Source organism: Brassica napus, chromosome C4, assembly GCF_020379485.1.
Source record: "Brassica napus cultivar Da-Ae chromosome C4, Da-Ae, whole genome shotgun sequence".
Lineage (NCBI taxonomy): Eukaryota > Viridiplantae > Streptophyta > Magnoliopsida > Brassicales > Brassicaceae > Brassica > Brassica napus.
In genome coordinates, this window is record NC_063447.1 from 5,623,486 (window position 1) to 5,683,893 (window position 60,408).

At 34.2% G+C, this 60,408-nt stretch overlaps 8 protein-coding genes and 1 long non-coding RNA gene across 27 annotated transcripts; 7 read left to right on the forward strand and 2 right to left on the reverse strand.

Annotated features, from left to right (window-relative positions):
- The first annotated feature begins 21,921 nt into the window (after positions 1 to 21,921).
- On the forward strand, positions 21,922 to 22,895 carry LOC125585063 (BAHD acyltransferase DCR-like). Its single transcript, XM_048753418.1, has one exon. The coding sequence runs from the start codon at positions 22,028 to 22,030 to the stop codon at positions 22,751 to 22,753; it is 726 nt and encodes a 241-aa protein (XP_048609375.1). The 5' UTR covers positions 21,922 to 22,027; the 3' UTR covers positions 22,754 to 22,895.
- A 675-nt stretch (positions 22,896 to 23,570) lies between these two features.
- On the forward strand, positions 23,571 to 25,929 carry LOC106450825 (peroxisomal nicotinamide adenine dinucleotide carrier). The gene is made up of 10 exons (XM_013892591.3): positions 23,571 to 23,835; positions 23,923 to 24,006; positions 24,084 to 24,158; positions 24,254 to 24,384; positions 24,652 to 24,706; positions 24,874 to 24,981; positions 25,049 to 25,117; positions 25,208 to 25,309; positions 25,403 to 25,526; positions 25,596 to 25,929. The coding sequence occupies exons 1-10, from the start codon at positions 23,755 to 23,757 to the stop codon at positions 25,781 to 25,783; spliced, it is 1,017 nt and encodes a 338-aa protein (XP_013748045.2). The 5' UTR covers positions 23,571 to 23,754; the 3' UTR covers positions 25,784 to 25,929.
- Positions 25,930 to 28,327: 2,398 nt separating this feature from the next.
- On the forward strand, positions 28,328 to 31,534 carry LOC106453375 (disease resistance protein RPS6-like). 3 transcript variants are annotated; one of them, XR_007321919.1, is made up of 3 exons: positions 28,328 to 28,482; positions 28,565 to 29,041; positions 31,131 to 31,534. XR_007321919.1 is itself a non-coding variant. In XM_022711627.2 (2 exons), the coding sequence occupies exon 2, from the start codon at positions 28,565 to 28,567 to the stop codon at positions 29,036 to 29,038; it is 474 nt and encodes a 157-aa protein (XP_022567348.2). In that variant the 5' UTR covers positions 28,332 to 28,456; the 3' UTR covers positions 29,039 to 29,219. The 3 variants fall into 3 exon arrangements, 1 of the variants encoding a protein (XP_022567348.2); XR_007321920.1 differs by having other exon boundaries at positions 28,332 to 28,456; XM_022711627.2 differs by lacking the exon at positions 31,131 to 31,534 and having other exon boundaries at positions 28,332 to 28,456; positions 28,565 to 29,219.
- Positions 31,535 to 34,543: 3,009 nt separating this feature from the next.
- LOC106450824 (signal peptidase complex subunit 2-like) lies at positions 34,544 to 36,340 on the forward strand. Its single transcript, XM_048753420.1, has 5 exons — positions 34,544 to 34,803; positions 34,886 to 35,037; positions 35,199 to 35,280; positions 35,846 to 35,988; positions 36,072 to 36,340. Exons 1-5 carry the CDS (start codon positions 34,702 to 34,704, stop codon positions 36,172 to 36,174), a joined length of 582 nt encoding a protein of 193 aa, XP_048609377.1. The 5' UTR covers positions 34,544 to 34,701; the 3' UTR covers positions 36,175 to 36,340.
- A 786-nt stretch (positions 36,341 to 37,126) lies between these two features.
- BNAC04G05420D lies at positions 37,127 to 41,029 on the forward strand. 3 transcript variants are annotated; one of them, XM_022711620.2, is made up of 6 exons: positions 37,537 to 37,664; positions 37,737 to 37,852; positions 38,265 to 38,324; positions 38,480 to 38,525; positions 39,268 to 39,511; positions 39,614 to 41,029. In XM_022711620.2, exons 5-6 carry the CDS (start codon positions 39,284 to 39,286, stop codon positions 40,799 to 40,801), a joined length of 1,416 nt encoding a protein of 471 aa, XP_022567341.1. In that variant the 5' UTR covers positions 37,537 to 37,664; positions 37,737 to 37,852; positions 38,265 to 38,324; positions 38,480 to 38,525; positions 39,268 to 39,283; the 3' UTR covers positions 40,802 to 41,029. The 3 variants fall into 3 exon arrangements, with proteins under 3 accessions (XP_013748043.1, XP_048609376.1, XP_022567341.1); XM_048753419.1 differs by lacking the exon at positions 38,265 to 38,324 and having other exon boundaries at positions 37,371 to 37,664; XM_013892589.3 differs by lacking the exons at positions 38,265 to 38,324; positions 38,480 to 38,525 and having other exon boundaries at positions 37,127 to 37,664.
- Positions 41,030 to 41,485: 456 nt separating this feature from the next.
- LOC125585750 lies at positions 41,486 to 42,620 on the reverse strand. Its single transcript, XM_048755396.1, has 2 exons — positions 41,613 to 42,620; positions 41,486 to 41,566 (listed from the first exon to the last, which is right to left on the reverse strand). The coding sequence occupies exons 1-2, from the start codon at positions 42,618 to 42,620 to the stop codon at positions 41,486 to 41,488; spliced, it is 1,089 nt and encodes a 362-aa protein (XP_048611353.1).
- A 1,184-nt stretch (positions 42,621 to 43,804) lies between these two features.
- Positions 43,805 to 47,184, forward strand: LOC106450820 (coronatine-insensitive protein 1). Its single transcript, XM_013892588.3, has 3 exons — positions 43,805 to 44,508; positions 45,089 to 45,572; positions 46,111 to 47,184. Exons 1-3 carry the CDS (start codon positions 43,991 to 43,993, stop codon positions 46,915 to 46,917), a joined length of 1,809 nt encoding a protein of 602 aa, XP_013748042.2. The 5' UTR covers positions 43,805 to 43,990; the 3' UTR covers positions 46,918 to 47,184.
- Positions 47,185 to 48,520: 1,336 nt separating this feature from the next.
- Positions 48,521 to 54,274, reverse strand: LOC106450816 (isoamylase 1, chloroplastic). The gene is made up of 18 exons (XM_013892586.3): positions 53,836 to 54,274; positions 53,577 to 53,759; positions 53,157 to 53,249; positions 52,881 to 53,033; positions 52,719 to 52,810; positions 52,267 to 52,408; positions 52,084 to 52,191; positions 51,834 to 51,919; positions 51,536 to 51,607; positions 51,327 to 51,453; positions 50,788 to 50,874; positions 50,496 to 50,588; positions 49,897 to 50,052; positions 49,684 to 49,767; positions 49,486 to 49,566; positions 49,299 to 49,381; positions 49,073 to 49,190; positions 48,521 to 48,971 (listed from the first exon to the last, which is right to left on the reverse strand). Exons 1-18 carry the CDS (start codon positions 54,166 to 54,168, stop codon positions 48,708 to 48,710), a joined length of 2,355 nt encoding a protein of 784 aa, XP_013748040.1. The 5' UTR covers positions 54,169 to 54,274; the 3' UTR covers positions 48,521 to 48,707.
- A 537-nt stretch (positions 54,275 to 54,811) lies between these two features.
- Positions 54,812 to 59,603, forward strand: LOC106450817. 15 transcript variants are annotated; one of them, XR_007321926.1, is made up of 11 exons: positions 54,815 to 55,167; positions 55,280 to 55,564; positions 55,747 to 55,859; positions 55,984 to 56,255; positions 56,383 to 56,475; positions 56,726 to 56,818; positions 57,057 to 57,283; positions 57,484 to 57,565; positions 57,645 to 57,698; positions 58,958 to 59,124; positions 59,179 to 59,603. It is a non-coding gene; the product is annotated as an uncharacterized LOC106450817 (long non-coding RNA). The 15 variants fall into 15 exon arrangements; XR_007321928.1 differs by having other exon boundaries at positions 54,816 to 55,203; positions 55,280 to 55,452; positions 55,529 to 55,564; positions 58,958 to 59,603; XR_007321933.1 differs by having other exon boundaries at positions 54,816 to 55,196; positions 55,280 to 55,452; positions 55,549 to 55,564; positions 58,958 to 59,603.
- Positions 59,604 to 60,408: the final 805 nt, after the last annotated feature.

Consider the following 60,408-nt stretch of genomic DNA (forward strand, 5'->3'; position numbering starts at 1 on the left):
TGAGGTCCAGAACTTGTTCAAGAGAAGCAACTATATGAATATACTTCTTTCTTGGTAAGCTCTTCAAGAACTTCTTGACAAGTTTTGGCTCTTCAATTATCTCTCCCAAGGAAGCAGATTTTGAAGATATTTCGGATAGTTTGCCGACGAACGCATCAATACTATCTTCATCTTTCATCTTAATTCTGTCGAACTCCGCCATCAAGGTTTGTAGTCTAGCCTCACGCACTCTCTCGGCTCCAACATGACATGTCTGTATGGCATCCCAAACTGATTTTGCTGTGTCCAAGTCTCCAACGTGCAAAGTTAACGCCTCGGGTATAGATTGGAACAAGAGGGCAATAGCCATATTGTTCTTGTCTTCTACCTTGCTCCCGGGGTCGATTGCCTCCCAAACTTTGTTGACTTTAAGCGCTATTTTCATCCTCATTGCCCAGACTATATAATTTGTAGAGTTCAGCATCGGAAACTTGATGGTGGTGGAACCACCATCTTTTTTATTCAATTCGATTTCTTCTTTCACTTCCGCCATCGATTTTTTTATTTTTTTTCCTTTAAGCTCTGATACCAAATATAGAATCACAACTTCAAGAATCAAAAGACAAAACTTCAAATAAGAATACTTTCTTATTAATGCTCAAGAAACTTCACAAAACTTAAGCTCTCAAATCACCCACACGATTTACATAATGTCTTTCATCGACATTTATATATAAATCATAAAGTCCTAAACACACTTAACATAGGATAGTTAGATACTCCTAACTATAAAGGACTTTCCTATTTCCAAAACATGTAGCTTGATTGTAGCTTGCTCCTTAAGCTACTCCAAGCTTATCAACAATGCTGAATTTCTTTTTTCCCCTTTGTGCATTAGAAATAGAGGATATATTTTAAATATTCTTTATTTGTCCAATTCGTTTGCAGTAAGTGTATATGTTTTTCTGTTTTTGTGTCTTTTAGTTGCATGTTTTCTCGTCTGCGGTAATTTGTGATGGGGTGTTGTTTATAATAACTAAAGAAAATTTAATGTGCATGGTTAGATTTGTTTTATATGAATTAATTCTTAGAATTTATACCACTGTAATTTTGCAGAGGATTGTGTGCTAATATAATTTTATTTGACAGCAACGTACACAGACACCATTAAAACTCTGTAAACCCAATTGATAATTTGATGTCCATCTGAACTACGAAAGACAATTGTTTCTGAACATTATATACTAGACTGTCTGTCTTTGTATTTTGCGTTAAAAACATATAGAATTTCTCAATGTCTAAAACTTTTTCCTAGTATGAGAATGTCTTCCAAGTATGTTGCATAAGCAGCAAGTCATTCTTTAGGTTCCAAAATCATTTCACTAGCTGAAAATAATCTGTTAAAAAAAATTACTTACATGAAATTTTATTGATTTCTTCATGCTTTCCATGATCCGAATGAATACTTCGATTTCTCCGAATCATTTAATGGGGTTTGGTTTGAACAAAGGAACATGCAGTAGATGAAGTTCTTTCGAAAGGTTAATTACTTTTCACCATCGGTGTAAACGAGTAGACAACTCGTTTATGAAAAAAATATTATAAGCTAATTTTGTTTAACAATTTTGGTTAAAACGGTCCATATATATTGGTCAACCACTGATTTTTAATAAAATATCTAATTACCGTGTAATAATATTTTTAAACAATACTTTTCATCAACAATTGAAAAACTTTTAAATGAATAATAAACAAAAATATTTCATACAAAATATAACGAAGAGTTTTTTCGTAACGCAACAAAGAAAATTATATAAATCAAATATCTTTAATGGACAAAATTGACGCCAACAAATACTATAGATTAAATAAAAATGTTGTTAGAAATCGGCGACGGCCTTCGAAATGGGTGGATAGCCCAAGTGTGCCTTTTCTGTACCAAACAGAAAAAAATCGTCAAAATGGTCTGCACAAACCACACAATAGCCATTTTCTATATTTCCACCCCTATCGATATTTCCAAAACCATCTTCGAATTTACTGGGTGTGTCTGATTGCATACTCACGAAATTTTAGGACGGGGCACAATTATTAAAAATTTGTTTTTTATGTAAAAATATTATTAAAATATAAATTAAAAATTATTCAACTAAGCCATGAAACAAACTACAAAATATGATTTGATTACACAATTTTTGATAAAATTAAAAAATACGTTGAAGTATGAAAACATCATCTATTTTAAAAAATAAAAAAACTCTATAAAATATCAACTATTTTGAAACGGAGGAAATATTACACAATAGTTTTTAATTATAGGGTCCAAATGGTGACTTAAGAAATTAATGGGAATAGTCAATTCCTATTCATTCCGTAAAAATTACACCTTTGTAATTTCTTGAATTTTAAAGAACTACGGAAGAAAAACATTTCTTATCAAAATTGATATAGAACAAAAAGAATAAATATTCATTTTCATTCTTTTATTTTGTTTCTATTCATTCGTATTCTTGTTTTAATGGTCACTAGCTGTATTCTTATTTGCTTCCACTCCCATTTATTGACTCACTAATTATATAACCCCTAGACTAATCACAGAGATATTGTGATTGATTGGTTCTGCTTTTTTTATAAGAATTTGTTCAAAATAGATCATGATGATTTGATGGTCCAACTAATCATCTTTAATGTGGGTTCTTAAATTAAGTATATAAATATTAATATTATATTAACATCTATAATTTATTATATCTTTATCTGTAATTTATTATATTTCAGAATTTGTATGAAAAATTTAACTGAAAATGCTCTAAGTAAGTATATCTCAAGTTCAATTAGTTTATGAGTGCTGATTTGTAACTTCATACATGGATACGTATGAAAAATTAAGAGAATTCTTTTTGTTACCAATTAAATTTGTGACTTTTGAACCACATTATTTTTGGTCAGGAGAGCAAAAAAAATTATTTTGCAAGATTTTGTTCATTAAAATAAAAACAAATACGCACATTCGTATGACCGTCGAAAGTTATGGATCGAAGCTTCGTATATGTGTGGCTGGTTATAAAATATAAGTAAAACCTTGTCTGAATGTATCCACTTGTAATCTATAAATTCGATTTTAACCCGCACGTTTGTACAAATATTTTTTCATTTTATAAATGTATTTGATGTTATTACAAATGTTTTAGTTATATAATTTTTTTTAGTGTTATATATTATATAACTCTATAATATCATTGTTTATAATAATACATAGTGATTTGTTTAATATATTTATTTTTTATTATTTTTATTATTTACGAATATATTTTTGAATTAAGTACAATAAAATAACAATTTGAAATAATCAAATAAATAATCTCTTCCAAAATATGTTTTTTCTTTAATTTATACATTTGGCATATAATACATTTTTAAAAATTATTTATTTATATTATAAAAATATATATGTTTAAGAAAATATATATTTACATGTTGTGTTTATAAAAATATACTTTAACATATGTCATTTAGTATTTTACGGGATTTATAAGTAAAACACTGTTTTGTTTAAATAATAAAACCATATTATTTTAGTAAATTTTATACATAGTAGCATCTATCAAATTATTTTAGTAAATTTTATTGATATATGATATTTTTTGGATTTTATGATATATTTTTTTCAATTCAGATTTCAAAATATTAGATTATTTTAATTTTTACAACATATTTTATTTTTTCGTGGTGCATTTTAAAAAGTTATTTGTTATTATCTATGATTTTATCATTTGTAAAATTTAAAATATTATTATTTTGAATTTGGATATTTATTTTCAAAATTTTATATTTTGTCAAGAAAACTTTGGAAAATTACGCAACTATTTTTGAGTTTGGAAGATTACATGAATTTTGAATTTTGTTTTTTTACTACATTAATACATTATTTTATGAAAACTATTTGAACTTTTGGTAATGTTTTCTAAATTTTCTAACTGATTTTTTTTATAATTAAATTAAAAAGTTATAATTAAAATTTGATTTGTCATTAATATTTTAAATGAATTATTAAAATTTCATAGTTTTCTGATATCATATTTTAAAAATAGTATATGAACTAAAGATTATTATATAACATTATATTTTTTTATATAAACATTTTTAAACAATATATTATTGAGTGTTTCAAAAAATAAAGATAACATATAGTTGTAGATATAAAAGCTTAACCTATGTTCATAAATTTATTTTTGTATAAAAATATTATGCAGTTTACAAATTTTAACTCATTTTAATGATGAGTGATATTTATTTAAATGATTTTTTTTTTTTAAAATAAAATTTATTAGTTTACCTATTTAATATATATTTCATATTTAATTCATAAATCACTTCTATTTTCATAATATAATTACAAAATTTATAAAATAGTATAGAATTTTTTATTTTCTTATTTTATAATATAATTTTAATTAATATTGATTTATAATAATATTATATTACTTTTTACGAAATTAATTAATGTGTTATTTTATAAAAATATTTAAAGTTTAGTAAGATTTTATTAAATTTTTTCTCAACAGATTTTGTTATAATTAAAAAAAAAAAATTATATTTGGTTTATTATTAATGCAAATAATTAAATATGTCATATTAACTAATTATTTAAGTGGTCCTTCTATGACTTGTTAATAGTAGATAAAATAAAGACCCTAAATTAATAGATTAGATTAGAGAAAGTTGACAAAAAAAAACTATTAACCATTATTTTAATTACTTGAATTCACACATGTTAATAGAGCACATCTTAATTTAATTCTTGAACTCATTTCCAATATAAAATGATTTCTATATAGTATTATTTAATTTAACATCCTCAAAACCACGGCTTAAAAAAATTATATGTCCATAAGTTGACGACTAATGAAAGTATATCCCATAATATTACCAAGTGTTCATCATACTGAAGTTCAATTATCTTGACTTACAAATTGCATAGACTTACTAGTTGATATATATAGAATAACCTATGATGGATATAACTATTTCAAATTAAATTAGTTAGAGTGCTGATTTGTAACTTCATAAATGGATTTATATGAAATTATGAGACTTATTATTTTTATTTATCAATTAAATTCGTTTGAACCACAATATTTTTATATTTTAATTCTCAAGATTATGTTCATTAGGCTACAAAGAATATGAACTTTCGTATATATGATTAAACCGTATATAAAAGTGATGGATCGAAGCTTCTCATGTGCCTGGCTGGTTCTAAACTGTCAAAATGTTCCGCTTGTAATCCACTTGATTAAACTACTAACCATTATTTTACTTGAATTTACACATGTTCGTATATAGCACATCTTACTTTTTTCACATCTTACTTTTTTTTTTGTCAACGACACACATCTTACTTTATTATTGAAACTATTAGACACAAAGCGTCCCACATCGGTAGTTGGAATAGAACCTAAGTAATATATAAGATAGATGGATCACTACACTTATCACCAATTAGTTTTATGTTAGAAACCCGTCTAGCTTAACATGGTATCAGAGCCCGATCCACGAAGTCTAACCCGATCCATCGATTTAACCCAAAGTTGGTCTATCGATCCTTGTCCGAGCATTCCGAGATTGATGCTAAAAGAGCCATCATCTCGAGAGGGAGTATTAGACGCAAAGTGTCCCACATCGGTAGTTGGAAGAGATCCTAAATAATATATAAGATAGATAGACCACTCCAATTATCACCAATTGGTTTTAGGTTGGAAGTCCGTGTAGCTTAGCAGAAACTCCCTTCCAATACAAAATGATAATATACATTCCACGCGGACAGAAAATAAAAGTTTCGCTCGAATTATCAACCTGTCATACACGTGGTCGTTCTCAGAGCTTCGCCTTAATCTAGCGAGCGATTGATAAATTTATCTAACACACTAATATTTTTTTCAATCATCGGACAACTAAAGTATATTTCATTTGATCAGCATCTAAATTATGGTTTCATATATAATTCAAGAAAATTCTTAGGGTTTCCAAAGGACAAACTATTGTTAAGTAGACGCAAATATCACTACAAGAAAACAGGGGGATTCTGATGGCCGAAATCGTCGGAAATTCGTCGGAATCGGTCTATTCCGACGAATTTCCGACGAACCCGTCCGTCGGTATCGTTTCGTCGGAAAAAAAAAATTCGTCGGAATTTCGTCAGAAATTCCGACGACTTTCTGACGAATACCGAAAAACGTCATTCTGACGAACTTCCGACGATATTACGATGCGGCTACACGAGACCAGAGTTCATCGGAAAACTACAATTCCGACGAACGTGGTTCCTCGGTTTATTCCGACGAACTTTGGGCGTCGGAATTTACCGACGGACATCGGTCGTCGGAATATACCGACGAACCACGTTCGTCGGTATATTCCGACGGAAATGAGTTTGTCGGTAAATTCCGACGGATATATGTCCGTCGGTATATTCCGACGACCGTTGTCCGTCGGTATATACCCTTTTTTTTTTACAAATTAATTTTGCATTTTTATATATTTTTTGATATTAATAAATTTAAAAAATTGGAAATTTAAAACTAATAATATTATAAAATTTAAATTCATAAAAACCGAAATAGGAAAAAAACATTCATAAAGTTTAAAATTCATACAAACCGAAATAGAAAAAAAAAACATTCCGAAAGTTTTATAAAGCCGAAATAAACTAAGATGAACTCGAAGACATCAAACGATCTAGCTTCTGCATAATCTCGGTGTTGAACTTCTTCTGGGATGCCAACTCAGCAAGGATAGTGGCATTCTCCGAACGGATAGTGGCATTCTCCGAAAGGATAGTGGTGTTCTGCTCCTCCAATGCCCCAATCCGTTCATCTTTGTCATGTAGCTCCTCGAGAATCATGGGATCGGCATACGGAGCTTGCGAAGAAGATGCCGGATACGAAGAAGCACGACGGGCCAACCCAACTAAACGGCCTCCTTTCCTTTTAGGAACCGCCTACAAAAATATTTAAAGTAAGTAAATATGGACAAGTAAGTAATCGACATTATAAAAAAAATATATTAATAAAAAAAATTACCTTTTCAACCATCTCATTTATTTGCAATAGAGACAGGTTGGTTGAAGCTCCCGTGGAGTCGCCGTCATCAGAGAGAGGCTGAGATTGAGAAACTATCTCAGCTTCCACCAAATCAACTACACCTCTGATCACGGGGTCCTGAATTTGACCCGTCGTCTTGTTAGTGTGAGCCACCTTAATGAGTTGGAGACGATCAACGGGATTACCGTCATTTGCTTCGATCTAAAAAAACCGCCATTATTAGCCAAAAAATATATAAAATATTTATTTAAAAAATATAAAGATAAATAATAATAAAAAACTTACAAGTTCATCCTCCTTAGTAGACATGGAGCAAGCGCCGAGGTTGTGCACATACATACCTTTCCCGCCACGATCGCTCTTCCGGTTCCTGGAGTTCCTAGAAGACGTCTCTGCAGTGTCTTCCCTCTCCCAATGAGCTATCAACTGCTCCCACACCCCCCCGTTGATGAACCGTGGCTTCTTGTTCTTCTGCCAAACTGTCTTCCACGCGTTTATCTGCTTTGTGTAAGAGTCCATGGCCTTTTCGTTGAATTTCTTACGGACTGTTTCCGTAAGATCGGAGTGCCAGTTGAACTCTTGCTACAAAACAAACACAATTTAATAAGTAAATATATGTAAAAAAATGTAAAAACTTAAAAAAAATGAAGGGTTACTATACCGCAAACTGACGAAACCACAACTCTCGTTCGTCGGAAGGGATCACACTCCACTTTGGATATCCAAAACGGAGCATGGAGTACATCATCTGGTTGATGCTCCGGCTAATGCCATTTTTCGACTTGGTGAACCTTTAAAAAAAAATACAAGTTAGCAAGTTAATTAAAGCAAAAAATATAACGGTACAAATAAAAAAAAATACTAACCAAGTGCTATGGCCTCGTCGTGGGTTGAGTTGGAGAAACGGGAGATGCTCTCGACCTGGTTGTTGAACCAATAGATGAACCGGCATGACCCCCGGATCCTGTTGAGCAGCAGCGTGAGGGGCAGCGTGAGGGGCAGAGGGAGCTGGAGCGGGAATATATGCGGGAACCGAGTCATGAGACGATACCGATGCACGGGAACCGCTCACCGAACTACGTCGAAGACGGGCTGCGGGGCGGGCTTCATCCTCGGCCCTAAAAAAAAAAAATTAACCCATCAAACATATTTTCATTTATATATTTACAAAAGGTTTTATAAACGTTTTAAAAAAAACTATTAAACCTATATATATATATATATATATATATATATATATATATATATATATATGTATACAAAATTATAAAAAATTTATAAATATAGAAAAATGTTGTTAAAAATTTATAAATGAAGAAAAATGTTGTTAAATATTTATATTTTAAAAAAAAAATGTTGTTAAATATTTATTAGTGGAAACTTAAAAAAAAATATAAAAAATTTTAAAATTTTAAAATTTTTACTATACATGATTTACATATATATATATATGTATACAAAATTATAAAAAATTTATAAATATAGAAAAATGTTGTTAAAATTTATAAATGAAGAAAAATGGTGTTAAATATTTATATTTTTTTCAAAAAAACGTTTTTAAAAATCAAAAAACGTTTTTAAAAATCAAAAAACGTTTTTAAAAATCAAAAAACGTTTTTAAAAAAAAAAAAAAACGTTTTAAAAAATAAAAAAACGTTTTTAAAAATCAAAAAATGTTCCAAAAAAAACTAAAACAACAATCCTAACTTATATATCCTAAACTATCCATTCAATCCTAAAATGTTCAATCAAACAACCTAAAATCCGAGATCAACTTCCAAAACCCTAAACAATTGAAAAAAAAAAGGTTTGGGATGATTCTTACATGATTTGGGGTTTGGGGAAGAGATAGGAGGGTGAGGAGAGGATTCGCCGGTGAAGAGAGGCCGGAATCGCCGGAGAGTCGCCGAAATCGCCGAAATCGCCGGAGAGTTTTGAGAGAGAGAGAGGCCGCGGAGATAACGAAGAAGAAAGGAGAAGGGTTTTTATTTCCGTGGATTCCGACGGACACGGGTTCGTCGGTATTCCGTCGGTATATTTAAAATATACCAAATGCCGATTCGCGAAAATTTTCAAGCGGTTTGGTTCTCCCGGGCTAATTGAAATTCCGACGGAACGTGTCCGTCAGTATTTTCCGACGGACACATTCCGTCGGTATATTCCGACGGAATTCCGACGACTTAGTGTTTAGGGTGTTCTTTTCAAGTTTCTAAATGCAAAATCCAAACCTTTGATAATATATATAGTATTTGCATAAAGATTTAACAATAAAAATGTTTTATAACACGATTTTACACAACAATATTTTTTGTAGTGTAAGCTTATATAAATATGATTGTATAAGTACATAATGTTAAGATGAGATGTTATGAAAACAATGATATGCATACATAAATATTTTAATGAGTTGTTATATTTGAACGGTTGCGATCTAATACTATACTAAACACTTATTATGTGTTATTTTCATAGTTTTGGCATCTAAATTTATAGATTTTTATGATTGAAACTTTATAGAAAAACATGTCGTCGGTATTTCGTCGGAAAATACCGACGACATTCCGACGAACTCGACAAGTTCGTCGGAATGTCGTCGGTATTTTCCGACGAAATACCGACGACCTTTCCAATTTTCAATGAAACCCGTTGTCGTCGCTATGTCGTCGGTATATTGCGAGGGATTTCCGACGGACCATTAAAAAAAAAAAAAAAAAAAAAAACTAATCAGAATCTTCTGAATCTTCATCAAACTCCCCAACCTCGGCTTCCGGCTCTGAATGTACGACAGCATCATGTCCAAACACAGTCAAATTCTCAACGAGTTGAACATTTTCCAAATCTTCAACTGCCTGGGCGTTGCTGGTAGACTCTGGTTGCAATGGTTCATCATCATCAGAAGTTCCATCCACTCGTCCTCTTGGGTTGATTTGCGTTACAGTAACCCATGGATCGTCTCTGTACGTCACCCGAGGGTAACTGATGTAGCACACCTATACATATCAATTATACAAAGTATTAGTTCAATATATAACATTAATTAATTATATTGGTAAAAAATTATGAATATATTGACATACCTGATCAGCTTGCGAACCAAGAATGAAGGGATCATAATATTGAAGTTTCCGCCGCGAATGAACTGATGTAACACCAAACGCATCAATCTTCACTCCTCTATCTGGGGTGGTGTCATACCAATCACAATAGAATACTACACAACGCAATCCAACCATTCCAGGAAATTGGATTTCCAATATTTCTTTTATGTTGCCGTAGTAGACATCGTCACCAGAAGAAGATGAAACACCAGCATCATATGTTGTCTTAGAATGACCTTTCCTTGTGAATGCATATCCTCGCGTACAAAATTTAGGATATGATTTGACCACATAGTTTGGTCCCTGCACAAATTCGCGTATCCAATCATCGAACACAAGACCTCTGGCCAAACCATCATTCACCTATAAAAAAAAACATATATGATTGCAAAATTAATTAGTTTATATATATTAAATTTAAACTAATCATTTGCATAGGGTAATAGGATATATGACTCACATAACTACGAAGCCACGCAGCAAATCCGTTATCTCTAAGTTGTCGAAGCTCATCTTCTGTTGCATGCCTGTGAGTCATACGCAACTCCGCCATATATACACTATATACAAAAATATTATCAATATGAAATAAATTTATTGAATATTAATCTAACAATAAATGAATAAATATTTTTACCTCTCATATTGTAGAACATCTTCACAGTTGGTGAGCAAATATGTTTGCAAATGAGCGTTCTCAGTGTCCGTAAGTCTCCGCTTCGTGAATTTTCCACTAAGTCGTCCTATTTCCTTGAACATGCTTGGGACAGTAACATGATATGTTGCTCTCTCCCCTCTATCATCATGCCGAGCAGGTCTTCGGTGTTTTGTTTGCACTTCTGGTGGAAAATAATTTTCAGCAAAGATTGCAGTTTCTTCATTGATCACCTGTGCCACTATAGATCCTTCCACCCTGCTTTGATTTTTGACCATCTTCTTCAGATGATGCATATAACGCTCAAAAATATACATCCATCTGTACTGCACAGGACCACCAAGTTCCAATTCTCTTGCGAGATGAATAGCAAGATGTTCCATTACATCAAAGAATGATGGAGGAAATATCTTCTCAAGGTTGCACATGCTGACTGGTGCGTTTGTCTTCAAATTATTAATACCCTCTTCAGTCAATACTCTGCTGCATAAGTCACGGAAAAAAACACTAATCCCTGCAATTGCTTCATGAACATTACGTGGCAATAATGCTGAAAAGGCAAACGGAAGGAGGCGCTGCATAATTACATGACAATCATGACTCTTCAAGCCAGTAAACTTTCCTTCGCTTCTATCAACGCAGTTCCCCAAATTTGATGCATATCCGTCAGGAAATTTCACTTTCTCTGTAATCCAATCAAAGAACTCTTCTTTTCTAGCACCATCTAGCCGATAAATGGGAAAAGGGGCCGTACCGTTCTCATCAACGTGAAGTTCAGAACGATCACAAATATCGACTAAATCCAACCTTGACTTCAAATTATCCTTCGTTTTACCTTGGATGTTAAGGACTGTGTTCATCAGATTATCGAAGAAGTTCTTCTCAATATGCATGACATCTAAATTATGCCGCAATAGATGACTCTCCCAATATGGTAGATCCCAGAAAATACTCTTTTTGTGCCAGTTATGTAGCTCTCCAACCGCATTGACTCGAATGTTTTCATGTCCACCTACATCTGGCGTCCTTTCTGCATCAAAATACCTAAACTGCTTCAACAAATCTTTCCCACTAACTTCCTCAGGTGGACCATCAAACACCTGCTTGTTCTTCGTAAACGAAGTCTTACTCCTGCGGTATGGATGATCAGGTGGTAGAAATCGTCTGTGACAGTCAAACCAACACGTTTTCCTTCCGTTCTTTAGTTGGAAAGCATCTGTGTCATCTTGACAATATGGACATGATAGCTTCCCATGTGTTGTCCATCCAGATAACATACCATATGCTGGAAAGTCACTTATTGTCCACATAAGTACTGCCCGCATCTGAAAGTTTTCTTTGCGCGAAACATCGTATGTCTCAAAACCATGCGCCCATAGTTGTTGCAACTCATATATTAGTGGTTGAAGAAACACATCTAGTGATCTTTTAGGATGATCTGGCCCGGGGACTAGAATTGAGAGAAACAAAAACTCTCGTCGCATGCACAAGCTCGGCCGTAAGTTGTACGGTGTCACAATAACTGGCCATAGAGAATACTGCCTTCCATGCTTTCCAAATGGGCTGAAACCATCAGTAGATAATCCAAGATAAACATTTCTTCTCTCTTCCGCAAATTCTGGATATGTTGACTGGAAATGTTTCCAAGCCTTTGCATCTGAAGGATGTCTAATCTCACCATTTGTGGAATGCTCTGCATGCCATCTCATTGCTTTTGCTGTGCGCTCACACTGATACAACCTCTTCAATCTTTCCGTCAAAGGCAAATACCACATTCTTTTGAATGGGATCGGAACTCTTCCCCTCGTCTCCTGATAACGAGGTTTCCCACAAAATTTGCATACATTCCGTGTCTCATCCGCTCTCCAGTAGATCATGCAGTTGTCAATACATACATCTATCACTTCATACGGTAGTTGAAGACCTGCAACAAGTTTCTGAACCTCGTAGTATGAACCCGGTGCAAGGTTATCCTCAGGTAGAATACCTTTGACAAAATCAGTAATCGCATCCATACATTCTTCAGCCAAATTATAGTCTGTCTTAATACCCATTAATCTAGTTGCAGATGATAAGACTGAATGACCATCTCTACAATTTTGATACAAAGGTTGTTTTCCTGCATCCAACATGTCAAAAAATCTCCTAGACTCGGGGTTTGGTTCTTCCCCTCTATAATGATCATGTACCATCTGCTCAGTACCTACACCATAATCTATATCCGTTCTAGATTCTTCTAACCTAATATCAGGCTGAGGTTCACTAACAGGCTGAGGTTCGCTAGTACTACCATATTCATAACCAGTTTCCCCATGAAGGTACCAAACTTTATAATTACGTGAAAACCCTTTCATATACAAATGAGTCCAAACATCAAATTCTTTTATAACCTTATTATTATTGCAAGAAGAGCAGGGACATCTTAACATACCACTTTTTGCATCCGGTTGCTGTTGAACAAGCCTCATGAATTCTCCAATCCCTTGAACGTATTCTTCCGTAAGCAAATTGGTGTTCGGATCCAAATGAGGTTTATCCATCCACGAACGATAATAAACTTCTGAAGACATGATTTTCACGGAATTGTTATGACTAAAGAGAATGAAGAGAGAATGAAGTGTGAATGAGTTGAATGAGGAGGGGTTGTATTTATAGGAAATTGCTTACGGACCTCCGACGACTTTCCGACGAAATTCCGACGGATATAAAGAAGTCCGTCGGAATTCCGTCGGAATTGTCCAATCCCAAACGGCTATACAACGGTCATATGTATTTGTCGGCAACGGTCACATGGTTCGTCGGAATTCCGTCGGAAAATACCGATGGAATTCCGACGACTTTGCTGTTAATCGGAATGTCGTCGGAATTCCGTCGGAATATACCGACGAACTTCCGACGACTACAACGGTTACATTTTTTATCGGAATGTCGTCGAAAAGTCGTCGGAAAATTCCGACGAACCGTATGTCGTCGGAATTCCGTCGGAAATGGCCGACGGAATTCCGACGACTTCATTTTTTTGGATTTGGTCGGAAATTTGTCAGTATTCTGTCGCAAATGTCCGACGACCTTGGTGTCCGTCGGAACCTCCGTCGGTATTCGGTGTGTTTTCTTGTAGTGTATATACTAATAAAAAAAAATCTTGATTGATTATGGTTTTCAATGATCGTGATTGATTATGGATATCCAGATCAACTTCATCGAATAGTACAATTTAAAAGATTTTTTTTTTGAAAAGTCAAGAAAATAATCAAATTTAAATGGATTATTTCGATGATAGTGACAATATTATAATTTATTAAAAAGCAAATACATAAAATGAAACTACGACCAAACCATTACCCAATTAACTACATATTTTAGAAGAGAAAAAAAAAAATAGCACTAAATCAAGTTTTTGTTCCTAAACTAGCATTCAAGGTCAAAAGTCACAAAAATAGCACTTAATGTTTTATCAAAAGTCACAAACTTAGGGTTTAGAGTTAAAGGGTGGGGGTTTAGGATTTAGGGTTTAGGATTTACAGTTTAGAGTTTAGGGTTTAGGGTTTAGAGTTTAGAGTTTAGGGTTTAGAGTTTAGGGTTTAGGATTTAGGGTTTAGGGTTTAGAGTTTAGGGTTTAGTGTTTAGGGTTTAGGGTTTAGAGTTTAGAGTTTAGGGTTTAGGGTTTACAGTTGAGAAATGAGGTTTTGAGGATAAGATTTCAAATTTTGAAAAATAAAAAAATTAAAATTTTCAAAGGATAAACTTAGAAATGTGCTATTTTGGTCATTTTAGTTTTTGAGTGCTATTTTTGTGATATAAATTTAGAAATGTGCTATTTTGGAGATTTGCCCTATTTAGAATTTCATTTTATTGTGGGTGGATATACAAAAGTAAAGGATGTATACAAAAGATCTAAATAAGTGAAGATAATTATCAGGAGAGAAAAATAAGTCGAGGTGCTCTTCCAAATAATATCTACGACTATACATCAGACCAGCTATGGGGGCGTCAATAATCGTCAAGAACGTTACGAGTCAATCACTTGGGTTTATGTCATGTGTTATAATTAATCACAAGTTCACAGACACAACCCAACTCACGTTATATAAACTATCCATGCGATGATAATAAACAAACGATGGATTCCCCATCCAACGGTGAAGGATAAGCGTTCTCCCCTTCCTGCATGGAACCAGATCACTTCAAGTGGCAGTTTGTAATAATAAAATCTTAGGGCGCCGACAAAAACTGAAAATGACGGTTAACGAGAATCTTCGTGTAATAATTGCAGAAACCGACACTTCATATCAAAGTTAATTCAAACATAAGCTATGATTAGTATTTTCTAATTTGTTAGAATACTAATCAATAAAATATAAACATTTGAAGTGTTATGACACTGGCCAAAGCAGTTGGAACTAGACTGTATCAGTTGAATATGAGATTATTCACGCCGACTTTTTCTCGGGATTTTAGGAATGACAGCCCATTAACAGAGTGATTTATTGTGTTTTAATTAAGCACACTGGCTAATAATCTCAATTCTCGTCTGCTTGATAATAGTTTATTATTTGATCTTCAAGTAGTCTTTCAAATTGTTCGTGTACAAATTCATGTAAGACAAACGGTACAAAAGGTGCATTACAAGTCTTCTTAGTTTACATACCCTATGCAGATCTCTCGGAGTTCGAAGGACGTGGTTGACTGGTTGTAGATGTTTTTATCTTTATACAGATAAAATCTTTTGGATTTCAGAATCTTAGCTCTCATATGGTCAAAGATTTATGCAATTTCATCCTCGAACACAAAACCAGATTTTGCTCGATAGTGATATGAATATCATATACGTTAAATGATCAATATCTTTGTAAATAATGATGTGAGATACGTCAAAATAATTGATCTAACCATAATCACTTACTTTCACGCCAGTCCTTTTTTTAATTAGTGAACTCTATTTGCATTTGATCATTGTTTATAGCCTCAATACCTAAGTATATGCTAAGTCGTTAATCTAAATGAAAATACACTAACCAAGATATAAATCATAAGCATTAAGTTTATATAATTCAGTAATGTTTCATCATTCTTATAAAATGGTTGTTTAGAGCTTTTCCGAACCCAACTCTATATTTTCTTGTAAAAGTAAAAGAAAATTATAAAGTGATTGTTTCTTTAATGTATGTTTTTATAATAAAACTTTTGTATATACAGAAAAATAAAAAATAACATCATTTTCATTCCTAAATATAGATGTGGAAATACTATATTTTTATATTTTCCATAGAAATAGAAAACCTCTATTATAGAAAATATATATTAGAACAAATCTAATGCTATAATAAAATTCTTCTATTTTAGAAAAAACATTTTAGAAGAAAATATATAAATTTGTCGGAATTAGTTTTATACTCTTTCCTTCTTAAATATAAGATGTCTAAAAAAATTATATTCTAATATATAAGATGTTTTCATATATTTAAGTAACTTTAATTTTATCAAAAACTGTGTAACCAATCAAATTTAATAGTTATATTTTGTAATTAGCTCAGTTATTTTTAATTTATAATTTTAATAATACATTTTAGATAAAAATAGTTTTTTTTCAATAATCATATTTTACCTAAAATGTTTTATATTTAAGAACGGAAGGAGTATATTTTCTTTTCGTAAAAGGTTTTTATTTCCATCACATGCCTTTTTCATTTGTAACCCGTCCACACACGTTTCATAAATTTTTTGTCTTTTCCAATGATACACAAAATAATCGTCAATGACGCAGTTTAAAGCCTACAGATATGTAACTCGTCTGTTATATTCTGATCTGACCTTTCCCTTTGGCTTGCTATACGTCTCAGACACTGACCTGTGCATGTATGCCATGTAACAAATGAAACAGCGTCAGTGCACGCCACGTATAGGTTTACTGGTCTCGAGAATCTGCAATAAACTTGGGGACTCTACAAATCCACACCAATATTTTGTGCACTCCTATGCAAACCTCTTTCTTCGGACATTCTCTTCGATATGAAGCAATACCTCAGCAAAAATACTAACCAGAGATTCTACCTTTACACGGGGATATTGGTTCTTACATTTTTATACATTGATATTTGATTTTCAAATTAATTTTATATATTTTAGATGAGTTTTAATATATTAACTAGGTTAAAATTCACGCCTTACGTAAAATAAAGATTATATATCAACTTAATTTTCTGTATTATGTATTTTTACATGTTATAAAATAATAAATATATATTAAATAATTAAAAATTAGTAATTATTACATATACAACTAAATTAGTGTGAACATATAAATCAATTTTATTAATCCAAACAATAATTTTTCTACCTGATAGGCTATTAAAAATAAATTTAAATGATATTAACATATATAGTATATTTTTAATATAAATGTCTATTAAATGATGATTTCTACTCATATGGTTTTTTTTATCATTTGATCTTTTATAGCAAAAACTTTAAATTACTAACAAATTTTTTTATTGTCGGATTAATAGTTTTAGTAATTTATAATTTTTTAAAAATTAAGTTGTCAATTTTTGTTCAAAGCTTTTATCAAAAATAATTGTTCAAAGTAAAGTTCAAAATTAAAATATTTATGTATTTTATATGGTATATATTTTAATTTAAAATGATATATATATATATATATATATATATATATATATTTATTTTCTAATCTTAATAATTAATTAAATTATATTTTTTACTTAATTATATAAGTTTGTAATTATTTGTATTTTTTCATAACAAAATTTTAAACCATAGATCACAAAATTTGAATGTGAGACTTTTAATAATTTTAGTAATTTATAGTCATTTTAAAAAATTCAAAATATAACATATATAAAAAAATTTAAATTTTTATTATATGGTTAATGTGATTGTTTAATTTATTTTAATAGTTTAAAATTAAACAAATATGATAGAATATACACTAATTTTTATCAAATCTTTATTATTCAAAATCATTAATTGACATATATACTTTAGCCACATTAGGCAATTCTGTCACTTTTATTTAAGGAAATAATTAAGAACATTAATATTAAATTTATGGTTAGTTTAATAAAAATCTTATTATATAATTAGATGGACTAACCCATTTCTCTATTGATTCTAAGAATCATCCTATTGATGACACGTGGCTACAAAAAGAAGTTGTAATATTTCTCAATTAATATATACACTACAAGAAAACATGCCTATAACGAGGAAAAATTACGAGAAAATATATTCCTCGTAAATTTACGAGAAAATTACTACGATTTTACGACAAAACTGAATTTCGTCGTAAAGTCGTAGTAAAGTTACAAGAAAAATATTTCGTGGTAATTTACATGTAAATTTACGTCGATTTTACGAGGAAAGAGAAAATTTGTTGTAAAGTCCTTGTAACTTTACAAGGCTTTTACGACGAAACATGTTATCATTAATTTTTGTGAAAACGTGTTTTAAGCATGCTTTACCAAACTGATACCCTCGGTTTAGAGATTTTGGAATAACTTGATTAGCTGCTATCAAAGTTACACCTCATGAACGAATAGTTGCTAGAGAAGAATCACTTTTGCAAGAAGAAGTGTGTATCACTGAAGTGGAAGTATCTGAACAACAAACTGATGACATCCTTCTAATTGATGTGGATAACCGTCAATATGAAGATCTTTTCGACGATATGACGAATGAAGAAAGTGAAGAAGAGTTCGATGCAAGCGATGATAATCATTGTACTGATATTGTTGAAAACTCGAATAATTCAGAATGATGTAATATATGTTTTAAATATTTTTAAAAAATATATAAATCAGTTTAAGACTTAATGCAAGTGTATATTGTTTGGTTATAATAATTATTTGTTGGCTTTTAAAGATTTAATTGGAGTTTAGGGTTTAAGAGAAAATAGGATAAATGGGAGAATGGGGGAATGGGGTAAAAGGGATATGCGGTTATAGGTAAGAGACTTTGGGGGTTAGGGGTTTGATTTTCAGGGATTCAGATATAATCGTAGTAAATTCGTCGTAATGGAAAACACGGGCCTGGTATATTCCTTGTAATACACGTGTCCTTGTAAATTCGTTGTAATTATTTCCTTGTAAATTCGTTGTAAAGATTTCCTTGTAAATTCGTTGTAATGCTCCCTTGCAAATTCGTTGTAAATCTAAAAACGCGGGCTTGGTAGATTTGTCGTAAACATGTGTCCTTGTAAATTCGTTGTAATTCTTTCTTTGTAAATTCGTTGTAATGCTTTCCTTGTGAATTCGTTGTAACTTTACAAGGATTTTTTTCACGAAACATGTTACCATTATTTTTGGTGAAAACGTGTTTAAGCTGTTTTACCAAACTGATTTTGTTGTAAGCATTCTCAAGCCAAGCAAGTTAACTTCATTTCATACCCTCGGTTTAGAGATTACAGAATAATTTGATTATTTGCTATCAAGTGGTTGTTTGATTATAGTACTTATAACTTGCATTTTAAGGATTCAATTGGAGTTTAGGGTTTAAGAAAAAATATGATAAAGGGGGATGATGTGGTAAAAGGGTATGGTGTAAATAGATAAGTGATTTTGGGGTTTAGGGATTTGATTTTCGGGGTTTCAGATATAGTCCTAGTAAATTCGTCGTAATAGAAAACACACGGGCCTGGTAGATTCCTCGTAATACATGTGTCCTTGTAAATTCGTTGTAATGTTTTCCTTGTAATTTCATTGTAAAGCTTTCCTTGTAAAGTCGTCGTAAAATTTTCCTTGTAAATTCGTCGTAAATATTCCTTGTAAATTCGTTGTAATTTTAAAAACGCGGACCTGGTAGATTCCTCGTAACACTAAAAACGCGGGCCTGGTAGATTCCTCGTAAAATTACGACGACTTTACTAGGAATGTTGTTTTCTTATATAAACTCGAAACATGAATGAGGAATGCCTCCTTCATTCATCTCAAACCACTCCTCTCCTTCTCTCAAAGGTATGTTGTTTTTAATATTAATTTAGGTTTAGGTGGTTAGTTTAGGTGGTTAGTTTAGGTAATTAGTTTAGGTGATTAGTTTAGTTAATTAGATTAGGTGGTTAGTTTAGGTGGTAATTTTAGGTAACAAAACTATATTCAAATATTAGGTTGAGGCATTTAAACGACTGATTAGATATTTTTTTTTTAAAATAAATATATTTTATTTTCTTATAATTTTATGTAATTAATTATATTAATATGTTTCTTTTTTCAAGGTGGCTCCTAAAAAGATGGAACTGACGGTATGAATAAGCTTCATCAATGAAACCACAAGGACGACTTCATCCTACTCTTCGAGACGGAACCCATAGATGAAGTACGAGACTCTCCAGGAAGAAACACCTCCAACAACTACTTCGACGGCGTTCTCCCTTAGCTTTTTATTTTTCAATTTTTTTGTTTTCTATTATTAATTTGAATAATATTTTATGACATTTATATATTTTTTTAAAAAAAATATTTTAATTTTCAATATTTTATTTTATAAATTATATATTTTTATTTTGAATATTTCATAATAATATAATAATATGACAATGAGATGTAAATTTCTCGTAAAGATTACGAGGATTTTACAAGTACTTCCTTGTAAAATCCTCGTAATCTTTACGAGAAATTTACTAGGAAATACTTGTAAATTCCTCGTAAATATTACAAGAACTTTACATTAAAAGACTTGTAAATTCGTCGTAAATTGTACAAGTACTTAAAGACGACTTTACAAGGAAACTATACGAGTCTTTTACGATGAAGCGTAACTACGAAACTACGACGAAATACTCTCTTTCGCTTTTACAACGAATTTATTTCGTCGTAAATGTTACATGGAAGTTACGACGAATCTTGCATTACGACGGACGTTTTACAACGAAACGCTATTCCTTGTTAATTCGTTGTAACCTTTCTATTACAACGAATTAACAAGGAATATGACCCTTGTAATAAATATGTTTTCTTGTAGTGATAGGAGATTGTATTCAAAAAATCTAGACTGAATCGGTAATATAGTTAGTTTTTGTACAAATATCTGAATTCGTTTCAGATACATTTGTTATTTAGATTTTTAGGTTCATACACATCAAAACAGAACTCATCCATACCTTGAAAAACCTAACTCAAGATCCACATGAATTTTATAATATTCAAACAAAGCTAAATTTAAAAAAAAAAAACGATACCCAAATTTTTTTTTCATGTTTAACTGATTTTATAAACTAATAAAAAAGTATTTTTCTATGTATTTGATAAAATTAAGTGAAATATAAATTATTTAGTATAATAATTATATATGTTTTTAAATAATTTTCATTTATACTGCTATTAATATTTTCAAACAATACCAAAAAATATTTCAATTGTAATTATATAGATATCATCTCGTGATGATTAATTGACTATACTCTTTACACTAATATCTCTAAAATACGTCTCGTTACTTGTTTCTACGTACGTTGGATTATTGAGATTTATGGAGAGATATCTTTTGAACTAGTGTTTAAAAACCTGATTAAAATCAGTACTGGGATGTAATATATGTTAACCGCAATTCTCAAGCCTGTCTCACAGTTGTCAGTTGAATGAAAATGGCTTTCAGTAATATCCATATACAAATTGCTAATTAACACAATTCACTTTACATAAAATCATTGCAAGTGTTTTTAATCACTATATTTTCACGAAATATAGAAATTTGATTCAAAAAGAGTTAATGTCTTGTTTTAAAACAACTGAAGTTATTTAAAACCAACTATATAATTTATAAGAAATATCAATTTACAACAAATAATTTAAACTGACATCAGTATCACTAAAACTAGACTCATGTTTTTAAACATATGATATACTCAAAAGTTATATACTCTCTCTGTTTCATTTTTTTTAACGCAATACTCATTCTGTTTCATAAAGTTACATATTCTAAAAAAAATTATTTAAAAAATATAGCTTTTGCATTAATGCATGTTTTATTAACTAAATGCAAATTTCAAAAAACTTAATTGCACTTATTGAATTTTTATTGGCTTAAAATTATAGAAAAAATAAACACATAAAATTATGCAAATTTAATGTGTTCTATTAAAATGCAAATTTAATGGGCCCAAGGTGACGTTCAACGAGAACGAGCCGTTACGGGAGCGGATTTTCAGTTTCAGCAGGGAGCAGATTCTCGAGCTGAAAGCTATGGTGAACAAGAGGAGAACCTGGACGGTGGATAACGGCGTTGAGGTGTTGGGGAAGCAGAGCAACGACAAAATTAACGGAAAAGAGAACGGTAAACTAACGGAAATGTTGGAGAGTTTGTTACTGCGAAACGACGCCGTTTCGAAGACAGGGAACAAGCTGGAGATCTCGTCGTTTCAGTCTCTATCCGCTTTGCTCTGGCGAGCGATCACTCGAGCGAGGAAGCTTCCGAGCACCAAAACGACGACGTTTCGCATGGCTGTCAACGTTCGCCACCGTCTGAGCCCGAAACTGGATCCGGAGTACTTCGGAAACGCGATCCAGAGCGTTCCGACGTTCGCGACGGCGGGAGAGGTTCTCTCTCGGGATATACGGTGGTCCGCGGATCAGCTCAACCAGAGCGTGGCGGCTCACCAAGACGGGAAGATTCGAGACACTGTGGCGGATTGGGAGGCGAATCCGAGGTGCTTTCCTCTCGGGAACCCCGACGGAGCGTCGGTGACTATGGGGAGCTCGCCGAGGTTTCCGATGTACGATAATGATTTCGGGTGGGGGAAGCCGGTGGCGGTTAGAAGCGGGCGGGCGAATAAATTCGACGGGAAGATCTCTGCGTTTCCGGGGAGGGATGGAAACGGGAGCGTTGATTTGGAGGTGGTGCTGGCGCCGGAGACGATGGCTGGGATAGAAACTGACGGCGAGTTTATGCGTTACGTGTCGAAGAAGTAACGGAATTGATGTAATAACGTAACGGTTTGCTTTTTTTTTTTGTTTTTCTCATAATCTTGTGTCTGAAGAACTTAACAATGTAATATTTAATGAAATTCTGTAAGTTGACTCCATAATGTTATACATCATATGTTACATTTCAGTTTGGCGTTACAAGCTTTTGCGTTGATCTGTACAATGTCCTTGATGACCTAGATAGAGACAAATCATCTTTAAGCGATCTGACAAACTCTTGTCAGAACCTATTAAGCTCATGTGTTTGTCAAGGAAAATATGCTGTTAGTTTTGGTGCCTAAACCTCAGAGCTTTTCTATCTCTATTTGACTCAGGTTGCTACCACGAGTGATAAACAGCATGTGCCCGTGGAAGAGTCCCAACGGTTCGTCAGAACAATCTGTAATGCAAGTGACATAACTCATAAGTTAGTATCTAATGTGCTTTTTAAAAAAAAAATACATATCAGAGGTTTGCTGCTGTCCCGTTCTCCTCTATTATATTGCCAACTGCTTGGGAATGGATTTTTGTTGTGGGTTTAATCTGTTACAAAATCCTAACTAATCATGGTCTTCATATACAAGAGATTCTCTTTTGTTGTGTCTCTCTCCCTCTCTTTCTCGTTCTTTTTCAACCCTTATCCAGAAAACCATAGAACCTAGTTCTAAACCATTCCAACATATACTCATTTTAATACTGTTTTACCAAACACTCTTGGTAAAAAAAAAAAAACAGAAAGCATGGACAATTGAAATAAGATACAAAAAAAATGTATCATATGAACCGAACACGCAACTCGAGAGAGGTAGGGGCGGGGCTTATCCTCAACTACAAAGGGTATATCAGTCAATTACCATCTAAACGTGTTCTCTTCGAGTGAACATACAACAAGCCATCTGAAACTGTGACAAGAAGTCAAGTAACCTCATTGGGGGATGGAGAAGAAGCTCCTCCGTCTACACACGCCATCATCACCGACAAGATCCTTTTGATTTCAATTAGAAGTCATGTCGGACGCTCTGATAAATGGATTGGCGGGAGCTGGGGGTGGGATCATTGCTCAACTCCTCACTTATCCTCTCCAAACCGTAACCCGTTGTCTCTATTCTATTCTTTTTTTTTTTGAATCTTCGTCTTGTGGATGTTAAAGCTTCGTTGGTGTCTGTTGAATTAAGGTAAATACGCGGCAACAGACGGAGAGAGATCTCAAGAGGGAGAAGAAGAAGAAGAAGCTTGGAACTTTCCAACACATGTGCCAGGTTAGGTTCTCTCCTCTCTCAAATGAACTTTCTTGAAATTGCTCTGATTTTTTTTTTTTTTTTTTTTGAATTGAAAGGTTGTGAGACAAGAAGGATGGGGGCGATTGTATGGTGGATTGGCTCCGTCTCTCGTTGGAACTGCTGCTTCACAGGTTTACATTTTGTGGTTTGAAGTTTAGAAGAGACCATCTTCTTCTCTAAGTTTAATTAGCTCACTCTTTATTTTTTGTGTGTGGATGAGGGGCAGGGTGTGTACTACTACTTCTACCAAGTGTTTCGGAACCAAGTTGAAGCCGCTGCTCTTAAACAAAAGAAGAAAGGGCTTGGTGATGGATCTGTTGGCATGTTTTCTTCACTCTTAGTTGCTGCCTTAGCTGGGTAATATTCAATCCTTTATGTCTATGCTCAGATTCTGGTATGATACATTGAATTTTGAATGGTTGCAAAAGTAGCATTTAGGTGCATTGCCTGTCTGGAGTATTTGCTGTGATTGAATGCTCGCTTGCTGATGCTATCATCTCTGCTTTTGTAAATGTTTTTTTTTAATGGAAGTTTCTAGCCAAATGATTAAATATCCACTTTTTTCTTTCTTTCTATTGCCTATGCTGTGTCATTGGAAGTATGATTAGATCTTTCTATGTGCAGATCAGTTAATGTTCTTATGACGAATCCAATCTGGGTGATTGTTACACGCATGCAGGTAGATATCTCCAAATTTGATATTCTCTGTATTTTTAAACACAAGTCTATTATTCTTGTTAGTTTTAGTTTTGCGTTTAGTTACGAATATATGAGTTTTCTTGTCCTCAACTCCTATTCTCTGTTCATTTCTCCCTCAAAACTCTTCTTTGTGTATTATTAATGCAGACCCACAAAAAAATGCCAAAAGGTCTACAGACGGTCCCCGAGCCACCTTCTGCTGATGTAGAAGCTCTGGTCCCAGCTGAGCCTCGTCCATATGGAACATTTAATACGGTATGAGGCAGCTCCACCTTCGATTAAGACAGTTTTTGTAATACCTGATGCTTGATCTCTGTTTCAGATTCGAGAGATTTACGATGAAGCTGGAGTGACTGGCTTCTGGAAAGGTGTAATTCCGACACTGATCATGGTATTGAACTCAACAGGCCTTTTGAAGCTAGTCTTGTTATATTGTTTGTGTATGTGCATTTTCTGACTGTTTCTGAAAAAAATGTTACAGGTTTGTAATCCAGCAATGCAGTTTATGTTATACGAGACAATGTTATCAAAGCTGAAGAAAAAACGTGCCTTGAAGAGTAGCACCAACGTGACAGCTTTGGAGGTTCGGGCTCTACCATTTTGCATTTATCTATTTTGATAAGATGTTTCTTGCTTCTTTGTTGCCATTGTTTTTCATGTTTTCTTTCCCCTATAGACATTTCTACTAGGAGCTGTGGCTAAACTCGGAGCTACGGTCACAACTTATCCTCTCTTGGTTGTGAAGTCACGACTTCAAGCCAAACAGGTCACTACAGGGGACAAAAGACAACACTACCAAGGTTTGTTGGTAAGATCGTTAGAAATGGCCACAAAACTCGTTTGCTAATTCATGTATCTTTGAATCACAGGAACGCTGGATGCGATTCTGAAGATGATTAGATATGAAGGGCTGCACGGGTTTTACAAAGGGATGAGCACAAAGATTGTTCAGAGCGTTTTCGCTGCTGCTGTTCTGTTCATGATCAAGGAAGAGCTTGTCAAGGGTGCTAAGCTTCTGCTCTCCAACGCCACTTCTATCAAGTCCAAGCCTTCTTGAGGCTCAATCCACAGCTAGGATTCTATAAAATAAGATTGAAATTTAAAAAAAAACATGATTAAATTAAACTTCCAATAATTTATTGATTAGTCAAATCAGTTTATCACACAATGATTGCAATCTAATCTAGTCGCAAACTTTTTATTTTTAAGCTGAATCATTATGTTAGAAAATGAAGATCTGAGTTAAGAACGAGAGATAGAGAAAAGAGTAAAGAAGGAGAAACTTATTTCCTTAGATCTAAAAAGTGTTATTACAATAGGTTATAAAGAAAAAGAAAAAGAAGCAGAATAGAACATTCTTACTCTAGAAACCAAACACCTTTGGTTTATTAGGAAAGTTAGAATAAAATATCTATTTATTTTTACTGTAGCTCCGTGGGTACTGTTCATTCTGGCAAGCTTTGCTTGATTCTCTTGGCAAGCCTTGCTAGCTTCTTCTTTTTATTTCTTCATGTCAATATTCTCCCTCAAGCTTTACCATAAACTATGGTTAAGCTTGGAACCCATAAAGACATCCCTCATTAAAACATTTTGTGTGAAAAAACCCAATGGGACAAAAATACACAAAAGAAAAAGAGTATATGCTTCATGGCTTAAGGGGATCATGATCTAGCAAGGTCTATGAGTCTCAATCTCGGATGAATGAACTCACAGACCTTAGTACTTGCTCTTTTGGTGAAGATATCTGCCATGTGGTCTTCACTTCTAGTGTAGTAAGGTAAAATAATCTTCTGCTCCACAGCTTGTCTCACTTCGTGACAATCGACTTCAATATGCTTTCTCCTTTCATTAAACATTGAGTTTGAAGCTATATGAATGACCGCCTGGTTATCACAATGCATGGTAATTGGAGTTGATGTCTCTATGCCAAGTCTCTTAGCAAGTTTCTGATCCAAATGAGCTCACTAGTCAGTTTCCTCATTGCTCTATACTCCTATAGAGATTGAAGTCTCCAAATGGTTTGTCTTCAAACTCTCCCTCACTCCAAGCTTTTCTGCCTCATTTAAAAGATCAAGTGTGTACTTTCTTTGAGATAAGAAAAGCCCCTCCTTAGAGCGGCATATTTCTATCCCTAGAAAGTACTTTAGCTCACCTAGATCTTTAATATCAAAGGTAGACTTAAGAAAAGCTTTAGTAGAGATGATACCTTCCTTGTCACTTTCTGTGATGATAATATCATCCACATAGATCAGTATCACCACAATTCCTTGCTTGCTTGTGAGAGTGAAGAGAGTATGATCAACTTCTGATTTTACAAACCCTCTTCCATTAAGAGTTGTACTCAGTTTGTGATATCAAGCTCTTGGTAACTGTTTTAATCCATAGATTGCTTTCTTCAACCTTAGGACATTCCCTGGCTTGACCATATCTTCCATACCTGGAGGTGGTTTCATGTAAACCTCATCTTCTAGCTCTCCTTGAAGAAAAACATTCTTGACATCCATCTGCCATAAATCTCATTCCAGATTCACTGCCAAGGAAAGTAGAATCCTTATGGTGTGGAGTTTAGCTACTGGTGCAAAGGTATTCAGATAGCTACTTGAGTGTATCTTCTTGCAACCAGTCTTGTCTTCTTCCTTTCTCGTTTTCCATTGGCAAGATATTTAATGGTGAAGAGCAGACGGCTTGTAACAGCTTTCTTTCCTTTGGGAAGCTCAATTTCATACCAAATATCATTTTTGATCATGGCACCAACTTCATCTCCAACTGACTCTCTCCACTCTTCATGTTCCATTGCTTCTTCATAAGTTTTTGGAACATACTCTTGATTCAGATTGCTGATGAAGACTACATGTTCTTAGGATAACTCGCAAAAGAACAGGTTGCTTGAACATGGTGAGCCACTGCATTGTTGTTGAAGTACACTCTAGTGCTCTAGTGTCGACCCACTTGGATGGTTTTCTTCACTCTTGTATTCCCTCTCACCGGTTGAATATGTTGCCCTTCTAACAGTACCTCTTTTTGTCCTTGAACTTCATTAACCTCATCTTCAATAGACTGATCAAATTCAATTCCATCTTGATCATGTGTGCTTGCTGAATCATCTATTTCTTGCGGCTGTGATTCAGATTCATTATATATGTTCAAATATTATGATATGCAGAATTTTATTGCAGATTAAATGTAAAAACGTGAAGAGACAGCTACGATCTAAAAAGTTGCAAGGATTCCTAGACATCTCGAGGAACTGTTTCTTGAAGATTGCTGGAGTCTGGCTATGATTCCTTCCTGTATTTGTAATCTTAACAGAACGAGGAAGCTAGATATGAAAAGATGCAACAATTCTACAAAATTCTTCCAACGTCGACTTGGAATATCTCTTACTCCCTCAATCTTAGTGGGATTCTCACGCTTGAGAGTTTTCCTCAGAATATTTCGAATATCTTTCTTGATGAAACCGAGATTGAAATTACGTAGTTCGCAAAACTGGTACGTTGTTTTGATATATTTACTACACATTTTTTTTTATTGTGCCACATCTTACTTCCTACCAGAGTTGATTGGAAAATGGCTTTATTAGTAGGATTAGTATTAAGTCAATTTCAACGTAGCGCCGCTGAATTAGTCAACTCCCTAGTGTCTTTACTTCGAAACTGTGTTCGCAAGTCTCTCTCTTTGATTTTTCGCTGTGTTTGAATATTATCTCCTACACAAAGTATCAATTTGTGTGGTATACGAATTGCTTCTTTTTTTTTGGTAACAGTACAAATTGCTTCTTAAGAATCCAATTTTTTGTTGTTGTTTTGTTTTGCATTTCATACTTCTCTCTGCGTTTCAGATGGCTTCTTCTCCTCTAGCGATCATCAACTGTCCACACCATGTTTTCCTCAGCTTCAGAGGAGAAGACATCCGCAAAAGATTCCGTTCCCACTTTCTGAAGGAGCTCAGCCGCAAGCTAATCACCTTCAAAGACGATGAGATGGAAAGAGGCCAATCTATTGCGCCTGAGCTTATCAAGGCGATACAAGGATCAAAGATCTCGGTTGTAGCGTTTTCCAAAAACTTTGCAAATTCAAGCTGGTGCTTGGATGAGCTGGTGGAGATCATGAAGTGCAGGAAATACCGAGGCCTGATTGTGATACCTATTTTCTACGATGTGGATCCTTCTCACGTCAAAAACACAATCCCACAGCTTCGGAGAGATCTTCAACAAGACTTGCCAAACTTGCCAAGGCAGGACCGAAGGAGAGAAACTTCAGTGGCGGACGGCGTTGACGGAAGCAGCAACCATTGTCGGAGAGGATTCCCTTAATTGGTACTTGCCCTATTTTGATTCTCAAGATCCCATGTTCCCTTAGTTTTATATTCTTTAATAATATTTACTAGATTTTGATCCGTGCACCTGCGCGGATTTATTTTTCAAAAATATGTCACTATTTATTTTTATATCACTATTTAGGATTGGGCAAAAAACTCGAATCCGAAGAACCGAACCGATTCCGATCAAAAAAAAGTAGTACTAAACTCGAATAGAAATTAATTAAATATCTGGAATTATTCAAAATTTTGGTATTTAGAGAACTGAAACCTAATTCGATCTGAACCAAAGTATTTCGGGTATCTGAATGTATCGGAAATAGATTTATATACTTATATATATATTAATTATTTTTAGATTTAATGTATATAAAAACATCCATAATATATACGATACTTTTAAGTTGGTTTAAATACTTGAAAATATATACAAATAGTCAAAAGTAAATATCTAAAATAGTTAAAGTATACTCAAAACACCAAAAATACTTAAAATAATTATTGATTCTCTGTCCAAATATTTAAACCAAATCAATTTATATGTTAAATTTAGGTATTCTAACATATGTTATTCAAATTTATATGTAATATATTATTTTGTTTTTAGATTTTGAGAAATTTAGAGTATATAATGATTTTTAAAAAATTAAAAATAGTTTAAATGGGTTATTCCAATCCAAATCGAACCCGCAAAGATCTGAACCGAACCCGGACCAAAATTTAGAAATATCCGAATATGGCTGAAATATTTGATCCCAAAAATCCGAAACCCAAACAGACCTGTCCTAAACCCGAATGAGTACCCGAACTCCCACCCCTAGTCACTATTATATATCATATATGTATCATCATATAATTAATCGTATTTTATATGTACCATCATACAAGTAACCTTATAATTAATAGTATTTAATACGTACCATCATATAAGTAATCACATATATTATATTTTTAAAATTTTATGTGAAATATAAAAATCATAATTTAAGTTTGTGTTTGAAATTAAGCTTTGGATTGTATTTTTCTTATATATATTGGAAAAAAATTTATAATGGTTATTTGAAAATATTTTAGTAAAAATCAATTTTTGAATATATGTATATTTTCGAATAATTTTTTGATGAAAACCAATTTTAAATTATTATTTTGATTTGAACTATGTATATCAAGTAACATAAGCTCATTACTTTTTAATATATAACTAGAGATTGACCCGCACGTCCGTGCGGGTGTTAATTTTTACGGTTTTATAAATTTTTATTCGATATTTTATAATTAATGTTATATATTTAAGATGTGTTGTCGTATAACTAATTGTATTCAAAATATTTAGACTGAATCATGTAATAAGATTATTTTTGGTACAAATATACGAACTCCTTTCAGATATATTGGTTATTTAGATATTTTACACATCAGAATCAAAATCATTCAGACCCGGGAGGACCCAACTCAAACCTCATACATAAATTTATAATATCCAAGTGGCGCCTAATTTCAAAATCCAAAAAAATTAATCCCAAAAGAAACAACTTTTACTTCAATAAGTATCCGAATGTCCATACTTAACTGATTTTGCAAATAAATTAAAAAGAAATCTCTTTCTATATATTTGGCAAAAATAAGAAAAATAGAAAGAATTTTTTATTTAGTAAAATAGTTATACGAATGAAACATTAAGTGATAATAAATGTAATACTTTTTAATATTTTGATTTAAATTATTATTTTCTTCACATAAAATATGTCTTTGAATTGTGTGTTTGGCTACGTGGTTTTTACCAATCTTCGTTTTGATAAAATATGCCTTTGTACATCATCCTTTGTACATAAATTATTATTTTGTTCACGTAAAATATGCCTTTGTACATCATCCTCTGGTAACTCTGTCTCTCTTTCCACCGATCTTCGTTTTGATAAACTGATTCTATCATCGGCTTGTTTACTCCACTTATGGATATGACTTATTCGTCTTTTTCCAGTTTGTACATATGAGATTTGTGCTTATGTGTTAAAACTTTAACGGTCATGTTTGATTATTAAATATTTCTGCTACTTCTTATCCACTCTTTTCATGTTGAATCACAGAAATTTTGCCAAGGAAGAAGGCGACGCCTGTTTTTCAATGGAGCCTACATTGTATGTGTCGCAGTGTTGGTGTCGTTTGTCGTTCACTAGAAGAACTCCACACTCAAGGCTCGTAACTCCTAATGAAAGAAGGGAAAGCAACAGAGACATTTGCATTCTTGAGGTTCATTTAACAGGAACAGCCACATACCGGGATGTTCAGGAAGTTGCTTGTTTCATTTTGCTATGGCACAAGTAGCATCATGTATTTTGAGTTATAGCGAGAATATATATATCAGTACTCAGTAGCATGGGTTTACAATTTCGAGCTCATTCACAAATGTTTTTAATGGCTCTTCTTGCTGAAATTGTTCTCTGCTTTCTGAAACTTGGATCTTTCTATACATGAACAAGCGTTTTTCTTATGGTTTTCTCTCTCTCTCTCTGTATAATGTATACACAATTCACGTCCTAACTGGTTCAAACGCAGCGGCTGCGGTTGCAGGAGTTTGCGGATGCGGGTGGTTGCGGTTTCTAATAGTCTTAAGAGATTTGTACGACTGGTTCTGCGGTTAGAAATTAGTACGTTTGCGGGATACTTATGACTGGTTAACTATCAAATGCAGTAGCGGTTAAATAATAAATTAACAATATTTATATTTTATATAATTATAAAATATCAAAAATCATAATATTATAATAAATATAAAAATTATATTTAGAAAATTATAGTTTTAAATTTTAAAAAAATATAGAAAATATTTTTATTTTATAATATTATAATATTAATTAAAATATAATTGATATATTTTAGTATTTTATAATTCCAATTTAAAATGCATGATTGAATATATTTATTTTTGTATTTATATTGTTTTAAGAAAAAAAGAAAAAAAAATTATCTTCCCGCAACTGCAAACACAAGCTGGAACCAGCTTTTGAATTTATGGGTTTATAGCGGTTTGAATGATTGTTGCAAAAAACAAACAACCGGTACCAACCGCAAAAGCTGTGGTTTGCGGGTGGTAGAGGGAAAACCAGTCATATATTCAGTAGTTGTGTTTGGTATCTGAGATGATCTTCTTTTTTGTCACAACTATAAATGTTATCAAATGACAAATATTAACATAAAATATTATTTTGAAAATCTAAGTATCTAATGGAAACTAGGTGTTTTCCTGCACCTTGTGCAGCAATAAATTTTAAATTTAAATTATATTTAAAAATAAAAATTTATTAATGTTTTAGATTCTATTATTTTAAACCAATATTTTATATAAATACTAATTTGGTTTAACATAAAATTTTGATAAAATAAATAATTTAATTTACTTAAAATTATATTTAAGTTATATTTAATCATAATTTAGATAGATTTTTATTTATTTATTTCGGCTAAGATATATTAAATTAACTTGTATAAAATAAACTAAAATTATTATAAACTTTTTTAATTATCAAAATATAAAACTAAACAAAATTTCTAAAATTTGCAGACATCAAAAAGAAATAAATGGTATTACGATTAAAAATTTAAATTCTTTTAAAAAAGATTGTACAACATTTCGAAATCTTTTTAATAATAAAAATTTTATGATTATAAAAATATACTTAAATTATATTTCAAAAATTTTAAAATATTTCATATTTCTATTATCATATTATTTAATGACATATTTGAATATATTTATTTTAATAATGATTTATAAGTTATTACCATATTATCAAAATTACTGAAAATTGAAATTAACATTAAATGTAGTATGCCATGTCATATTTAACCATAAGCTATGTCGTCAATTCTAGTATGACATGTCAATTTTTTTGGTGAAAATGATTGTGAAAATGACATGTGTGAAATCACTTCACAAATAATGTCTAAGGATATGATCAATTAAAGCGAAAATATTTTAACAGCTAATCTTATTGATCCATAAAACAAAACAATATGAATGCACAAGTTAAAGTCTAGTTGAATATTATATTTCCTTCAAGAATATTGGATTGGCCAGTTCTATATCTTAATTTTTTTTGTAGATTTTAAATGTTTTTATATCATTTTAAATTATTTTTGACATCTGATATCTCTACAAAATAATTAAAAGTTAATCCTCAATATATTGATCCAATCTAATTGTATATAGAAACAAATCTTCAGCATTTAAGTTACAGACTTTAAAACTAGTCAAATATATGATGAAAATATGGTTAAGTTAGTTGAAAAAATAGATTTACATATTTAATCTCTATAATATAATTTGAGAAGTTAGTTTCTTATGTGTCACACTCACATTAATTTTGAGTACGATTAATTACCTAGTTACCCTTAATGAAATAGAAGTATTATATATGATTGCCATTAATAACAACTATTTTTATTTTCTTTTTTCTTAATAAAATTTAAATATTTTTTAGTTAAATTTTCTCTTTTGAAAAATCACATAAATAAGAAAAAGGAATATTTATAAAAACGTAAAATTATAGTTTTCTTTTAACTTATATTTCTTTTTTTCCAAAAATAAAAATTAAATTTCCAATTTTAAAATAGAACACAAAAATGCAAGTAAATATTTATAAAGTATAAAAGATAGATTATATAAACAATTTTTTTTATTTATATTTGTCAAAAAAATATCTATGAATTTTCAAAATATAGACATATATTATTTTATCGGAAACATGTACAAAATTATGTATATATATATACTTATCAACCTAAGGAAAACTAAACAAAATCTAATTAGCAAGATTGTTTTATTTTAGTTTAATTATAACCAAAAAATTATGATTCATTTCAAAAAGATGATATAACCCTATATATCAAAATATAAATAATGAAACCAATCAACATATGAACAATTAAATCAACCAATTATTATAATTTATCTATTATATATATATATATATATTCATATATGTGCATGAATTTTCAAAATATTACAAATTATGTTTATTAATGCATATCTGATTTAATATTTTTTTTTTCTATTTTCTAAACCAGATATATAACTATACAAAATTTTATCAAATATATTTACAAATATAAGAGGATAAACTGAACTAACCACTAATAAGCCAATTTTAACTCATTAAAAATCATCATCAATTTAAAAGAACATATACAACTCAACATATCAAAATGATTAGTTAAAACAATACAAAATATTATAATTAAAATCACATATCTAATTAAGATAGAAACATAAAGATATTTAATACAATTTTTTATACATACAAATTACAAAATTACCTAAAACTTATAAACAACCAAAGTAAAATATTTATTTTATAAATGTTTATTTCTGTGCATGAACATGGGAGAATCACTATTAAAATAACAAATTAAGTGACTGAACAACGCAAAACCGGAAATAAAAAGTAATCTTTTGTTTTAACACGTTTTTTTTTTTGAAACACAAAAAGTAATCAAAATCATGCAAGAAGCCCATTACAGCCCAATACATGTATCGATGAAACGGCGTCGTATTATACCAGTTTTGACTGAAACGTATCCTCTCCAAGCTCTATCAATATAGATCATCTTCCTCTCTAGTCTAGCGATCTGCTATTATCTCGATCTGATCTGTTCGCCATGGAAGAGAAGAAGGCAGAATCGACGAACAAGAATGTTAAGAAGGCAAATCTGTTGGAGCACAACTCGATCAAGCACATCCTCGACGAATCCGTCTCTGACGTAAGGGCCTTTTTGCTTTCCTCCATATTCTCCGAATCTGTTCGATTACGATCTAACTACTTTTTTCCTTTTTGATGCGTAGATCGTTAGGAGCCGTGGATACAAGGAGGACGTGAGGCTGAGCAACCTGAAGCTGATCTTAGGGACGGTTATCATCGTGGTTGCTCTCGTTGCTCAGTTCTACAACAAGAAGTTTCCGGAGAACAGAGACTTTTTGATTGGATGCATCGCATCATATCCTTTCTTATTGCTTTGGATTCATTGCTTAGATAGATAGAACGTAATGAATGTGGCTCGATTTGATTGTGATTAGGATTAGATTTTGAGAAACTTAATTGATTACTATATATTTGGATGATTGTGGATAAGATGTTTGGGTTCTTTGACTATGGCAAGTATGTAGTGCTGAATGGGGTGTTGCAGCTGATTCTGTATACTAAGGAGAAGAATGCTATATTGTTCACCAATCCTCCTGAGGTTTGTTTTCTGAACTAAGAATAGTTTTTTTTTTCATTGAGAGGCAATCTTTGATTCTTTGTGTTTGCTTGGACTGTTTTTTTTTAAGGAATTAGAATTGTGCTTCTTCTAGCCTGGCTTGTTAAGTAGTGCATGCATACCTTAGGACACCTTGTTTTGGGGCATTTTGACCTTTGGCAGAAGCTACATTTCAATGTTTTTCTTTGATAAGAAGAAGTTTGTTTTGGCAGTATGGCTTTGCTGGTTCTTGTTTCTTTTGGTGTTTGCGATTGGTTCTGTCGTCTTCATTGAAACATAATTGTTCATCCAAGTGGATGGTTTTGGAATGTAATGCTGGGTGGTTTTACATCTCACTTTCACTAGCTTCAAGTAGATTAATCCTCTCATATAGTTTGTATCCAAGAGGACAAGATTTTTCCCGAACATTTGATACTTTATTTTGGTTACCAGGTTGTTTCATACATGTACACTTTCATTTGTTTTGCTGCGGTTCAGAAATGATTTGCTTAGCTAATCATTTGCTACTATATTCAAAAATCATAAAATGGGTTGGTTGAATACGCAGGGATCATTCACCAGCACTGGCTTGGTTATGTCTTCAAAGCTGCCGAGATTCTCTGATGAGTACACTCTCACCATCGACAGTGCTGATCCAAAATCAATCTCAGCTGGGAAGTCTGTCCAGCTCACCAAAAGTGTCACCCAATGGTCTCCCTCGCTCACTCTGCATTTTTTTCTTACACGAGCTCATAAAGTGGAGCTTATTTTCATGGTCTTTGTGTATTGCTCAGGTTCACGAAAGATGGAGTTCTTGTTGAAGGTTTGTTTTGGAAAGACGTGGAAGCATTAATCAAGGACTATGCAGAAGAAGGAGAACCAAAGAAGAAGAAATGATGATATGATATTAAGGAGAAAATAATGTTCTTACAACTCCAACATGTATCGTTTTAGATAATTAAAAATCGATGGGGACATTTGCTTAGAGATGACAATAATATTCCCGATAAGAATATTCCAGTGTTTTTTTGGTTATAACAGAAAAAAAATCGAATTAATCTGAGATTCTGGACAACAAAATTAAAAGGGTATCTCCAGCAAAAGCCAATGGCTCACATTTCAAGTGCATGACATAAGTTGTTGGCAACTTTTTTATATATTCTAAAGTTTGTTTTTCGTATTCTACACACACCATATGTGTACTTGTCGTTTAGAGTATATTAATATTTTACACACAGGATACAAGTCAAATGCCAACAACTCTTGAGTGGCTTGGATTGCTACAAGCTTTCTAGGCAGCTCGTATGTGCCCTGGAAAAGTTTTGTATTTGGAATAATAACCTTACATTGCTATCAGATAAAGTTGCCCAATTTTCCCAATTAAAAAACTCTAGAGCTCAACAACATATGAATACATTTGTCCATATCAACAATATTCCAAATCAGATCCTATAATCCATTCATTTATTATCCACACATTTGTACAATTTTTTTAATAATCAGTCCATGGTGGGGAAGAGGATTGACAAGAAATATTAGTTCTTGTAATAAAAAATGAACACAGGCCCATCCCCGTCCTTGCTGGGGCCCATTTAACCGAAGCGCATCAGACATTACTCAAACTGACGTGGCACCTGGTCGAAGTCAGTTACCGTGAGGGACCCACTCCCTAATAGCGTGGGACCAACCAACCCACCCACCCATTGGGCTTACGGCTTGAATTTGTGTGTGCGTGTGCTCAATCAAACTATCCCCGGATCTGAAAATGCAATCAACTAACCAAGTTTAATTAAAACGCTTCGCATCCGCCAAAGCGCTTCAAGCCTATAAACAGAGACGCTGTTTTGGTTTTCTTATATTTTTTCGCCCTCTCTCTCTCTAGAACAATATCTTCAAGAACTCAGCGTCTCTCTCTCTCTCTCTCTATAACGAACCCTTAGCCCTCGATTGCATTCGAAATCTGTGGATTAATTGATTATTTTGAACCATTAATCGCTCTGTAGAGCTTCTGGATTCGTCGTTTGATTCTCCTTACTACGAACTAGATAACGCTTAACGATCCGAGTAATTTGAATATGGCCGATTCTAGGAAACGAGACGCCGGAGACGATCGTCCAAACGCCGGCGAGGATGCCTCCGATTCGCCGTCTACCGTCGATTCTCGATCTAACGCTGCCGCTGGATCCGAGCGCGAGACTCGAGTTTCTCCAGATCCGTCGACTGAGCAAGGCGGTACGCTAGGGGAGGATAGGGTTCTGAGGTGGCTGCAGGCGTTGGATATTCAAGTCCTTGGAGCTTGTCGAGGCGACGAGAGGTTGAAGCCGTTGTTGAAGCTGGACGTTTCCAACGGAGTGGCGGAAGATCGATTGCTCGCTCATCTTAGCCAGGTTTAGTCTCTTATGAGCTTTTTTCGGCTTGCGATAGAATCTGATTTTGGATTGCGTTTTGGTTATACACAGCACTTCGAGCCTGCGGAGATTGGGATGCTGGCGAGATGTTTCTGCATACCGTTGGTTTCGATTCGCGTTGGGAAGATCAATAAGGAAGGGACTCTTATGCGCCCTACTCCCATAAGGTATATCAACTACGATTCATCATGAGTCCTGTCTTTGTTTGAGCCTTAGCAAAATGATATTTGTTCTCGGTTGTGCTCTCTAGATTCCAGAGCTTTCTTGTTAAGCATTTAGCTTTAGTGTAGGATAATAATAAAGAGAATGATGTTAGCTAATTGTTTCTGTGCAATCCTGTCATCGACTAATCTTTTTCACCTTTCGCTAGAACCAATTGTGGTTTGGGAATCATCTGATGATTGATATCTTGTGTGTACACACAAAGCATTCTTTAGTGTTATGTTCCACTGAAGATTAGTTTGGCACTTCTCTCTCCCAGAGGGTCTCTCCATGTCTGGTCTCATGGTTTTGAACACGTTTTTTTCATGTACTATGCATATTTTCCTTATTACAAATGTTGCATGCTTACTTTTGCAGTTTTAACATGTGAACACTTTGGAGGAAGTGGAAACATTAACACATCTTTATCTCTATTTGGTTAGTTCTGTTTGTATCAATGTAATTTCTAACTTTTAGTAATCACGTCTATTCATGACTGACTTGCTTTGCTTTAATAAAAGACTGTTAGAAATCATAGGAACTCAACCAGTTTGTAATTGATGCTTCCAAATAAAATGTATCTTTTATTGTAGGTAATGTGGGCGTAATCTGTTATCACTGGTAGATGATCAAGTAAAGGTAGTTTCGCCTCCAACGTTGTATAGTCTGTTCTTGAATGTTAGTCATTTAGGGTTAACTGGTTGTCATAACAACACTGACTATATATTCTTCTTAACAACTTTTCTTTTTATCACGCTCTTGCATTCACTCGATCGTTTATTTTGTGTTTAGAACTTATTGTTTGATTTAGATTCTCTGTATTTTCTTCTTGTTGCTAATCTACTGAAATGGTCTTTGGGTATATTGGTGGAACTATCTGTGCAATAATATGATAATGGATTTATCTAAAGTTTGTTTCAAGGAAGCTCTTAGATAATCATTTTCTTGATTTCTTTTGTTTCATATTCTTCTAAGTTGCACGCTGGAGGATAATTTTTTGGTGTTCGAGTTCCTTATACTGTGTTATGATATGAATAATGTATTTCAGCTAGGCTGAGCTACGGTCTTAATAAGCGACGGGGCCATACATATCTGCGCATGAATAAAGCTCGGATAGTGCTCTCTATGTTGTGTGAAAGATTAATAATAGCACAGCTGTCATGTATACGTAAACAGTTTTGCATGTTTATCTTAGTATATTTTTTTCCTTCTAGTTTGAATAAGGGGCTACTTGCAAATGTTCGTGAGCATTGAAAACAGCTCCTGGACTTGATTCATTTTTCATGTCTGGTTTTCAGCATCTAGTATTCATCTGTTAGCAGGTTTCCTTTTGATGTTAGAGACTTGCCGTCTAATTTCTTGTTACTTTATAATTGGTCAGGGGTAACTTGAGCCTTATGATCCTGCCAACATCAGACTTGCGACTCTCATTTATCGGAGACAATGGCCACTCTGAGCAACTCTTTACATATGCCAACAAATCTCATTGCTCTGCGGTGTCAATTGAGGAGATAGCTGCGGACAGCTCTGGTAGATCGTTTGTTATAAGGATCGCAAATGGCAATGCTTTTTACTATTGGTGCTCAGAGAAGTCAAAACTTCTAGGAATTGAACTGCGTAGGAAGGTTTGTGAGACATAGATGATCTTATTTTTTTCGAGTACTGGTCTTTGCATCTAAATTTTCTCATTATCTGTGTCTGGTTTTCTTTCTGATTCTTTTCTGTAGATGGATGAATTGATCAAGAAGAAGCCATCAATCTCAGAACTAACTGGAATTGAAGAATCACGTCTTGGCTCTGTTGCGTCTCATCTCCGTTTGTATCTCATGGGCTCGGTGGTGCCTAACATCAAAGGTTGTCCAGTCCCAACTCCTGATTCATCATCGTCGTCTGGCTATTGTGAAACAACTGCTTCCTCCTCCGCTAGTTCGTCATCATTGATATCTCTTCGGACACGTCACTCTGAGACGCAGCTGTCAAAGTCTCATGGAAACCTCAGCTCTAGCTCAAGTTCCGTTGAAGAAAACACACTGAGATACTCTTCTCTACATATCTCATCCAGAGATGAATCAATGCAATGCAGCGAAGGCTATTTCTCGATTTTTGATAGTTTACCCATCACCACCGTCCCCACAAGTGCAGAATGTGAAGAAGCAGCAGATGATAGTAATGGAATCGGTCAAATTCTTTTTTCTGAATCAGCGGACTTGGGACTAACTTCACTGACCTTACCGCAACAGTTTCCTATGAAGATGGGTCCACCAGTGTTTTCTCCTTACTACTGCTGGTGCCCTCCAAGCACCTCATCGATTCACGCACCATCTGCTTCTTATCAGTTCCCTCCACTATCCATCGAGCTACCTTTGCTTCCACCTCTTTCCTCTTTACTACCATCATCAGGGTCAGATGGGTTCTTGATTCCCTCATCGCCACTCGATCTCTCCGACATCCCTCCTTTGCCTTTAGTCCACCACATACCCATTCCTGGCGCAACATCATCATCATCATCTTCCCAGCAGCAGATGATGATTCCTTTAATGTGCGACCCTATTGTTCATATACCGGTTATGGATATATGCTCGTCGGGTCAAGCATATCTGGTAAGCGCTGGACCTACGGGGATGATACCCACGGGCATGCCTCCCCTCCCGGTGGAGAATGAGTCGCTGGTGGAGAAAGGAGCAAGAGAGACGCTGAGATTGCTCATAAGCGGAGCCAGTGCAACAACGTCTGCTCCTTTGAACCACCACGGAAGCAGAGGTCTGTACAATGGGACAAGGGACGTGAGTGGAGTGAGCTTGTTTGCACCCATTGGGCTGAACCAAAACAATGCAGGTGAGGGAGGAGATGGTAGTGGTGAGAGCGTGAGCTCAGGCGAAGCAGAGTACGTGCCTCCCAGAGAGACTTCTGGTTAGTTTTTTTTGGTTCTTTGCAAAGTGTTTTTCTTTCCAAAATGGAAATCTAAAAAAAGTGTATAGAAGGGGTATCCTTTGCTTAGTTCTTTGTGAAAACTCTTTTGTTCATCCAAACTCTTTTGTTCTAAGGTGTAATTAGTCCGTTTTCTCTTTGTAGCTTTTGTTAATTACTTAATTTTAAAGGAAGCTCAGACTTACGGTAATAATAATTGGAAAGTTGTTTGGCAATATTAACACACGTTTGAAACTTATAAAGATTTTAATATTCTTTTATATTCTTTTACCTGTAAGAGCATATGCATTGGTGTACTTGTATTAGGAGTCCTTAGGAGTTAAAAAGTATTATTTTTTTACTTTTGAATAGTTAAGGATTATTGTCTTAATCTTACGTCCAATAGTGTTATCCAATCAGAAGTCCTTAGGAATAAAATAATAATATATTTTTTAAAAAATTGAAAAAAAAAAAAAAATTTATTGCATAAAAAAATATAAAAATACAATAATTACTGATTTCATGATTAAAAGAAACATACAACAATTATTAATTTTGATCACCAAATTTGTTCCAAACATTTTCGATTAAATCGTTTTTTAGTTGTTCATGTATACGCCTATCGCGAACATGAGTCCGAATGCCAACCATATTATCGAGATTTGTAGGCGTCTCGGTACTGTAGGACATATCTACCTGAGAACTTCTGCTTCCATCTCCTTCTTCAAACTCAGATATATTGTACTGAGTGTATCCGTCTCGTTCATATTCGACTATCATATTGTGTAGTATGATACATGCTCTCATAATCTTCCCAACTTTCGTCTTGTCTAATGTAAGAGCCGGGTTTTTCACAATCGCAAATCGAGCTTGCAAAACTCCAAAAGCCCGCTCAACATCTTTTCGAGTCGCTTCTTGACATTTAGCAAATAACTCTGCTTTAGGACCTTGCGGGAGGGAGATAGATTGGATAAATGTTGACCATTTTGGATATATGCCGTCTGTGAGGTAGTACGCCAAATCATACTGGTGTCCGTTGACCACGTACTGAACTCTTGGTGCTCGACCTTGTAAAATGTCATCAAAAACAGGTGATCGATCAAGGACGTTAATATCGTTCAAAGTACCTGGAGAACCAAAAAAAGCGTGCCATATCCAAAGATCTTGTGAAGCTACTGCCTCCAAGACAATTGTCGGTTTTCCGGATCCACGTGTGTATTGTCCTTTCCAAGAGGTTGGACAATTTTTCCACTCCCAATGCATACAATCGATGCTTCCTACCATTCCAGGAAAGCCGCGTATCTCTCCAATATCAAGTAGTCGTTGAAGATCCTCTGGAGTTGGTCTTCGTAGATACTCATCTCCAAATAACCGTATTATGTTTTCTGTGAACTTATGTAAACACAAAAGTGTCGTGGATTCACCAAGTCGAAGATACTCGTCAACTGCGTCAGCTGCAGAACCATAAGCGAGGAGACGAATAGCAGCCGTACATTTTTGTAGTGGAGAAAGACCGGGCTTCCCGGTTGCATCTCTTGACTGACGAAAGAAAGGGACGTCCTCTGAAAGGCGATGGACAATATGCATGAATAAGTCTTTGTTCATGCGGAAACGACGTCTGAATAAGTTGGGGGGAAAAGTCGAATTCTCGCAGAAGTAATCATTCCATAAACGTTCGTGTCCCGTTTCTCGATCGCGTTCTATATAAAGACGTCTAACTGGGTTATTGTGATGGGACTCCACTATGTTGTTGTATGTGTCCTCCAAAATGTCGTCAAAAACTTCTTCTAGTCTTTCTTCGAGTTCGTCGGATGAAGATGATGACATTTTGTGTGTTTACTTCGTAATCCTTCACTGAAAATGAAGATGATGACATTTTGTGTGTTTACTTAAACATCAATACTAAATCAATCGAAGGAAAACAAAATCGTATTCAAAGCCTAATCAATTCGAATCGTCATCCCCAAATCATTCGAAACCCTAACTTCAATCGAAATATCCCCAAATCGATTTAAAACTGAAAAGAAACCCTAAATCTCGAGGAGAACAACATCCGACCAAAACAAATCCATAAACGAACGATAGGAGGCTTCGATTTACCTTCGATATCACCAAGTCGTCTGTCGCCTCTTCGATCGCCCGGAGCTTTTTTTTTAAATCTCCTTCGCGTTTAATTTTTTTTTCCCTGAACCAAATTCATCCCGACATCGAACCGGGGAAGGGATGACATGTCGGTAAGGATTCAATCCTTCCAGCCTTCTAATTAAGTTACGGTCCTTAATAAACCGTACTTAATTAAATTTTTTTAATTCTATTTTTCTTAAAACCGCGAGCTAAGGACTCAATAAACCGACCGTTGCGGTTGGTCTAAGGTTTTTGAGGTACGTGTATACAGATGAGTATTATTGAAAACTGTATACGTTTTATGACAAGCATAAGAATTGCACATGCGTACGTATACCATGACGAAGACAAAACAGTCGTATACAAATAATAATACATAGTGTGTCGTACATAGTGCTTATTTCTCATATTTCAAAAAATGCTACTCGTTTCTGTAAAAAAAAACTAATAATTAAAAACGTTAAAATAGTCAGATTGTAATTGACATCGAGAAAGATCTAATCCTGATTCGTGGATAACATCTGATAGCAATGTCTTCAAATTAAAAAAAAAACTACTACTATAGAAAAATTCTCTATTTAACAAAAGAAGAAAAGAGAGAGAGAGAGGAAAAGGAGTAGTGATTAAGGTCTGAGAATAATACAGCTAATTGATACTACTAAATTAATTGTCCATTGGATAATATAAATCACGCATTATATATATATTCCTGCAATCTATATATATATTGTCGTTTAGCAGATCTCATCTGGACACGATAAAACATACGAGATCGCATCTCCACCGTCCAAAAAACTTGCTCGAGAGAGAACATCGCATCTCCACCGTCTAAAAAAAAACTTACTCGACACAACCGCACTGTGTTGTGTTATCAGAAAAAGGAAATAATAAATACTCTGTCGCCCACTTGATCGCATCTTCATCAAACTTTCTTCTTCCTCCTCATCGACTCTCCTCCCGACGCGTGTCCTCCTCTCCTCACTCTCCTTCTTTCTATCTATTCTTCCCCCCCCTCCCTTCATCTCCTACTCTTCCTCCGATCTTCTCTTTCAATCCAATCTCAATCCTATACCATGGAGGATCCCGACATCAAGAAGTGCAGACTCACTCCAAAGATGATCATCGCAACTCCTCCTCTCTTAATCTCCGTAGATGACGTCATCGAGCAAGTCATGCCGTACATAACCGACTCCAACGATCGAGACTCGGCCTCCCTCGTGTGCCGCAGATGGTTCAAGATTGACTCCGAGACCAGAGAGCACGTCACCATGGCCCTGTGCTACACCTCCACACCCGATCGCCTCAGCCGCCGGTTCCCGAATCTGAGGTCGCTCAAGCTCAAAGGGAAGCCCCGCGCGGCTATGTTCAACCTCATCCCCGAGAACTGGGGAGGGTTCGTGACCCCTTGGGTCAACGAGATAGCTGCGTCGCTGCGGAGGCTCAAGTCGGTGCACTTTAGGAGGATGATTGTTAGTGATTTGGATCTGGATGTTTTGGCTAAGTCGAGGTTGGATGAGCTTGAGGCTTTGAAGCTTGATAAGTGCTCTGGGTTCTCTACTGATGGACTGTTGAGCATCGTTAGGCACTGCAGGTACGTATCTTTTATTACGTATCATTTGTCCGAAGAACCGTATCTTAAAAAAAGGTTTGCAACTCTGTTTTTTTTATCTACTGTTATTTACATTTCATTGGGACAAAGAATCGTACCTTAAAAAAAGTTTTGTGTCTTTGAAAATATGAGATGTGTCTTTAGCTCAATTGGGCAAGTGGAAAACTCTCTTTTGGTTTGGTGCCTACTTTTTGCTGTCTTTGGTGATATGTTGTTTGGACATTACTTCATTTGGTTTTGCTTACTAACACTTTATACACTTGTGACTATGCATAAGTAGCAGAATGATTTCGTTTCATCTGCAACCTGTTTTTGTCTCTTTATGTTTTGTTTCCTGCTATGTATAGTTTGCACTTCTCTTTATTCATTATTAGCAAAAAGATTGAGTTCATGTTTATAACAATCTTCTTAAAATCGGTCTAGGCGGCACCTAAAACGAAGCAATTTTTCTAGAACAATATTTTTAGAAAACCGATCCTAATCAATAATCCCATATAAAGTTTCTAACAAATTTTTTGAACATTGGTCTATAATGTCGTTTTTATGTTTTGTTTCTTGACAGGAGAATAAAAACATTGTTATTGGAAGAGAGTTCTTTTCTTGAGAAAGACGGCCAATGGCTACACGAGCTTGCTCTCCACAACACATCTCTCGAGGTTCTAAACTTCTACATGACTGAGTTCAACAAAATCAACCCCAAAGACTTGGAAACCATAGCTAGAAACTGCCGCCTCTCTCTGATCTCTGTGAAGGTCGGCGACCTAGAGATTCTGGAACTAGTTGGGTTCTTTAAAGCTGCAACTAACCTTGAAGAGTTCTGTGGTGGCTCCTTGAATGAGGATATTGGAATACCCGAGAAGTACATGAACCTCACTTTCCCACCAAAACTATGCCGTTTGGGCCTCTCTTACTTGGGAGCTAATGAAATGCCTATACTGTTTCCGTTCGCTGCACAAATCCGCAAGCTGGATCTGCTTTATGCGTTGCTGGAGACTGAGGATCACTGTACACTCATTCAAAAGTGTCCTAATTTGGAAGTTCTTGAGGTAAACTTGGATTCAATATCTATTCTATTTACCAATGTTCTAAAAATCGGTATAGGCGGCAAATCTGTCATAGATTTCCTTAAAATCCCATTTATACTACTCAAATAAGTTTAAACCGTTCTAAATCGGTTAAAACAATCAAAAGCGGTTTAAATCAATCTAAATTGCTCTAAATCTCTTGAATCAAACAATAATATTAGTTCAAATCCACAAATGTGACTAATGCTTTCTTTTTGTATATCTAATTTTTATAATTCACCAAAATAATTTTATAATTAAATCAAAAAACTAAAATCTGTAACATAAATGTAAAATATATATTTAAAATAAATTAATAATTTGTTAACCTAGTAATCTGTCGAGTAGTTAGTCCTCTACTAAGCACCTAGTGAATTTTTTGAACATTGCTATTTACATATGTACTCCACACTAATCAGCTATCATGAATATAGCATTGGTTTTGCAAGTGTATATAATGTGGTGGTAAAGGGATATTAATGCAGTATCTAACAGACAGTTCGTGGTGTGTTTTTTTCAGACAAGAAATGTAATAGGAGACAGGGGTCTAGAGGTTCTTGCACAGCACTGCAAAAAATTGAAGCGGCTAAGGATTGAACGAGGTGCAGATGAACAAGGAATGGAAGACGAAGAAGGCTTAGTCTCACAAAGAGGACTAATCGCCTTAGCTCAGGGCTGCCAGGAGCTAGAATACATGGCTGTCTACGTCTCAGACATAACCAACGAGTCTCTCGAAAGCATAGGCACCCATCTGAAAAACCTCTGCGACTTCCGCCTTGTCTTACTCGACAGGGAGGAGAGAATCACAGACCTGCCGCTAGACAACGGAGTCCGTTCCCTCTTGATAGGATGCAAGAAGCTTAGACGCTTTGCGTTCTATCTCAGACAAGGCGGTTTAACAGACGTGGGGTTAAGCTACATAGGACGGTACAGCCCCAACGTGAGGTGGATGCTTCTCGGTTACGTTGGCGAAACAGACGAAGGGCTGATGGAGTTCTCAAGAGGCTGTCCGAGTCTACAGAAGCTAGAGATGAGAGGGTGTTGTTTCAGCGAGCGAGCTATCGCTGCAGCGGTTATGAGGCTGCCTTCGTTGAGATACTTGTGGGTACAAGGGTATAGAGCATCGACGAGGGGACAAGATTTGAGGTTGATGTCTAGACCGTACTGGAACATTGAGCTGATACCGTCTAGGAGAATACCCGAAGTGAATCAGCTCGGAGAGGTTAGAGAGATGGAGCATCCGGCTCATATATTGGCGTACTACTCTTTGGCTGGTGAGAGAACAGATTGTCCACCAACTGTTAAAGTACTAAAGGAGGAGACATGATGATGATGTATCCAAAGCAGGTTTGTACATAAAAAGTTTGGTTATTATATCATTTTCAGTCTCTGAGTTTTGGGGGTTACCATGAGCTGTGTGATGTGATGATGGCTTCTTTTTGTTGGTTCTCTTGTCTGTTGTCTGGTTAGTGGTTTTTGAGATATTATATAAGTATCTTTGTTTGTAAGAGAGTATATTACTTTGTTTTTTTACTTCTCCACATTTTATTGTTTTCTTTTTTTTGAATAAAACACCTCGAATTTTTTTGAGAGATTTGTTATTTGACCCTAATAACTTGACATCTTGTTGTTGCAAAGAATAGAGTATCCACAGTAGCAGAGTGTGGACTTTTAGGAACAAAAAGTGATGAATTATTAAAGGGGGAAAGAAACTTCATAAGTACTCACCAACGCATAGTAAAATGGACCCTAAAATTCATAAACAAGCTCAACCTATTCAACCAACCAATAATTATGGAATCTTCTATCATTATCATTGCCGACAAAAAAAGGAGAAAAATGGAATCTCATATCAATGAGTGCTAGTGGGCAACCAATACCACAACAACAAATGCTGGCGACCGAAAAGACCCTTTAAGATTCTTCTTACCAGAAGGTTGGACTTCTTTTACCAATAATAAAAACCAATTACTATTGGATCATTGTCGTATGTGCATATATGCAAGTGCCATCTAGTTGATAAGAAAAAACAGTCATCTCTTTCGGATTCTTTTAACTAGGAAACGGACCTAACAATAACTAATGATCCGCCCCGCGGATGTTAGATTTAACTTTTGTTCGATGTAAATTTATAAACCATTGATTTTATAAAATGTATATTTATATTTTTATGTTTTCTAAAATATATTTAGAGTAGAAGATATTATATTATAATATAGATGTTTAATAATAATTTTTATCTGTACGTAATATTATATTTATAATTTTATAACTTGATGTAGTTTGATGTAATTGTAATATTCATATATTAACCTATTGATTTTTTTGTTTATTTATTTAAAAATGATTTATTTTTTACAGTAGGTTCTTATGAATTATTATTAATTTTATTATATTTGGTTTTCTTGAAAATTGTATTGTAGCAGATTAATATATACTACATATTACAGTTTGTGTTTTTATTTTCAGCAAAAATAAATAACAATTAATTGTAATTAATTAATTTAAATTTTTGATTTTAATTGAAGTGGCAGATTTGTAAATAAGAAAGAAATGCAATGGCTAAATGTGTAAATAAAAAGAAATATTTAATATGTTATCCGTGTTTCCAAACAATTCATATTTAATCTGTTATCCAAATTTCCGAACAACAGAATTTGTAAATGAAAAAAAAATACAGTTACTAAATATGTAAATAAAAAAATATTTAATTTGTTATCCTTGTTTTCAAACAACTTTCATTTAATCTATTATCTAAGTTTTCAAACAGTACCAAAACTTATTTCGGTTTTAATAATATAGATAATACAATCTCTATAATTGTGGTATGTTATACGCAAATGCCATCTCGTTTTGCATAGTTACACTTGTAATTTATGAGAAAAAGAAAAACTCATTTCTTTCACATTCTTCTAACTAGAAACTGGACCTTGTAAAAATAATAATACAATTACTATAGATAATTGTCGTATGTGCGTGCACGTGCACGTGCAATCTCGTCTACATTGGTTACATTTGCAATTTATGAGGATAGATACATACACTTTTATGTTTTGTGATCATTTCTCTAATATACAGAAAATGGGCACACTATACTTTCTGAGGAATCACGCAAACTCAGCTGTCGTCGATTGGTGAAAGGAGGAGAATGATGGAAGAGTAACTGAGCATTGGGTACATATTTGCGTCTAAGAAGTGTCTGTATTGCTTCATCGCCGTCTCTCTCCCTGGTAGATCGTGTGTTATGCAGTCGAAAGGGCTCGGTTTGCTCGTGTCTACGAATGGCTCCCACCGGTATCCAGGCCGGTTAGGCAGTGTAACAAGTGTGGCTAAATGACTCGTGTTGAAGCCCACGTATATTTCTTTCTTCACTGAATCCACCTGGCAGAAAATTAAAAAAAAAGAAAAAGAAAAGAGGTTTGAATCACCCATGTAAACACACTAAACATGAGACGTCAAACAGAATTCAAAGATAATGGTACCAGTGAAAATGCAACGAATCGACTTGTTTCAGACCAATCTGGCGTCTCAGGAGTAATACCATGCCACTGCAGACGCTTTGCGGTTGGGAAGTCGTCCAGGCCAAGTGATTCACATTCACTACAAGTTAAAAATCATATTTCCCCCATCAAATAAAAGGTAAAAGGAGAGACAGAGGATTGTGAAATTATAAAACTATGTGAAGCGGTAAGAAGAAGAGTTACATACTCACGGAACTTGATCAGAAGACGGCAGAATCTGAAGTAGTCATCATGTGCTTCTTCTTTTTTATCCCACCGAAAATAGTTTAACTGCACCCCAATTGTGTTCAACATTATTGGAAAGTTAGTAAGGATTAAAAACATGAAGAAGCAGCTTAAAAATTACACCAGAGACAAAGCATTAAGTGGATTACATAGTTGTCATGGCAATAGGTGTTGTTGTTCCCCCCTTTCGTATGACCATATTCATCTCCCATGTAGATCATCGGGACACCCTGATGATATTTGGTAGTGGAGTTAGATTATCTTGTGGTTTGATAGTTTGATGATGTGCATAGGCATCAATCAAAAAGCGGAAATTAAAAGAAAGCTAATATTATGGTTAGCTTTACCTGGGCAACCATGAGGGAAACAAAGAAATTTCGCATTTGTCGTTTCCTTAATCTCTTCACGGATATACTCACAAAGTCTCCCTCCTGCGGACCAATACCAATTAGATGAAATCTTTTGAGTTTAGGTCAAAGTTTAATAGTCTAAAAACATTTCATCTCAACTTTTAAAAGATCCACACAGTTGGGGCACACAAGATTAATCTATCTTATTACCTCTCCGCAGTTCCAGCTGCAATTGTGATTCTCTCCATCATTATTCTCTTCTCCATTTGCCAAGTTACTCTTATTGTTGTAAGTTACTAAATCTGCCATGGTAAACCCATCATGCGCACATACAAAATTGATGCTGTTCCATGGTTTCCTGCCTCCCTGATGCATTCATTGACAAAATTAGACATTTGATAAGATTATACAGCAAAAATATGAAGTCTCACAAACCAAGAGAACACCACAAAGATTGGTTATATACGCCAAAAAAAAAAATGGTAACACTCGGAACCCTAATCTAAGACACAATCAATCAAGCCCAGCCAGTGTAAGGTAAAAGAAACCAGCATGAGAGGCTAGATTGAAGACGATCACAGTTACATGGGGTCAGCGTATACTGCCCCACGGAAACAGTTCAAGAATTGTTTACAAAGGTTTTCAACAGAGCCACAGCCAGTACCCAATGCTGAAAGCCAGCCAATTCTGAATAAGAGCATTTCACGGTACCATAATTCTCACCATAGTAGCAACCCATTGGTAAAGCCTGCCTTATTAGATATTCTACAATATTGCAGATACCTCAGTATAATAGTAGTTAACTTTACCTGGTACAAGTTTGGGCTTCCACAGAGACATTCAGCAAAAGCACCGGAAAAGCCATCGGTGCCTTTTATGAAGTGTCTAACAACATCCCGGAACTGAAATTGGAAAAGATCACTGTTCCATATTAAATTCACAACGATTCATATCATGCTTTGCTTGAAGCCCTTATACACTGTGTCACTTAATTTTGAATATATCTTGCTATGACTATAGGCATAGGTTTCATGTAATAAAAAACTCACACAGTTAAACCATAAGAAGAAAAATCCTTTATCCTTGTAATATATTACTGACCTTTCCATTCCACTCAGACCAAATACCCCAGTGTGGAAACATGCCAACTTGGTAAAGGCCACCCGCATCCCATGCTTCAGCTATTAACTGTTTGCAAAGTAGAACCATAAATGAGTAAGAAGGAAAAGCTACACCCCAAAAAGACACCCTCCAAGGAAATAACCGTTTAAACTGGTATCTTTTGTCAATTATAAGAGCATGTGACGCTGTTCTTTATTTGCAATCATCTTAGACTTTGAATGGAATGAATTAAGCCCTCTATTAGTGTTACTTTTTAGCATACGTACTGAAATGCACTGAAGACTCTAGGAATATGATTCTGTTAATAATTATATTATATTTATATTCCCGAACCTAAATCATCCGCATACGTGAGGCAGTGGAAATTCAAACATATGCATAATATGGTAACCATTATCTGAAATAGGTGCCCATCACGTTCTACGTAAACATGCCAGACAGGCAGTAAATGCGATATTGCTCTGAACAATGAAAATCAAATATATAATGGGAAAATATCAAGGAGACTAGTTGCTCACCTTAACACCACGAAGTACTGGATCGTTACTTATCATGTCAATTACAGGAGGGCAGCTAACAGGGGTACCAGTGGTCAGCAAGTCACCTTCTACATCAGCCCCATAAACATTGGCTGCATCCCAAAGGCTAACAAACATAGAACAGTAAGAATTCCAGGAACGCATAGAACAAACAAACATTCATTTGACGTACTTCAGAACATTTTCACCTGCTGCTCCTTGACATGATTGAACCAAGATCAAAGCGGAAGCCGTCAACATGCATTTCTGTTACCCAATATCTGTTTAAAGAGAGGCATATCCACAGGATTAGGAATAGTTAACTGAGGAGAAAAGCATGAAATAAATTAACTTTATTCACAAAGAAGGCATAAGCATTACACTTAAAACAAGCGGAATGTTAGAATGTGTACCACAAAACCATGCGAGTATAAAAGTACAACAATAGAATATAACATACTTAATTGAAAACGGCCAAGCAATACTCTACCCTAAATTCGGAAATACCTCAGGCAATCCACTATGAACTGACGCACTACAGGATGATTGCAGTTAAAAGTATTGCCACAGCCTGAATAATTATAGAACTCGCCCTGTTAAATCACAACATATGCATAAACTTTACATTCAATAATAAAAGAATCATAACATAATCAACAGTATGAGACTATAAACTAGAAACCCCAAAGCATCATGGGTATTGATTCATAAATTAAGAAGTCAAACTCTCAAAAAAAGAAACACACGAGAGCATTACCTTTGGAGCAAGCATGTAATAGACACTGTTATCAACTCCTCTAAATGATAAAATAGGTCCTTTTTCATTGCCTTCGGCAGTGTGGTTCAAAACGACATCCATGATAACCTGCTTAGAATCTATCAAGAACGGCATTTGTAAACCTAACAAGATATATTTAGCGACAAGGAAATTAGTTGTCACCTCAATTCCTCGTTTATGTGCTTCTTTAACAAGAGTTTTGAACTCATTAATGGCTCTTCCAGCAAAGTTGCGAGAGCTTGCCGATGAGTATCTGACCATGGGCGAGAAAAACCCAATGGTAGAATAACCCCAAAAATTTACCCTGAACAAGCAAGACAATCTGATCAGAAATAATATATGCAACATTTAACTGAGTTACTTCGTGAAAGTTAAAGATGGCATGGTTTCATGAGAGAGCGCTTTCTCAATCTACGTCCACTTGTCCAGATATGTGATGTGGTAGTTATTTTTGAGACAACAACAATCTTAGTTGAAGAATTTATAGACTAATTGATACGTGCTAGCACTCACAGATTTTAATTACAAGTGGTTCTACTTGTAGTTTGCTTATTCCAGAAGTCTATCAGCCCAAAGTATTGTCATTAATCTAAGGATCTGCTCAGATGGCATACCTGTGATCTCCCAATATCGGATTGTAGCTGTAATACTCCAGCTCATTAAACTCGTGACATGGCATTAACTCAATGCAATTGATCCCAAGCTCCTGTCAATATGTAAACGACTTATAGTTGGCAGATTGATAAGATATTCACATATAAACTATCTATTGTAACCTGCAAGTGGTCAAGCTTCTCCGCAACACCCTGGTACGTGCCCGGGAACTCGATGTCGCTAGATTCATGCCTTGTGAAACCTCGCACATGCATTTCATATATGACAAGATCCTTCTGTGAAAGCTTCAAAGGCATATCCCCTTCCCAATCAAACTGAACAGCAAAAAAAAAAAAAGACCAACAAAACCAAATGCCAAATTATACTAAACAAGTAACTGATCTCGCACACTAAATAAAGACCACCAAATAATAATCTTTATATCCATTGAAAAGTACCTCTTCACCAAGAGTGGGCACCATACACGCCATTTGAGGCCAACAATTATCATCAGCTTCCAAAACTCCAAACTCATCCCTACTAATAATTGCCTTAACAAACCAAAAGGAGGAAAAAGTTAGAGCCAATTCAAGCCAAGAGATGAGTTAAACATTCGCCTCTGTCCCCCAAATTTTTTGAAAAAAGTTATATATAAGCCTCCAAATTTGTAAAAATGAAAATAATAATAAATTAATAATATTGAAATCTTTACTAAATCGCCGTCGGCCTCCAAAATCTCAGGCCCGGCCACACTTCAATTTCCAGTTATATATATAGGCCTCCAAATTTGTAAAAAAAAAAAGTAATATTGAAATCTTTACTAAATAGCCTTCGGCCTCCAAAATCTCAGGGCTGCCGCACTTCAATTTTCCAGTTACCTTAGCGTAAGGATCCAATAAGATATTGGAGGAGTCATAGTAATGACCTTCTTGAGGAGAAAACTTCCCATCGAATCTATAACCATACAGCATATCTTCGAAGCTCCCTTTCAAGAACACGTGCCACACGTGGCCCGTTCTATTCGTCGATGGATCGAGATCAATCTCCTCCGTCACTTTGTTCTGCAATCAAAATCAAATTTCGATTTACATCGAATTTGGAGACTACACACACTCTCGCGTGTGGAAAACGGCTAACCTGACGGAGATCGGAGAGGGAGATCAAGCAGATGGTGGCGGAGACGGAGTTTGAAGAGTAGACGGAGAAATTGACGCCGTCGTCTCTCACGGTGGCGCCGAACGGGGAAGTGAGTCCGTCGGAGACGAGGAATCTCTTCGATAGAGGAGGTTTCTCCACTACGGCGACGTTTTCGGGTTCGGTGGTTCTTGTGTCCTTGGCGGAGATGGACAGTGGCTGCGCGGCTCGACGGTTGAAATTGGGGGCGGGGAATTTAGGGAATGTGTGGTTAGAGAAGAGAGTGTTGGGATTGGTGAGGGGGAGGAAGGTGGAGCTGCATTTGATTGCATCCATGGATGCTCTTCTTCTTCTTCTTCTTCTTCTTCTTCGAGCTTTGTGTGAAAGAGAGAGGAGGAAGTGTTGATTACACTCAAAGAGTGACCGATCATCATTTGATCTTATTTTCGATAAAATCAAATAAATGAAAAAGAGAGAGAGAGAGAGAGAGAGAGAGAGATAAATGGGCTTAAAATGGGCTTAGAGACGGGCCTGTTTGCATATATCAAATGATCATCAGTATTATTAGAGACGAGAGCATATATCAAAATAGGTCAAATTAGCATCAGTTTCTTCAAGTTGTGATGTTATCATCACTCAAAGAAGACTGGTGATCATTTGATCTATTTTCGACAGAAACTAATAAATATATGAAAATGTTAAAATAAAAGAATATAAATGGCTTACAAAATGGGTTTAGAGCTCTTCACGAACTATCTAACAATACTAAAAGAAAAATATGCTCAGAGGAGAGAGTGTCCATGTCACTTAACTAAATCAACCAATTAAAAATCACTAACATTTCAAGTCACTTTTCTGCAACTGAATAAATCGGGCTATGGTAATATCCACTTGCTTTCTATTTTGTTTTTGTCCAGCCTACTAAGAAGCCCACGTTAGAAACCCAAAAATTTATTACTCATTTCATTCTCTGTGCCGACTTATCGGATTCACTTTTGTTTTTCTCATCTGAAAAAGGATGTTATTCACAACTCAATTCTTCAACTGTTTATCTTCCTTCACCTCTCTTTCTCCATATCTCATTAAATCTCTTCTTCGTCGCAACAGACGTGATCCTTGGAACCGTCGCAATTCCCTTCCCCTTTCACCCTATAGAATCACATCAAGCAATGGCTTCCGAAATGCAAAATCCACCTAGAGAAATAATTCTACAGTCTCATTAACCAAAGAAATCAACCGAGTTGTGGATCACTCTCGAACCATTTGTTTCATTCACATCTCTGATCTCCCCGAGTTGGAAGACACCCGTTTGGGCTCAAAGGCGATCTCTATTCGGTTCTGATTTCCTCTTATCGATTCTCTGAGTTTAGGGTTCTAAACGATTCATTTGATTATGGTTGAAACTTGGGGAAATGAGTTTGTCTGATGCAATTTTCTTTTTCTGCAGTTAATAAACCACAAAACATATGTTAAATCAAGGTTAAAATATGGTTGGAACAGATGGAGGCAGCAAACTACCCTGGGAAGAACCAACAACCAATGTAGTTTTTTTCAGATTACATCTCATCTGAGAAATGAGAATATCACATATGTTGATGATCATTTTCATGATATCTCCAAGTAAGCTAAATACACATGAACCAAAAAAAACTACAACATTTGTGTAGACGATTGTAGCATCTGACTGTAATTGCAGGGACTGGCTATACTCTGAAGTTTCAACTGTATACAGGTATGTGATATAATTAATTAGAGATTTGCTTTCATCATCTTCAGTTAATGTTATTAATTTTTTGTGTCTCTTGCTACCCCGTCGAACAACTTTTGTATACTGTACTGTAGTATTGATTTTTAATTTTTATAACCCTCAATATATGCTTACAGTATTACCTTATGACATGTGTGGTATTCTAGGTTACATACTACAAGATATGATAAGAGGAAGAACAGTTCGATGCAACAGTTTAAGATGGCATTGTCATATGATCCATTGCGCTGGGAATCATATGGAGGAATTTGTAGTTTAGGTAAGTGAAAGCTTTGTATGAGTTTTTTGTTTTGTTTATCAGTTTATGTTTTCTGGTTGTTACAACTGGAAATCTGAGAGCAGATTTATATATTTTCTTCAACATTCTTCCATTACCTTATCAGGTGTCTTTGAAGAATCCTTCCACAGTTCTCTGCAATGTAGCTTCCCAGCTTCTCAGAAAACATTGATTTCACAAAGAATAAACTTCTCAGAAGGAGAAACCATGGACCAGCTTTGATTGGCAAACAGAACATGTTCCAGGAGAGTAACAACATGATCTGATATTAAAGCAGCTTAGAGCAGAGATTCCGCCAGATACTGACAAGCAACGTGACCGTATTTCTCATACACATGTGAAATATCTTAAAGTTAAACTAGAATGAGAGCGTATTAGGTAATGTTACTTTTTCAAAAATTCTCAGTTATCATAATGTTGTACGAGTACGACTATTATATTTTCTTCATGATATAATGATAAAGTTCCTTACATGTTTCCTTATCTCTAAGTATATATCGTTTAGGTATTGGATGCTCCACTGCCTAAGCTCTATAAGAATATGTGCCATCCAAAATGAGAGGGATTGATGTCCGTACATGGAGTCTTAAAAATATTTGTAAGTAAAAGAAGAGTCATTATAGATGGTATATATGCATTAAGCTCTTACTGCTTTCTTCCATGTTCTCTCTGATGTGCGGACAATGATAATCTAGCTGCGCATTGTGCATATTTTGATATAGAGGTTCTGCACCTGATTTCCTCTTCCAGCTCTATGGCTGAATTTATTTGTTCTTTTATTTCAGTGACAATCTAATGCTACTTGATTTATTTGTCGTCTTTTAATTTCACATCTTCTATCTTTAAAGCCCCAGAAGAATCTGAGCATCACAGGAGTGGTTAAATAGCAACAAGGAGAAAGATTCATATATATCAGTCAGCTGGATTGCTCTCATCTCCGGGTATGCAAAACTTATGTTTTTCAGCTAGAGAATTATACTCGGTCATGTTTCTTCAAGATGTTTACTTCAGATGCAGTATCACCATAACTATGACCTAAAGAAAGCTGTTAAATTTTATGTAGTCATGATAAGTAGAAAAATTTATGTTATCAGAGAGCTAAGGTTGTTTAGTTGTGAAGTGAAGTTGCATTGTATTATTTAAATCTAGAGGCTCTCACCTTATTACCACCTCTATTAGTTTCAGGTACCATGCACCATCAGAAGCTGGTGCGGATATTCTTTTGGATTCTTTGTCAATGGGAGGGCTTACTGCTGCGCAAAACAGCTTACTGGATGGAGACTTACTATTTATTCACGAGAATAATGCTTCAATAGCCACCATCGAATCATTTTCATCAACTTCTCCCTTTGCTTCTACTTCAATGATGGATTTATAGGACGTATTTTCTCCCTCACCTCAAAAAGGTAAATTTAAACATTGAGAAGTTACTTTCACATAATCCCCTAATTTATATATGTTACTTTTTTTGTGTGCACAAACTTCATTACTAAGATTAAATGGTTTTAATCTTTCAGCTAGCACATCGTGGTTTGTATTGATGTTGCCATTTCTCGTATATATGTTACTTAAATGTGATGGTGACATTACTTTTCTTGGATGACAGGGGACAAGGGTCCAACATTTCCATCCCTTTTTGCATTGGAGAGCAGTACTTAACAAATATAATGTGCCATTTGAATTGTGAGGTACCATTACAAGCTTAATATATATGAGTGTTATTCCGTGAAATAACTCGAATTTCAAATCATTCACTTGCTTTCACAGATATTACTCTAGATGTGTCCGCTTTCTTTTACATGCTGCAGTTCCAAAAGTCAGGTCCCAAATTTGTTTTTATGCTTAATGTTATAATTCTTACGCTTCATAGTTAATTCCACACAATCTTTCCTATTCAAAAAGCCGCCATAGAGTTTGGTTCTTAGCTAAAACGGTCCAAGCTTTTATAGCATGATAAACTATTGTTTTAGCAAATTTTTTACTTCATAAATTATAACACTAACTATTCTGGACACTACAAGAAAAATGGGCTTTGATAGCAGTGAAGGATAACATTTTTTGCCTTTCTGCTATGGTTGACATACCCGTTAGTTTTAGATAGCGTTTGTATATTTAGAAACGCTATGATAGAGCAGTATATTTAAAAACGCTATGATAGCGTATTTTTAATAGCGTATTTTTAATAGCGCATTATTAAAAACGCTATCTTTGACTTTTTAAATCTCTAAACCCAAAACAAGTTTTAAACCCTAAACTTTAAACATAACGTCAAAATCTAACTATTTTATATCAAATCTTAAATTTAACCTTAAATATTAAATATAAACTCAAAAACTATTTTTTTTTCAATAATTAATCTTAAATCCCAATGCCCTAAACTTTTAACCCTCAAACCCTATACTCAAACCTTTATTCTAAACTCATAACTTTAAATCTAAAATCTAAATTCAAAAAAAAAAATCAAACTTAAACTTAATTCTTCAAATAAATTCAAATTTATTTTCGAATTTTAACTTAAAATCTTAACCTTGAACTCTAAACCTTATATACTCAAATCTTATATATCATAATAAACCTCAAACCTTCAATTTACACATTTAGTTATTAAACTAAATCATAAATCACAAATCTAATATTCTCAAAGTTAAACACCAAACTTTGAGCATACATTTTTAAAATTTTAATATGTTTAAATTTTAAACCTTTAAACTAATTTTATTTACTATACTCTTGTATTTTAAACCTTTAAACTAATTTCATTTTACATTTAAAGTAAATCATAACTTATAAATAATTTTAAAATTTTGAGTCTATTATTTGAAACATTGAACCAAACTATAATTACATTAATTATATTTTTTTTGGTCAAAATTATATAAATATTTAACTTAATTATTATATGTTTGGTTTATCTTTTTCCTTTTTCTCATTGGTCAATATCTTAAACACAAGGATATCAATCTTGACCACTGAGTATTTTTGATCCTATGACTTGAAATCACACATCTCATATCTCAATCTCTTTCTTCCTTCCTTTCTTCTTTCCTTGTCTCACGTTATCTTTTTTTTTTTTGTTACAGATCTAAATCTGATCTCATCTAAATCTTTTTTAATTCTTTGGATCTCTATCTTCCTCAATCACCACCACCACACGACGACCCGTTTGTTTTCGCCGTCCCAGCATCACAACCACCACCACACGACCGTTCGTTCGCCGTCCCAGCATCACCACCACCACACAACCACGGTTAGAACTCATCTCTCTCTCTCTCTCTCTCTCTCTGTTTTGAACTTTTTTTAGGGATAGAGGAAGCAAGGCAAGGCAGGTATAGTGGCTGGAGGAGGAAGATGACGGCTTCAGATTCAGGAAGAGGAAGCTGACGGCGAGTTGGTGAGGAGGCGACGAGATTAGGTCTAGATGGATGTGACGTTTGCCTCCTCTCTGCAACTTGCCTCTCACATCCCAGGATGAAGAAGAAGAATCATGGCTGGATACTGATGAAGGTCATGGAAAAACACGAAGACGAAGGTGGTGGTGCGGCCGATAGATGAAGAAGACAACGAAGTGGTGGTGTGTTTAGTTAGTAATTTGGTTAAAGCCTGGTTTAGTTTTTGGTTTATTTAGTTTGTTGGTTTATTATTTAATCTGATTTTTTTTGTATTTTTGTAAACCAATTTAATTATAGATAAATTTAAGTAATAAAGAAAATTTGATTTTATGAATAATTTTAAATTTTAATTAAGTTTTTATTTTTAAGTAATTAAATAATAAATAATTCTAAAATAAATAATTTTAAAATAAATAAATTTTAATGTAAATAATAACAAAAAAATACATGCTATTAAAGACTCTTTAATTGCATACAAAAAACGCTATAATATATGACAATAAAATAGCATCGCAAAAAACCGCTATCTAAAGTGCTTGACCTATTATGACGGGCGATGATACAGCGCTTCATAAACCGCTATCGAATTGATAGATAGCGTTTTTCGTCCGATAATAAAAGCCATTTTTCTTGTAGTGGGATAATGATTTGTATTAAGATGTAGGCATATGTATTCTTTTTTTGATCAGTTATAAAACAAGAATCAATAATTGAAAGAATGATGTACTTGAAAATTTATTGACGAAGTTTTAATATATCCCTCGCACATTGCAGTTTTTACAAATTCACATAGGTCTCGCTAGCAACAACTCTTCCAGTCAATGGGAACATATAATAAACTATGAGAGTAACAAATAGCCACATGGAAATGGAAAGGTACCGACCATCAAAAACATCGATCAGTTCCAATACTCTCAGAATAATCTCCAGCTTTCGCAGTTTTAGAAACCCATTGATGCAGTGGCAGCGTCCACAGTTTTAAAAATCTTTATTTAAAAAACAAAAACTAAATAGACTAACAAATAAAAAAAATATTTTTTTTAAAAAAAAGCACTTGATTTATAGATTAATGCTAAGTAAAGAAGCTTAATTAACAAAAAAAAAATTAACAGAAGGTATATCACTACTATATAAAAGAGTTT

Excerpts from the sequence above, each read along its gene's own strand:
- LOC125585750 (XM_048755396.1), bottom strand. The coding sequence starts at position 42,620 with ATGTCATCATCTTCATCCGACGAACTCGAAGAAAGACTAGAAGAAGTT. Across the intron at positions 41,567-41,612 it reads TTACATTAGACAAGACGAAA|TCGAATATGAACGAGACGGA; the intron begins GTTGGGAAGATT and ends ACAATATGATAG.
- LOC106450825 (XM_013892591.3), top strand. The coding sequence starts at position 23,755 with ATGTCGGACGCTCTGATAAATGGATTGGCGGGAGCTGGGGGTGGGATC. Across the intron at positions 25,310-25,402 it reads CCAACGTGACAGCTTTGGAG|ACATTTCTACTAGGAGCTGT; the intron begins GTTCGGGCTCTA and ends TTTCCCCTATAG. Across the intron at positions 25,527-25,595 it reads CAAAAGACAACACTACCAAG|GAACGCTGGATGCGATTCTG; the intron begins GTTTGTTGGTAA and ends TTTGAATCACAG.
- LOC125585063 (XM_048753418.1), top strand. The coding sequence starts at position 22,028 with ATGGTGAACAAGAGGAGAACCTGGACGGTGGATAACGGCGTTGAGGTG.
- LOC106450824 (XM_048753420.1), top strand. The coding sequence starts at position 34,702 with ATGGAAGAGAAGAAGGCAGAATCGACGAACAAGAATGTTAAGAAGGCA. Across the intron at positions 34,804-34,885 it reads TCGACGAATCCGTCTCTGAC|ATCGTTAGGAGCCGTGGATA; the intron begins GTAAGGGCCTTT and ends TTTGATGCGTAG. Across the intron at positions 35,281-35,845 it reads TGTTCACCAATCCTCCTGAG|GGATCATTCACCAGCACTGG; the intron begins GTTTGTTTTCTG and ends TTGAATACGCAG.
- LOC106450816 (XM_013892586.3), bottom strand. The coding sequence starts at position 54,168 with ATGGATGCAATCAAATGCAGCTCCACCTTCCTCCCCCTCACCAATCCC. Across the intron at positions 50,589-50,787 it reads GGTCTGAGTGGAATGGAAAG|TTCCGGGATGTTGTTAGACA; the intron begins GTCAGTAATATA and ends TTCCAATTTCAG. Across the intron at positions 49,191-49,298 it reads CTTCTGATCAAGTTCCGTGA|TGAATGTGAATCACTTGGCC; the intron begins GTATGTAACTCT and ends TTTAACTTGTAG.
- LOC106450820 (XM_013892588.3), top strand. The coding sequence starts at position 43,991 with ATGGAGGATCCCGACATCAAGAAGTGCAGACTCACTCCAAAGATGATC. Across the intron at positions 44,509-45,088 it reads AGCATCGTTAGGCACTGCAG|GAGAATAAAAACATTGTTAT; the intron begins GTACGTATCTTT and ends GTTTCTTGACAG. Across the intron at positions 45,573-46,110 it reads CTAATTTGGAAGTTCTTGAG|ACAAGAAATGTAATAGGAGA; the intron begins GTAAACTTGGAT and ends TGTTTTTTTCAG.
- BNAC04G05420D (XM_013892589.3), top strand. The coding sequence starts at position 37,353 with ATGGCCGATTCTAGGAAACGAGACGCCGGAGACGATCGTCCAAACGCC. Across the intron at positions 37,665-37,736 it reads TGCTCGCTCATCTTAGCCAG|CACTTCGAGCCTGCGGAGAT; the intron begins GTTTAGTCTCTT and ends GGTTATACACAG. Across the intron at positions 39,512-39,613 it reads GAATTGAACTGCGTAGGAAG|ATGGATGAATTGATCAAGAA; the intron begins GTTTGTGAGACA and ends TCTTTTCTGTAG.
- LOC106453375 (XM_022711627.2), top strand. The coding sequence starts at position 28,565 with ATGGCTTCTTCTCCTCTAGCGATCATCAACTGTCCACACCATGTTTTC.